The following is a 70,962-nucleotide window of genomic DNA, read 5'->3' as shown; positions in this document are numbered from 1 at the left end:
ATCAGTATTTAAGAACAAGGCCTAGGGATTAGACTTTCACTAGTGGACACTCTCAACATTGATCACATAACAGAATAAATAAATGCATACTCTACACTCTTGTTGGATGATGAACACATTGCGTAGGATTACACGAACCCTCAATGCCGGAGTTAACAAGCTCCACAATTCAATGTTCATATTTAAATAACCTTAGAGTGCATGAAAGATCAATAAGACTAAACCAAGTACTAACATAGCATGCACACTGTCACCTTCATGCTAATAAAGGAGGCATAGATCACATCAATACCATCATAGCAATAGTTAACTTCATAATCTACAAGAGATCATAATCATAGCATACGCCAAGTACTAACACGGATGCACACACTGTCACCATTACACCGTGTAGGAGGAATAAAACTACTTTAATAACATTGCTAGAGTAGCACATAGATAAATTGTGATACAAAACACCTTGCAATCATAAAGAGATATAAATAAGCACTTCACTATGCCATTCATAAAAGTGAATAAGTATTCTGTGAAATATAGCCTAAGGGACCCACACGGTGCACACACTGTCACCTTTACACACGTGGGACAAGGAGTCTCCGGAGATCACATAAGTAAAATTCACTTGACTAGCATAATGACATCTAGATTACAAGCATCATCATATGAATCTCAATCATGTAAGGCAGCTCATGAGATTATTGTATTGAAGTACATAGGAGAGAGATGAACCACATAGCTACCGGTACAGCCCCGAGCCTCGATGGAGAACTACTCCCTCCTCATGGGAGCAGCAGCGGTGATGAAGATGGCGGTGGAGATGGCAGCGGTGTCGATGGAGAAGCCTTCCGGGGGCACTTCCCCGTTCCGGCGGCGTGCCGGAACAGAGACTCCTGTCCCCCAGATCTTGGCTTCGCGATGGCGGCGGCTCTGGAAGGTTTCTGTGGGTTTCGTCGAACGTGATAGGATTTTCGCGACGGAGGCTTTAAATAGGTGGAAGGGCAGCCTCGGAGGGGGCCTGGGGCAACCACACCAAAGGGCGGCGCGGCCCCCCCTCTAGCCGCGCCAGGGTGTAGTGTGGGGCCCCCAGGGCTTCCCTCTGGCGGCTCTCGGGTGTTCTGGATGCTTCCGGGCAAAATAGGAACCTGGGCGTTGATTTCATCCAATTCCGAGAATATTTCGTTACTAGGATTTCTGAAACCAAAAACAGCAAAAAACAGGAACTGGCACTTCGGCATCTTGTTAGTAGGTTAGTTCCAGAAAATGCACGAATATGACATAAAGTGTGCATAAAACATGTAGATAACATCAATAATGTGGCATGGAACATAAGAAATTATCGATACGTCGGAGACGTATCAGCATCCCCAAGCTTAGTTCTGCTCGTCGGCGGGTAAAAGCGATAACAAAGATAATTTCTGGAGTGACATGCCATCATAACCTTGATCATACTATTGTAAGCATATGTAATGAATGCAGCGATCAAAACAATGTAAATGACATGAGTAAACAAATGAATCATAAAGCAAAGACTTTTCATGAATAGTACTTAAAGACAAGCATCAATAAGTCTTGCATAAGAGTTAACTCATAAAGCAATAATTCAAAGTAAAAGCATTGAAGCAACACAAAGGAAGATGAAGTTTCAGCGGTTGCTTTCAACTTGTAACATGTATATCTCATGGATATTGTCAACATAGAGTAATATAATAAGTGCAATATGCAAGTATGTAGGAATCAATGCACAGTTCACACAAGTGTTTGCTTCTTGAGGTGGAGAGAAATAAGTGAACTGACTCAACAATGAAAGTAAAAGAATGGTCCTCCATAGAGGAAAAACATCGATTGCTATATTTGTGCTAGAGCTTTGATTTTGAAGACATGAAACAATTTTGTCAACGGTAGTAATAAAGCATATGTATCATGTAAATTATATCTTACAAGTTGCAAGCCTCATGCATAGAATACTAATAGTGCCCGCACCTTGTCCTAATTAGCTTGGACTACCGGATCATCGCAATGCACATGTTTTAACCAAGTGTCACAAAGGGGTACCTCTATGCCGCCTGTGCAAAGGTCTAAGGAGAAAGCTCGCATTGGATTTCTCGCTATTGATTATTCTCAACTTAGACATCCATACCGGGACAACATAGACAACAGATAATGGACTCCTCTTTTATGCATAAGCATGTAACAACAATTAATTTTCTCATTTGAGATTGAGGATATTGTCCAAAACTGAAACTTCCACCATGGATCATGGCTTTAGTTAGCGGCCCAATGTTCTTCTCTAACAATATGCATGCTTAACCATAAGGTGGTAGATCGCTCTTACTTCAGACAAGACGAACATGCATAGCAACTCACATGAAATTCAACAAAGAGTAGTTGATGGCGTCCCTAGTGAACATGGTTATCGCACAACGAGCAACTTAATAAGAGATAAAGTGCATAAGTACATATTCAATACCACAATAGTTTTTAAGCTATTTGTCCCATGAGCTATATATTCTAAAGGTGAAGAGTGGAAATTTAAAGGTAGCACTCAAACAATTTGCTTTGGAATGGCGGAGAAATACCATGTAGTAGGTAGGTATGGTGGACACAAATGGCATAGTGGTTGGCTCAAGTATTTTGGATGCATGAGAGGTATTCCCTCTCGATACAAGGTTTAGGCTGGCAAGGCTATTTGAAATAAACACAAGGATGAACCGGTGCAGCAAAACTCACATAAAAGACATATTGTAAACATTATAAGACTCTACACCGTCTTCCTTGTTGTTCAAACTCAATACTAGAAATTATCTAGACCTTAGAGAGACCAATTATGCAAACCAAATTTTAGCAAGCTCTATGTATTTCTTCACTAATAGGTGCAAAGTATATGATGCAAGAGTTTAAACATGAGCACAACAATTGCCAAGTATCACATCATCCAAGACATTATAGCAATTACTACATGTATCATTTTCCAATTCCAACCATATAACAATTTAACGAAGAAGAAACTTCGCCATGAATATTAAAATCTAAGAACACATGTGTTCATATGCAACAGCGGAGCGTGTCTCTCTCCCACACAAGCATGATGTAATCCAATTTATTCAAACACAAACAAAAATAAAAGCATACAGACGCTCCAAGTAAAGCACATAAGATGTGATGGAATAAAAATATAGTTTCAAGAGAAGGAACCTGATAATTTGTCGATGAAGAAGGGGATGCCTTGGGCATCCCCAAGCTTAGATGCTTGAGTATTCTTGAAATATGCAGGGATGAACCACCGGGGCATCCCCAAGCTTAGACTTTTCACTCTTCTTGATCATAGTGTATCATCCTCCTCTCTTGACCCTTGAAAACTTCCTTCACACCAAACTTCTCATAAACTTCATTAGAGGGGTTAGTACATAATCAAAAACTCACATGTTCAGAGGTGACACAATCATTCTTAACACTTCTGGACATTGCTCAAAACTACTAGAAGGTAATGGAACAAAGAAATCCACCCAACACAGCGAAAGAAGCAATGCGAAATAAAAGGCAGAATCTGTCAAAACAGAACAGTCCGTAAAGACGAATTTTTAATAAATACCTCCATTGCTCAGATCAGAAAACTCAAAACTAATAAAAGTTGCGTACATATCTGAGGAACACGCACGTAAATTGGCATATTTTTCTGATTTTTCTACAGAGAAAACAGCCCAGATTCGTGACAGATAGAAATCTGTTTCTGCGCAGAAATCCAAATCTAGTATCAACCTTCGATTAGAGGCTTCACTTGGCACAACAAAACACAAAACTAAGATAAGGAGATGTTGCTACAGTAGTAAATAACTTCCAAGACACAAATATAAAACAAAGTACTGTAGCAAAATAACACATGGGTTATCTCCCAAGAAGTTCTTTTCTTTATAGCCATTAAGATGGGCTCAGCAGTTTTAATGATGCACTCGCAAGAAATAGTATTTGAAGCAAAAGAGAGCATCAAGTGGCAAATTCAAAACACATTTAAGTCTAACATGCTTCCTATGCAAAGGAATCTTGTAAGTAAACAAGTTCATGAAGCATAATGCAACAAGCATATAAGGATAAAACAAGTGCAGCTTCAAGATTTTAAGCATATAGAGAGGTGTTTTAGTAACATGAAAATTTCTACAACCATATTTTCCTCTCTCATAATAACTTTCAGTAGTATCATGAGCAAACTCAACAATATAACTATCAAATGAAACATTCTTATCATGAGTCTCATGCATAAAATTATTACTCTTCACATAAGCATAATCAATTTTATTAGTAATAGCGGGAGCAAATTCAACAAAGTAGCTATCATCAAATATAGGAGGCATATTGTAATCATAATCAAATTTACTCTCCATAGTAGGTGGCAACAAAAGACTACTATCATTATAATCATCATAAATAGGAGGCAAAGTATCATCAAAGAAAATTTTCTCCTCAATGCTTGGGGGACTAAAAAGATCATGAAAACCAGCTTCCCCAAGCTTAGAACTTTCTATATCATTATCAACAATGGTGTTCAAAGCGTTCATACTAATATTACTACCAGCATGCAAATAAGATTCCATAGGTTTTTTAATTTTCGCATCAAACAATCCATGTTTTAAATCAGGAAATAGCATAAGAAGCTCATTCTTGTCCATTATGCCAAACTAGTGTAAACAAGAAACAAAAAGATGCAATTGCAGGATCTAAAGGAAATAGCTTCGAGTACTTACGACGGTGAAAATAGCTTGGTAGCCGAGATCCGGAGTGTGAGTACCTTTTACCTTTCCTCCCCGGCAACGGCGCCAGAAAATAGCTTGATGTCTACGCCCCCTCCTTTTCCTGTAGACATTGTTGGGCCTCCAAGAGCAGAGGTTTGTAGAACAGCAGCAAGTTTTCCCTTAAGTGGATCACCCAAGGTTTATCGAACTCAGGGAGGAAGAGGTCAAAGATATCCCTCTCATGCAACCCTGCAACCACAAAGCAAGAAGTCTCTTGTGTCCCCAACACACCAAATAGGTGCACTAGTTCGGCGAAGAGATAGTGAAATACAGGTGGTATGAATAAGTAGTAGCAACGGCACCAGAAAAGTGCTTTGCCCAGGACAGTAAACAAGCCGTAGTAGTAACGCGGTAGTAACACAAGAAACAGTAAACAAGCAGCGATATCAGTATTTAGGAACAAGGCCTAGGGATTAGACTTTCACTAGTGGACACTCTCAACATTGATCACATAACAGAATAAATAAATGCATACTCTACACTCTTGTTGGATGATGAACACATTGCGTAGGATTACACGAACCCTCAATGCCGGAGTTAACAAGCTCCACAATTCAATGTTCATATTTAAATAACCTTAGAGTGCATGAAAGATCAATAAGACTAAACCAAGTACTAACATAGCATGCACACTGTCACCTTCATGCTAAGAAAGGAGGCATAGATCACATCAATACCATCATAGCAATAGTTAACTTCATAATCTACAAGAGATCATAATCATAGCATACGCCAAGTACTAACACGGATGCACACACTGTCACCATTACACCGTGTAGGAGGAATAAAACTACTTTAATAACATTGCTAGAGTAGCACATAGATAAATTGTGATACAAAACACCTTGCAATCATAAAGAGATATAAATAAGCACTTCACTATGCCATTCATAACAGTGAATAAGTGATACGTGAAATATAGCCTAAGAGACCCACACGGTGCACACTGCTTGTCACCTTTACACACGTGGGACAAGGAGTCTCCGGAGATCACATAAGTAAAATTCACTTGACTAGCATAATGACATCTAGATTACAAGCATCATCATATGAATCTCAATCATGTAAGGCAGCTCATGAGATTATTGTATTGAAGTACATAGGAGAGAGATGAACCACATAGCTACCGGTACAGCCCCGAGCCTCGATGGAGAACTACTCCCTCCTCATGGGAGCAGCAGCGGTGATGAAGATGGCGGTGGAGATGGCAGCGGTGTCGATGGAGAAGCCTTCCGGGGGCACTTCCCCGTTCCGGCGGCGTGCCGGAACAGAGACTCCTGTCCCCCAGATCTTGGCTTCGCGATGGTGGCGGCTCTGGAAGGTTTCTGTGGGTTTCGTCGAACGTGATAGGGTTTTCGCGACGGAGGCTTTAAATAGGCGGAAGGGCAGCCTCGGAGGGGGCCTGGGGCCACCACACCATAGGGCGGCGCGGCCCCCTCTGGCCGCGCCGGTGTAGTGTGGGGCCCCCAGGGCTTCCCCTCCGGCGGCTCTCGGGTGTTACGGATGCTTAGGGCAAAATAGGAACCTGGGCGTTGATTTCGTCCAATTCCGAGAATATTTCGTTACTAGGATTTCTGAAACCAAAAACAGCAGAAAACAGGAACTGGCACTTCGGCATCTTGTTAGTAGGTTAGTTCCAGAAAATGCACGAATATGACATAAAGTGTGCATAAAACATGTAGATAACATCAATAATGTGGCATGGAACATAAGAAATTATCGATACGTCGGAGACGTATCAAGGGAGCGGATGTGAGCATGATCCTTGAGTGTTACGGCCATGTGAATCATGTTGATGGCGGTGGCGTTGAGTTGGTCATCCACCACTTCCCTTCTAGTCAAATTCTTTGGGTCTCGTGGTGAATAGCCTTCCCCGATGATGCGCCAAAGCTCGGTAGAAGCGCTGCGCACATGAGAACACATTAAGAATTGCCAATTTTCGAAGCTATTGGATTCAAGTAGCGATGGTGAACCATGAGACAAAATATGAGGCATAGGTATTGGGACATTTATGGTGTAATCACTTGGTGGAGGCAACGCATGATTACCTCCTAATTGTCCTGCAACCGGAGGTTCATCCTTCCCTTTTGAAGAAGTGCCGACATCCCCAAGTTTCGCTTCTCGGGGTGGTTTTGTCGAGTGCGCGACAAAATCAACAAGAGGAAAGGTGTTGACTTGTTGTGGGGTAACATCGGCACTTGCCTTAGGACCTATGATGGGGTTGATTTTGGATCAATCATCTCCATCATCATAGCCTTCATTTGACTTACAATGGATTACTCCAATTTTTTGAGGTCATCCAAAGTAGCCGGTGTGCTATCGGCGATTGATGGTGGAGGTGATTGCTCACCGGGAAGGAACCCATTCTCGGCCGCCTCTTGTTCATCCATTTCTTAGGCGGTAAATACCGAGCAAGAAAACCTTGCTCTGATACCAATTGAATGGACCGTAGCGAACAAGAGGAGGGGGTGAATGGGCGCTACACAATTTTTAACCTTTTTCAATTTTAGTGCAAACATGGAAGCAAAGGTGATAGCTTTGATGTTCGAGGTGATCCTAGTATGATCCTAGGCTAGTGCAACAAGCAAAGGAACCAAGCAAGATAATAAAGATAAGGAGCGGGACAACCGGAGGGCGTGGAGACGAGGTGAGGTTTGTTTCCCACAGTTCCTCCCACAAAAGGGAGTACGTCTGTGTTGAGGAGGTGCTAGCCTCACACAAGAGGCTAGACGGCCACACCACGAAAGAAGGCCTCACCTTCTTCCTCGAGAGAGCTCCACAAAGGGGCTCCCCATTCTCCACTAAGGCACCGGTCGAGGCGGTGGTTCCTTCACAAGGTTTGGGCGAGCTCCACAACACTAGGAGGCTCCCAACACCCTATGGGGCTAGCACAACTCCAAGCTAGCCTCCATTGGAGCACTTCCTCCAAGATCCCACCATAGGAACCTAGCAACAAGATCCACTAAGGACTAGATGGTATTGATGAATTATCTCTTGGTAGATCGATAGATCGGGGCCTCCTCCACCACTCCTCCAAATTTGTGCAAGATTGATTGGGTAGGTGGGGAGATCCTCAAGGTTTGAGCTCAGCAACAATGTAGGAGAGAGAGAAGAGCTAAAAATGAGCTGGGGAAGAAGGGGCCTTTTTGTAGGGCCCCTCAAATCCAACCGTTATGTGCAGTTTCTGCGTGACCCGCTCTGGACTCGAAATCCCCCACAAATTTAACCACGTGGACATCACACTGGTAGTACCGCTTGCGGTACCGCTGAGGTACCGCAATGACTTCTGTGAGTCCCTGGACCTTGCGCGGTACCTAAGCGGTACCACATCGGTGGTGCCGTAACTTGCGTTAAGGTACCTAAGCGGTACCGAGGTGGTACTACCGCTCTCAAGCGGTACTACCGCTCAAGGTACCGTATAGGTGCCGTAAGGCTCTCTGTGGGACTTTTCAGTGCAATTTTCAGAGCGGTACTGCGGAGCGGTACCAGTAGGGTAGCGGTACTACCGCTCCTGGTACTGGTAGTACCGGTCAGGCAGAAACTGGCTTTTTCCTCTTTCACTCTCCAACCATGTCACCTCGCGACACACACACAAAACCAGAAAACCTATAAGCTACGCTTCAGCCTTCCGTTCATGACGTGTTCAACGAGGGTACCGTGCACTTGTAAATCTATCAAATACAATCTTTGCGCACGATTAAATTCATTCAAGTGTTGTCATATCAAACACACAAAACACGGGATACAAATCTTGCTCTTTCAAATAGCCTCCCGTCCATCTCCGTCTCCGCTCAACGGCGAGCCGCTAACATGCAACATCCTCAAGCCCATGTCCGCCTCCGCTCTGCTCTGATGTGTGTCTGTGCGAGGCGTGGCTGCACTTGGCAGCAGTCGCAGGCTCTTGCTGCCACGGAACTCGCCGAGGCGGACGAAGTAGTCAGTGTTGTCGACGAACCCATCTCCGTGCTTGTACTTGCTAAAAGGACACATATATCGCCTATAGGGGTGAATAGGAGGTTTAAAACTTTTACGAGATGTGCTTAACAAATGCGGAATAAAACTAGCGTTTATTTTGTCAAGCCCAAAGCCTATATACTATGGTTCACCTATGTGCACCAACAACTTATGCTAAGCAAAACAAGCAACTATGTGATAGCAAGATATATAACTTCAAGCACGATGGCTATCACAAAGTAAAGTGCATAAGTAAAGAGCTCGGGTATAGAGATAACTGAGACACGTGGGAGACGATGGTTTATCCCGAAGTTCACACTCTTGCGAGTGCTAATCTTCGTTGGAAAGGTGTGGTGGCTTAGTGCTCCTGAACGCCACAAGAGGCCTCACCTTCAGGTGTGGTTGCTCGATGCACACCAACGCCACAAAGGCCTCACTCCAAGATGCGGTAGTCACACCACACACTGAGCACCACGAAGGCCTCACCTTATTCTCCGGTGACCCTTGCCATAAAGGCCTAGGCCACGGTTCCACTAAGGGATTTCCTTCGAGGCGGAAACCAAGCCTTACACAAAGGTTGGGGCACACATCCACAACTTAATTGGAAGCTCCCAACGAATCACCACAAAGGCCTAAGAGCCGTCTAGGGTTCCAAGAACCCAATAGTAACAAGCTCCTCACTTTCACTTCCACGAATCACCATGGAAAGCTCAAACCAATGCACCAAATGCAATGGCAAGAACACCATAAGGATGCTCAAATCCTTATCTCTCAAATTCCAACAAAGGTATAAAAGCTATTGGGGAATAGGAGAGGAAGAACAAAATAAGAGGAACACCAAATTTTTCTCCAAGATCTAGATCCAGTGATTCTCTCACAAAGAGGGGGATTTGATTGGTGAAAGTGTAGATCCAGATCTCCTCTCTCTTTTCCTCAAAATTGAGCAAGAATCATGGAGGTATGTGAGGAGAGGGAGCTCTCAAGATGCAACAATTTTGGAGATCAAGAGGAGCAAGAAGAAGTGAGGAAAGAGAGGAGGAAGAAGGCCTTAAAAAGGGTCTCCGATTTTTGCCCGTTGGGGCCAAAATCGCGACTGGCTGGCAGTGCCGGCCTGGAGACACCGGCAGTGCCGACCTGATCCCGGCGACAGTGCTGACCTGGAGCCACCAGCAGTGCCGGCCTGCTCCGGGCGGTAGTGTCGGCATTCTCATGGCGGCAGTGCCGGCCTCCCCGTTTATACCCAAACACCTGATACGAAAACCTTAAGAAATATTGCATCTGGACTCCTATTTCGATGATCTTGAGCTTGTTGAAATCATAAAAACGAGCTCTACAACAATATGCATAGAACATCATAGTCCATCATGGGAGTGAAGAAACAAATGAATAAATGTTTTACCTATCTATAAAATACAAACCGATAAAACCTCCAATGTGGAAAATGCAACAACTTGAGTTAGGAGACTTGGATTTAGGTGAAAACAATTTTATCGTAAAGAGGATGACAAGAGATACCCCACAAAGAGTGAAAATCTTAAGAACGAGTTGGGTATATTTTTCCGATAATTTAGAGGTGAAACCTCTCAATACAAAGAACCGGGAAAAACTCTAATATCAAAAATGCAACAAGTATTTCATGCGAAATCCGTTTTCGATGAACTAGAGCTTGTCATGAGAATAAGCACAAGCTCTAAAACACCACATGGATAAGATACAAATAAAAACCAAGACAGATGGTGCAAGGATGCAAAGGTTTGAGCTCTCTCTCCGAACGATACGATCGAGTTACTCACTCGAGAGCCCTCTTGATAGTACGGCAACTAACCTATTAACTGGTCTCCCAACTACACCACGATACCGGTAAAAAAGAAACCCTATCAAGAGAAAATCTTAACCTTGCGCATTCCACTTGAGCTCGATAATGAAGATCTTGACAGCAACAAGATGGAACACCTTTCTTGATTGTGCTTGCTTGATGAAGTCTTGCGGATTGCTCCCCATACAGCACTATGGGAGAGCTTCTTCTTCGGCGCATCTTCACATATCCTTGATCACCATATGGATGGAAAGCTGCAAGCATATGACATCTTCAAGATATCTCATCTTGAACTTGCACTACATTTCTCTCTTTTTCGTCTTGTTGGTGTCTTGAAGATACACATGAGAGCTTACTCAATCTTCTTCAAGACATACTTGTCACTTGATATTCTTCAGTTGATCCTTGTTGCAACTTTGAAGCCAACATATGGTTCAAGCATTACCTATGGACAACTCCTACAAATATAACTCAACGCAAACATTAGTCTATAGGGATTGTCATTAATTACCAAAACCACGCATGGGGGATCCATGCACTTTCACTTGCACACACTGATCTTGTTGACATGTACACTGAATCACCATGGAGTGAATCGATTGGGAGACTACTCAATCTGGATCAACCTAGACTATTTTGGAAGTAATTTAGACTACTTTGGGAATGTTTTTAGATTATTATTTGCAATTGTGAATATGTGAGACACCTATGAACTATCTATGTTAAGTTTTCAATGTTGAAATTTGTGTTAAAGTTTAAATTTCAGTTGAAATGTGCCGAAGGTTGAATTTTTATTTGAAGTTTTATAACACATGTGATGTAAAATACGTCATCTGCTGGAGCACATTCAGAAGGACAGACGATGAAAAATCTTCGAGAAGCTGATGTTATCTTGAAACATCAAGCTGTTGCGAGATGAGAGTAATGATAGTACACTTGCTCAATCTCATTTTGTTGAGAAGGTGTTGAGCATATTTGGCTACGCGGATTGCAAATCTTCTCCCACGCCTTATGATCCTAGTGTATTGCTTCGAAAGACTAAGAAGGCAACTAGAGATAAATTGACATATTCTCAAAACACTGGCTCGATCATATACTTAGTTTGCGCTACGAGGCCTGACATCTCGTTTGCTATGAGAGTGTTGCGCTATCTAAAGGGAACCATGAGATATGGAATTCACTATACCGTGTATCCAGGAGGACTTGAAGGGTATAATGATTCCAATTGGATTTCAGATGTTGATGAGATGAAGGCCACACATCGATATGTTTTGAACAATGGAAGAAGAACGCACAATGTTAGATACAACTACTGTCGAAGCGGAATAACTTCGTGAGCTCTTGATGGACTTGCCTATGATTGAAAAACCAATAGCTGCTATCCTCATGAATTGTGATAATCAAATTTTGATTGTCAACGTGAGAAGTTTTAAGGATAATATGAAAAGTTCAAAACATGTCAAGAGGAGATTGAAGCCTTAAAAAACAAAAACTATGGAGTGATAGCACTGGATTATGTCCAAATGGCTAAGAATCTGGCAGATCCTTTCACAAAATGACTACCAAGAAACATGATAGACCTTGCATCTGGCATTAAGAGAAACATCAAACAGTACAAAGTACCTCAATAAAAACGAAAATTACAACGCAATACTTGAGATGCCCTTCGTCTTCAACCTCCAGATCGTGTTGATGGCACGCCGCTACTGCCGCTTCTCCCTAGGTCGACAACAACGTTGTTGGTTGCGGACATGAAGTCGTCGAATGGGTCAAGAAGGTCACATCCGTCCCGAGGACAAAGAAGAAGGAATAACCGCTGATGAAACTCCATGACGATCCGGAGATCCCCATCCAGAAGAAGTCCTCGAGAACCACATCACTCCCACAAGCTTCTCTAGGTCACGTTCTAGACGAGACTCCACCTAAGCGCCGCTCCACCAAACTAAAACCCTAAAACCATGGGAATGTAGCCCTCGTGCCGACACGAGCCGAGATCCAACCCGCCTTTATGACTGTAGGCCACAAAAGCGAGGCAGATCAACGACGGTGCCGACGGGAGGCGAAGAAACCCCAATCACCTCTTGAGCGTTTCTTAGGGGGGTACGGCCGGCTGGATGAGATTTTTATTAGTCTTATGATCGGTTCATCTCGATCGAGCCACTGCCCGTAGCTCGCAATACCTGAACTGGTGTCCATATTTTTTTAGCACGTGTCCTTTTGATTTCCTGAAACTTAGGCCATTTATGAAACGTTTCATCTTTCTCTTAGATATATGCCCATCTGTCCTTTTGATTTCCCTAAACTTTAGGATGCTCCCTTCGGTTCATATTAATTGACTATAATATAGATGTATCTAGACACATTTTAGTTCTAGATACATCCATATTGAAATCAATTAACATGAATCGGAGGGAGTACCATAATCCCATTAAACCCAGCTACCTGTCCTCTTGATTTCCCCAACTTAGGCCATTTATAAAACTTTTTTTTCTAATATTATAATCTCAGTAAACCCAGCCCAGCTGTCCTCTTGATATCCCCAAACTTAGGCCATTTATGGAACGTTTTAATTTTCTGGATACGCAATAAAAATCTTCCAAATCTTTTTGTAGAAAATAATAAATGCAAAACATCCGATAAAAGGGCCTCCACAGTTTGCCGAGGGAAGGCAAGCCGGGCAAGAACGAAAGGTCTTCCTTCTCAGTTCATTCCACTCTAGCCACCCCCATTCCTCATCGAACCCCAAAATCCCAATCCGATTTCTCCCCGGATCCATCCGAATCATCTGGCTCCCTGTCGAAATCCATCCTCCCACTCCCACTCCCACTCCCACTGATCGCCGCAAGCTCCCGGAGCAAGAACTACTCGGTCCATGGACAAAAACCCTCTTCCGATTTTCCTACTCCTTGTCTCCTGATCCTGAGTCCTACCCTAGCAACGCGGCTCAGATCTCTACTATAGTCTACCACCGTGTCGGCGCCTCAGTCGGTACAGCGATTGGTTATATCCCACTGATCTGGATCCGCCCCTCATGGCGGGCGAGGAGGCCGCGGAGGGAAGCCGGAGAAGGAGGCGGATGGATCTAAACCTCTACCTGGGCCTCCCTCCGTTGCCACGGCCTCCAGGTCGGCTGGGTGTAGCTATTGATTGCCCACCGATCATTCCCGTGGCGGACGTGCCAAGAACGGACGAGCCGGCAGGATTGCCGGCACCAGAGGAGGTGCCGCTACTGCCCGTAGTATACTCGCCGTCCAATGCGCTCTCCACGCCGGAGCTATCACTGATAGATCCGATGCTCTTTGACTGGCTTGATGGCCTGAGTTCCGACAGCGAAGAGCAGGCTTTTGATGCTGGTGAACCGGCTGTGGCATTTGATGCACCACCCTCACTCCATGGTGCCAGTGCCTCACCACCACCACTGCCGCCAGCGTCACTGCCGCTTGCTGGGTTGGAAGGCCTTCCCCTTGAATGTCTGGAAATGCTTTCTCACCCTGGTCGGTTGGCCCCTACCGGGGGAACAGAGATGGTCAGCACCAGGGTGTTGAGGCATTCCGTTGGGGGTGCAATTGAAGACATGGCGCCTGAGCTCCGCCTGCAGCGGTTGATCCAAGTCAGCGAGCAGCACCGCATTGTGCGGAACCGCAACCAGCGGGCCACCAGTCCAGACGCGGAAAGGCTGGTGCAGGCCATCCACCAGTCTCATAGTTCTCTAGATGCACTAAGGCGGCTGAAGCTCGATAAGATGGGAGCTGACAAGAAGGATGGGAACTGCGGATGCAACTCCAGTTTTGAGTGCAACATCTGTCTTGAAGCAGCTAAAGAGCCCGTGGTTACACCGTGTGGCCACCTGTTCTGCTGGCCATGCTTGTACCAGTGGCTCCATGCACATTCAGCCCACTCTGAGTGCCCTGTCTGCAAGGGAGAGGTGCTCGAAGTAAACGTCACGCCGATTTATGGAAGAGGAGGCGATGAACGAGACGCGTCCAGCAATGATGTCCCTCCAAGACCGCGCGCAAACAGGAGCGAGGGCTTGAGGCAGCAGATGCAAATGCCAGACACCAGAGGCATTGCAAGCCTGGTAAGGCGGTTGATAGAAAACCAGGATATAGTGAGAGGCCAGGCACCTCCACCTGTAAGCGGGGTTGAGGTGACTGGGCTTCCTGCAGCCCTGTCAAGGGCTAGGGTTGGGAGACAGCAAAGACGTAATCTTGCTTCACCCTCGGGCAACGCTACCCCTGATAGTGGTAATCAGGTCCAGTTGCCGTCTTCTAATTCCAATAGTGCTGCACCGACAGATCCTCAGCAGTCATCATCTTTCGAGCAGGCGTCGACTTCTAGCACCATGGCTGTTATAGTGGGGCAGGCAGCTCAAAGTAGGAGGTCCAGGCCTTCGGAGTCCACAACCACAAGAAGAACAAGGAGGAGGCAGCAGCAGTAGGTAAAAATTGGCGCTGCCATTTGCTCCAATAAAACCTATAGATCATACCCCATTGTTACCATGGTTAGCTCTAAAAACATGTCAAAATTGTAATGTATATGCTAGCTGTTGTTTGCCCATGTATGTACCTTCTTATTTGCTCAAATAAAACCTATAGATCATGACCCATTGTTACCATGGTTAGCTCCAAAAACATATCAACATTATAAGGAATGTATATGCTAGCTGTTGCTTGCTCATGTATCATGTATGTACCTTCTTATTTGATCAAATAAAACTTATATATCTTGCCCCATTGTTACCATGGCCAGAGCTCCATAAATATGTCAACATTAAGGTAGGAATGTATATGCTAGCTGTTTTCTTATGTATGTACCTTCTTCATGGGAAAGAAATCAAACTTTCAGTTTCAGTTTCTTTATTACCATGTATCCTGGGATAAATTTCCCTAATATTGCATCTGCTTATTTGCGGATGTATTACTAAGTGTTATCTATGTACCTGTATGCCATTGTGTTTCATGATACTGAAGCTCAAAATTTGGAGATAGTCAGGCGTGCATTCATTTGCTCAGCTACAGTTTTTGTACTGTCACTGATGAAGGTAGCAACAAATCACCGTTCTTTTCTATTTCATGGGTTTCCTCTTAATGAATTAATCTGGTGTCAACGAAAAATATGGCGTCCAGGTCTTGGATGAATCTCTCTAAATAAATTCCTTGCGATCTGAAATGCTAGTCCAATATGAATGTCAGCAAATATTGCATTATATAAGTACAAACCACTGCCAATAGGGATGAAATTTTGATATATGCTTCTGCAAAACATGAAGAGTCCTTCTGGATTTTCCACTGCAGCCATATGTATTTTTGTATCATGTTCTGTACAGGCAATGTGTCCCAAACAAGCAAGCAGTTGTCTAATTTGAGCCGAATGCCTCATGGGACATTGGATCATAGGCCTACTTGCTTCCTTCCCTTTCCCAGCTCTCCAGCCCTGATACCGCAGTCTCCCCTCCATGCTGTCTCTGCCTCTGCGACTGTAGCCACCGCCACCGCCACTCGCTCGCAGCTTGCAGGTCCAGCTTCTGCGACCGTGGCCGCCTCCACTTGAGGAGCTTGAAGCTGCAGCACAAGGGCCCCTCAGGTGATGCCTGGGGAAGGAGGGGATGCAGCATTAGGGTAGGAGGCTAATTGAGCACTCTTTCTTTATCAGCTTGCTTGTGTGTCCTCCTGTAGTGATCTAGTTGCAGATCACTAATTTCAGTTTCCAGTTTGACTTGTAATTTCAGTAAGTGAGTGTCTTTCAGTAAGTAGCAATCTGCAAAAAATTGCACAAAATGATCATTGTTCACACTTCACAGTGAAGCTACTTGTCTTGTTGTCTGATCGACATATGATCCTCTGCTTGTATTTTATAGTAATTTCAGGAGGTCTCCTCATCAATCACCCCTAGCACTATTTTTTTGTTCGGCCACTTGCCATTTGGCAGTACATCACAGATTTTCACTGATGTGAATACCACAAAACTTAGCCGTTCGACTGCGATTACACAATCAGATTATTAGAAACATCATGTCGACGCCCTTCACTGCCTTTCCTTCTCCACAAGTCTCCTCCCGACGTTTAATTATGTTTAGAATACACAGTTTGGTACTTGATATCTCACATTCTCATGCGGCACCTCTGGATTTTTTTATCTGATAGTACACACATCTCTGAATTTTGTCTTGTGTTTGCGGAGGATCATGTGTCGATCGGACACTGGGAAGGTGTTATGATGTGGACCAGAAGAGTGCAGGGATGCAGCGTTCTTCTGCTTGTGTTTCTCTTCTCGAACGCGTCAGGTATATGCGTAATTGTGCAGCGCTTGCTTTCGGTTCAGCACATCAAGTTTCTTTCTCTCTTCCTGTTTTTCATTATTGAGGTTCCTAGTGTGACCTTGAAATGCATCGCCATAAAGTGGAGTAACTTTCGTGGATAGTAATTTTTAAGCTGTGAAATACATAGCCTGCAGTTGCTCTATACTCCTTTTCATGGCTTAACTGTGGTGAAATTGGTACCACCGTGATTTTGGAAGAACAGAAAAACCATATGAGTTATGGTATACTCCCTCCGGTCCTAAATATAAGCCATATAATTTCTGGCACGGAAATTAAGAAACGCATATTTAGGAAAAATTACACCATGTTTGGCTAGGATTAACCGTAAGTAATTGCCGTGAGCTAACAGAGGACTTTGCATAAGATAAGTAAACCTAATCAAATCTCCAAAAATATTGTCCATACAAGTAGGGCAACGCAATAAACCTTATATTCTGAAATTTTTGTCAAAAAACTATATGGCTTATATATAGGAACGGAGGGAGTATTAAATTCTATTGAGCTGCCTTTAACTGTTCCATGTATGAACCATCAGTACCTTCCTTTTGAGATTGTTACTCAAGTGAGCAGGGAACCAAATCTCAGCTTGTTAGAGCATGGCCTTCCCATAGCTGCTCCTAGTTACTAATCTGATTTTTCTGTGTAACAAATCTGATTGTTTTTGTAGGCTATAGCCTGTCTAATACACTTGCAATTTAACATATTATGCATGTCTGGTCCCCTGACTTAACACATGGCTGATTTGCTTTTAATTTCTCCAAAAGTTCCAATAACACTAGTAATTTAACATATTAGCATGTGTTATTCCCTGACTCAATACATAACTGATTTATTAAGCTTTTAGTTTCTCAAAAAATTATGATCTGGTTTCAACCTTTCTAGGCTTTTCTAACTGTAATTTTCCATCTCTATTTTCTGCGCAGTATGTGCTTAAACTTGAGGAGACCTGATTGCGGAAGGCATATCAATGTCCTGGCCTAGGCCTAATCTCAGAAGACGACTCTCAAGTTCTGAGCTTGTTACATAGAATGGATATTATTATAGGCTGAACATGAGTTTGCAGTTACAAAACAGATCTTTCTAGCAAAGAGGAAAAATATGATGTGTTGTATGACTCCTGAGCACTTGCAGTTCTAGAACATTCTATGGATTAGGTTCGTTTTTGTTTTTGACTTTTTAGATGCAGTAAAATGGTGATAAAATGACAGGCGTGTACATGCCATGAACACCTTAATTGTATGAAACCATGGGCCAGCTTGCTTTTGTTTTACTTATGCAACTGAGCTCTAAAAATGTTATAGTCTTGCTTGAGCTGTAGTGTTAACTTTAGTTGTGAACAATCAAAAGTGTCATCTTAGTTCCTGGCATTTTTCTTGATTGAAAGCACAGATTTACACATGGTGGCAAAAGCTCTTGGTTGATTACATTTAAGATGAGAAAAGTTGGGAGTCCTGTCTGATGAAGTTTTTCAACAAGTTAGTTGTAGTCCCAATTATAATTCTGACAGTGCTGCATTACAAGTTAGTTAATTTATTTTAAGACAAGACAAGTTGTGGGACTTGAACTGGAGAAGATGCCTATTTGGGAATCATTTGCCTTTTCATATCCAGTAGTCGAGGGCACCTCCTTACCAAGTTGTAGTCGCTTGGTGAGGACGGTCGTGTGTGTGTGTCCCTCCTTCTGGAGATTGAACTCCCGTTGTCTTCTTCCTGTTCAATGAAATGAAACGCAACATCTCTTGCGTTTTCTCGAAAAAAATATCCAGACGTGCGATCCTCTAGCTTATAACCAAGCAGGAATGCTTATGTTGCGTGAACCGAATCAGTACAAGTTGGTTCACTAAATAGCTTGCTGCAACACCCAACCATGAATTACACAATATAAGGGCTTTTAATTCCTCAACCAGCATCATCAGAGTGGGGGAAATGGCATGCTCCGCTCACTAAAGCTCCATTATGGTCACCAATGACCACGCATCCCCTTCCGTTACCATCTGCGGTGCGAAGATGCCCATCGACATTTACCTCGGTCTAATTTTCATCAGGAGGAAGCCGTCGGTCCTTTTGTTGTACCCCAGCAGGCGTTGTAGGATTCTGCAGATTGCGCCATTCTTCAACGGCAGCCACAGTTTTCAAAGCTATGGATTTGGGGTCTTCCATGTTCTTTGACTCCGTTCCTTGCCAGCCACAGGTTATAGGCATAATGTTTCATTTTCGGTGCATGTTTAATTTTGGTTTTGGATGATGATGCCTTGATGCTTGCTGCACTGGATAATTATTTTTTTCTAGTGCTGCAGCCAATAATTGACCTGTGTACATGAGAATCAGCGTATGAATAATGGGTGTACAAAGTTAGAGTTTTACTCTTATTTCTCCTCATTTACTTAATGTTTATTGCTCTACATGTAAATTAGACACAAATATAAAGCTTTTGCCAAAAATAATGATATTTCTCGTCTAATTGAGCAAAAGAACTAAACTGTTGAAATTTGCCATATGTTTTAAGGCGTCAGTTGCATGTAATAAGCTGTACTGTACATGCTTTAAGTTGTCATGCGCATGGGTGGGGAACTGATTTCAACCCATAAGCTAATAGCCACGGTTCCCGAAATTGGTTTAGTTCGACTTATAGGTGGAGACAGCTTTTGTTTAATTTGAGCTGGTGCTGATACACATTTTGGTGGGTTTGGTCCGCATTTTACCTTGGACAAACTGTTTGGGATACCAAATGAAAGGTGCACTTTATCAGTTGAAGTGTGTACATGCTGGGATGGTCATGTATCACGTGCTCCATAAAAAGAGACTGGATGATTGATGCTCTAAAGAAATGGCTCAACTAAACATTGAAGTTTTCCTTTTCATCCTGATCCTTCAAAGCCACAATATCATGTCTTGTACTGTTCAATCAGTCTCAGAAGGCTATGTGTCTCGGCGTCGGGCATTGCGCCCCTCAAAATCATTGTCCTTACAAAATCTGGGTCGTAAACTTTTGCCTTAACATAAGCTTTTAGAAGGGTATTATACACAAAGGAATTCCGACAGTACTTCGATTCATTCAGTTCTGCAAAAACTCTCTTGGCATTTTCCAAGTCACCAATCTCTGCAAAGTTTTCAAGCAATAAATGTGTGGTCTCCAACCATGGTGTTGAACTTCTCACCTTCCTGGTGACGACTTCTTTCTTTCCCATATCCATTGTGTTCAAAGCTTGTTTCATAAGACCTGCTTTCAAGCATCCCAATGCCAAGTGGCGATACGTAATAGCATTCGGTTGACATCCACTTGCTCTCATTTCTTTGAACACGGCCGATGCTTTATCCACAAGGCCATGCCTGCAGTAAACTGATAGCATGGAATTGAACTGTTCTGTAAGCCTTAGCTTTCTTGTTGATTTAATCTCTCCCCATATTGCTTCTGCCTGCTCAACAGAGCCAACCTTTCCGAATGCTTCAATTGCTAGTGTGAAGCTTTTGGATCGGATATGAGGGAGGCCTTGCATGAGATTCCACGTCATCTTTAACTCCTTTTCCTTTCCAAGGTATCCATACAAAATAAGAAGGATTTCCTGTGTAGACCAGTTAGTACCTGTCATAGAATTCTTGATGGCTTCTATATATGTCTGGGAAACCGTATATAGCCTTGCTACAGCATGTGAAATTGCCAGAATGCCATAGGTTATCTCATTTGGCTCAATCTTTGCTCTTTTCATATCACTGAACACCCTTGCCACTCCATCAATGTTGTGCTCATTGGCCTGTATTTTCAGTAAGATGTTGTAGGTTGACGTGTGGGGGGTCACTCTACTGGCTTTCATCTGAGCAAGGATCTTGGAGATAGTCTTCCTACGCCCCTCAGAGGAATGGAGGATGATCAAGCGGTTGTAAACATACGGCGAAATCGGCAGCGACAGTTCCCTCATCTTCCTCATGTAACCGTACGAAAGCTTAATCAAGCCCAACTCCAAACAAGCCATTACAAGGTTATTGTAGAGCAGCTCGTTCCGGTATTCTTGAGGTATGCGAAGGAATAGACTTTCAGCTTCAGCAATGCCATGAACTTTAGCCGTGAACTCTAGGAGATACGAGTAATCAAGTTCACTCAGCTTGTAGGGCCGCTCTCTGATCACCCACTCCATGACCTGTAGTTACAAGATGCAACGTCACTTCCAGAACAAACGAAATGCAGCAAAAAAATCTTTGTATCTTGATTTAGTTGACACCATTCATACATAGGGAGGAGCTAATTTCACCGTAATGAGCCAAGCAATCATTCCATGTAAGAGTAGAAATAATTAGCAGGCATTCGCATAATCATTGAATTCAGAGTCCACACAGACAAGCAGCACAAACAAAATCCATATCCTCTCTGCATCTTTACACAGACTGGCAGACAGGCACAAGGAAAGATAGAGGGCTTGAAGGTTACGGAAGAAACGCTAGAAGGCTGAAAGTGGTTTTCATCCATGCACAACTACAGAGATCACTAGTCTGTGAGGAAATGCTCGTTGTGCAAACACAGGGACAGGAAGCAACACAAATGGAGGATCGACGAAGCTGAGACAAGAAATGGTAGTACCTGCAGGCCTGTGCGGTGGAGGCGCCGGCGCCGGAGGCGGTTGATGGCGTGGAAGACATGGCCCCGGTGCACAGCGCGGCCGGCGGCCATCCACCCCCGGATGGCCGTGGATACCGACGCCGCCCGCTCCAGCCGCTGCGCCAGGGAGCCCTCATCCTGCTCCGAGCCATCAGCGGACTCCGCCGGTAAAGGAGGAGGCGCCAGGGGCTCGCTTCCTGAGCTGGTGAAAAAGGTTGCAGCGGCGGAGTGGATCGGCAGCCGACGGCACCGCAGCACCGCGCGGAGCTGCATCAACATGGCTGGGGCAACTCGCCGAACACCTGGCGCGCACGACGCCTCTTGCCCCGGTCCGCCTCGCCGACCAACACTCCGGCAGTCACGATGCGGCGGGACCAGCGGCCTCACTGCTCAGAACCTCAGATGTCGTATGGAGGCTCCGCGGCGGGCTCCTCCTCCGCCGAGGCCTGCCGCGTTTGGGCGCGTTTGGCTGCCTTGACCGATTTACTGTATGACTGCGTCGGCTAAATGGAGTCCTGCGCCGTCGCGAACTGACCATGTGCCACTTTTGTTGATTGCGTGCCGGAGAAGAAACCCAAGTCTCATCGTTTGGTTGTCCGTTAACAGTACTTCTTCCCTGCTCGTGCAGCCCACAACTTGTTTGGTTGCAGATAGCTCAGTGCTGTGATAACCCCTTCACTTAGAGTGGTGAGGTTACCCAGTACTAAATAACAACACACATGAGATTCAGTTCATCAGAAAAGATGCTGGTAATAAACATCAACTACTACTTAGTGAGCGATGCATCACGAACGAAGCAACTACTTCGTGTCACAGGTTCATCACGAGAGGTTAGTATATACCACCTCGAACAAGTTCATCATTACAAACCGGGGATCAGGTTGTAGCAAGTCCTAGCTAATGGAGGGATACAAGATCACCTCCCAAAATCAGCGGATCATGAGAAGGAAGCAGAAGCACTAAGCAGGACTGGTTGCGGAGCCAGGTCCTAAGCCAGCTCCTCCTCTCCGGTGGCTGCAGCTTACGGTAGACGGCATACTCTGCTTCAATGTCTGGAATATAGTCGATAGCCCTTACCAGCAAGTTAGGCTGGAACAGCTGCGCCTTGCACACGAACCAGGGAGTGAAGATCGTCTTCATCTAAGCGTAGTTGGTGATCGGGGTGCCGATGTACTGACGGTGCTTCGGATACCGCTGCAATCCACAAGGAACAACTGTTAGTGTGGATGACATTGACATATATATACTTTCAGATCTATGCAGGAACTTAATGAGGCTTCATACCTGGATGTACTCGTTTGCCGCCCCTTCATCACCGTCGTAGAAGCAGCAACCATCTTCGCTCCAGTCCAGAATGCGATCGAATTTCATCTTCATGATGACGCTCCACTTCGTCCTCCAGTTTCTGATGTGGTTGTACAACTGAAGAGTGGTGACATGTACACCGGCGAATGCAAGAACATCCGCGGCTACCTTCTTCATCTGCTGCTCCTTGAATCCCATGTTGAAGCAGACGCCGATACGGACGAGCTGAACCAACCGATTCGGCACAAACTCTGATAGCTCAGGTTTTCAAACCATGGCTGGTTTGCTTGCAATCAGACATGGCTGAGCATTCACAGTTGGCGCAGACAAATCACGGGAGCCCAAAGGTATGATTGCCTACACGACAAACACTAGCAGATCAATGAACTACCACATGGAAATCCTTAAGCACTAGCATATCAATGAACTACCACATGGAAATCCTTAAGCACTAGCAGATCAATGAACTACCACATGAAAATCCTTAATCACTAGCAGATCAATGAACTACCACATGGAAATCCTTAAGCACTAGCAGATCAATGAACTACCACATGGAAATCCTTAAGCACTAGCAGATCAATGAACTACCACATGGACATCCTTAAGCAGCAGCAGATCTATGAAGTACCATGGATATTCTTAAGCACTAGCAGATCAATGAACTACCAGTATCACATCAATGAACAACGAGATAGGTAAGATTGGCCTTACAGTCAAAGGAGCCACACGCAACACCGAGGTAGGGGAAGCAGGGGACCCTGGCGAATATGCAGGCAGCACCACCGTCCCAGTGGAAGAGTCATCGGCGAGAACGGTCCCCGTCGTAGAATTAGATGGAACCTGAAAAACCTCCACAACCACCACCGGCGACGAAGAAATGTCCTACAATGGATTCGTTCGGACCCCGGTTGTGTACCCAAAAGATCTAGATCTAAGGTTAGGGTTTGCAGAAGCTTACCACAACCAAAGTCATCAACACAGACGAAGAAGACGACCATCCTCCGCGGCCAGTAGCCGCCGCCGCAAGCCTCGTCGACCGTGCGGGTGAGGTAGAGCCGGCCATGCCGCTAGATCGGGGACGGTGGATGAGCTCGTAATGGGGCGAAATGGGGAATTTGGATTTGCCAGTGAGAGAGTCGCCCCTATATACGGTGGCGAAAATTCAAGCGCGGTGACCGAATTCAGCCCGTCGAGATTTCACCGTCCCGCGCGAGCTCCCGCCATCTCCCGCGGTGGCTCTGCGAGGACGCCGCGTTCTCCACTTGTACGAAAACGGGGGTGACTCGCTAGAAACGGCCGAACCGGACGTTCCTCCAGGGCCTGGCCCGAGGGTGCTTTGAGAAGCGATTCCTGCAAGAACGCGGCGTCGACCAGGTAACCAAACGGGCCGAAAAAAGCTGGACCGATGCGAGCCAAGGAGCATGCAAGCTACCAAATGCGCCCTTTACGTATTCGTTTTCATGTTCTCAAAATGAATATACTCCCTCCATCTCACAAAAAGTATCTAAACTTCATCAAAATTTAGATGTATCTAGGTTGAGACACTTTTGGTGGGACGGAGGAAATAGATGTGATGTTGTCGATTACGAATGCGGATTGTAATCAAATACAGATGCGGACATTTTTTTTTCAATTTAGTATGAATACGAATAACAAAATAATAGGTCCATGTCGAGTAGTGTGAGAGATAAATAAACTGATATGATACACTAAATATTTCTTTTTTCAAGAACACTACTATATCATACAAATATTCCCATCAGAAAATACACTTAGAGCGATGCATCCGATTAAGTATTTATAGTACCCGTTTTTTTTTTTTAAAAGTGTTGACTGTTGAATATTCTTTCTTAAGAGCTTCAATAGTATCCTGTTATCACAGTGATGATTTTATCTCTTCTTTCTTGTTCTATTCTCTCCACCTTCGAAGTTGTGGAATTTCAACAAATTAGCACGCTGGATCAAGCCTCGGTTCCTTTAACTAAAATACCACGGGGATCCTCCCCGGGGGTCTATTTTTAACAAATTAGCACGCCAGATCTAAGAAAATCAATCACTAAACGTCTGAACCAGTCGCGAATTTGTCTAAATCAGCGACACTTATTATGGATTAGAGGGAGTATAATAATCAATTGAATCTGTCATCATAATTCACATGACAATCAAATACCACAGTCAGAGATAGCACCATATCTCGCACTCCCAAGTACCGGTCCCAACCAAATGGACAAAAATAAAGAGCGTCTTTTATGGTGTTGTTCTTTGATCATTGCTGACCAAAGGGCTTGGACAATTTCCCGGGGTTGCACATATCTGAAGTTCTTCTCAATCATATGCTAAGAACAATACATAAACAAATTACAAACGTGGAGCTTTCAACACTGAATCTGAAATAAGATGTTCAAATATCATACCTGGATATAAAGCGAAGTGTTGAATTTTCTCTTCTTGACTGACCTTGCTTTGACTACTAACCTGATGCAATTTGATTGAGACAGAAATATTAGAACGAGAGCAGTGAGAGAGTAGGGATCATATGCTCTAATAATGTACTTGCCAGGTGTTGTTGCTGGTATTGGTAGTGGTAAGCATCTCTTTTGGCACAAATAAGTGGAAAGGCCAATGTAATGGTTGAAAAAACTTACAGGCCTTGTGTGAATACCTTCTCCACACATCACCCTGAAGAGAGGATAAATTACATTACAAGAGGACTAACTACTGGTGAAAGCCTCTCAGAAGATTTCATTTCTTCAATTCAATTAGTGATCTATAAAATAATCTCGAATACACTAGCGATATTTTATTTGTTTCAATTAAGAACTTGTGCCTGTAATCTTAGCTGTACAACAAATAGATGTTCAATAACAGAAAAAAAGAGGGATATAATAGCAAAAATCCGACAGAAGAGATCGGGAAGCAGGTAACACAAACAACCTGAATAGAGATAGATTATAGTTCAATAGGCAATGCGCCTGTAACTTCAGAAAGCTGTTTTTTCCTACTTGCCAGAAAGTAACTTTTCAAGATATCTGCAGTTTACAGTGAGGGCAAGTTAGTGTCAATTATTGAAAGCAGAAGATGCATAGCTAGTATACAACTGGGACAAATATTGACAGAGATAGATGTATTGAGTAAAGGCCTAAAGGGTGATGGATACCGACCAATAATGAACTTCCTTAAAATGATTGGAATTTCTCAAGTACCAATGTTTATGCATCAATATGCCCAAGCAAATGCCAGCAAAATCAACAATCCATTATATTTGAACCTACATAGAGAAGTCAAGAAAGATGGTGAACAACTGAGCAGTGGAGCCATCAACCACCCAAACATTTGAAGAGTTGTACGTTGAGTTATCGACTGACCCAATTTATCAAAGTGAGTACGATCAATAAAAAGGAACTATGCAGCCTGCACCCAACTACTCCCAGGCATCTTACTCAAGCCTCTCTCTGTCATTGTCTTCCTTAACCTCTTAACCTTGTCCCATTTGTTTGCTTGTGCATATATGTTCCCCAACAGTATGTAATATCCACTGTCTCCAGGCGCCAGTTCAAAGCACTTGGAAGCAACCAGTTCCCCAAGCTCAGCATTGTTGTGCAACTCGCAAGCAAGAAGCAAGGCCCCCCAAATGCTAGCATGTGGTTGCATTGGCATTTGCATGATAAATTGAAACGCTTCATCCAACTTCCCGCTACGCCCAAGGAGATCTACCATGATGGTGTAGTGTTCCATCGAAGGCCTAATCTTATATTTGCTTGACATGGAAGCAAAGCAAGCATGGGCTTCTTCCATTAGCCCAGCATGTTTGTATGCAGACAGCAATCCAACAAAGGTCACTGCATTAGGACGAATATTTGCACTGGACATCTCCTTGAATAAAGATATAGCTTCGTTTAACTTGCCATTCATCCCACAGCCAACAATCATCGCACTGTAAGACACTACATCTCTTGTCCTCAAGCCTCTGAACAAATCAAAAGCGCTGTCGATCCGCCCAGTCTTGGTGTACAAATCCAGCAGCGCAGTGCGCAAGTGATCGTCCAGTTCAATTCCCACGGAACCCATGAAGCTCTGGACCCACAGACCGAACCTCAAGTCCCCCAGCTGCGAGCAAGCCGAGATGACAGACGAGAAGGTTTTCTCGTTGGGCAAAACACATACATGAGGCTTGAGCATCCTGTTGAAAACTTCGATCGCCTCCCTCGCACAGCCGTTCTGCGCGTAGCATGAAATCATCGCGTTCCACGCGTAGAGATCGTTCTTGTTCTCCATCCGCTCAAACAGGCCAGCAGCAGCGTGGACGTCGCCGGCCTTCGCGTAACCAGAGATCATGGTGACCCAGGAGACGATACTCCTGATGGGCATCTGCTCGAACATCTCCCTCGCTCTAGCCAGGTGGCCATGGGCGATGAGCCCACAGAGGACGGCGTTCCAGGACGCAGCGTTCCTCTCAGGCATCTGTTGGAAGAGCTGGATGGCGCTGTCGAGACGACCGGCCTTGGCGAGGCCGGCGACCATAGAGTTCCAGGACACAACGTCCCTCACGGGCATCTGGTCGAATAAGGCGCGCGCGGCGGGGAGGTCCCCGGAGCGGAGGAGCGAGGCGATGAGCGAGTTCCGGGAGACGAGGAGGGAATGCGGTGCCTGAGCTCCCGTAGGAGGCGTTTCGTCGAGCAGGCTGCGAGCGGCGATGGGGTCGCGGGAGTAGAGGTGGGCGAGCGCGGCGTGTGGGTACGGGTGCATGAGGAGGCCGAGGCGTAGGAGGTGGGCGTGAAGGGAGGCGGCGGCAGTGGCCGCAATGTGAGCGGGGAGGCGGGAGACGGACTTGAGGACGGCGGCGAGGGCGAAGGGGCAGGGGCGGTGGGCGGCGACGGAGCGGAGGGATGAGAGGTAGAGCGCGATGGCGCGGCGCGGGTGGCCGTGGTCCGCGGCGGCGCGGATAGCCAGCGTCCACGGAGAGTTGACGTGAGCGGCAGTACGGGTCGGCATGGACCGCTGCCTATGCTCGCCGGGCAGGGGAAGGAGAGACAACACACTCAGCTTTAGAGCATCGTCGGCACAGTAAGATCATCTCCAGTCGTCACCAGTAGCACTTTTTAAATGGACTAGGAAAAAGGCCCGTGCGTTGCATCGAGATGAACAAATACTCAGACGCTTCATCAAATCATCTGTGTTGACACTTCTCTTTTTTAACATCGCCGATCTTGGTTACGGATAAATGTCTATGTGGGAACTCTTAGGTGCAAAACATACAATCCTGACACTTGGACTGACACTTGGACCCGATTGAACAATACTATCCGACTCACCTGAAGAAAACTCATTTGACTTGTTCCTTTCGTCCTCCCACCAATTGTCGAGAGAATTTTGTCACTGCACCACGACTTCGACCCATGCGCGGCCTCCCGCTTTTCGTCGACATGGCTCAGGCCCTCCTTGGCTCTATCCCATTTTAATGCTAGCTAGAGCCACCCTCCTATGTCCTATTTTCCTCAAACTTCTCCCCTCCTCAACTGTCGGTCAATTCTTCTTTTGGCCCGCAATTCTTCTACTCTAGCATCACCTCACTTTGTACTGTAGCACCTACCAGTGTGTTAATTAGTACTCCGAAACCATGCATTTGAGCGCTTAGGAAAATTGTCCATGCGTTGCAACGGGAAAATTTTCAATTTTTGAAAACGTCAATGCGGTCCAATTTTTTGTGAATGTCTATCAACCCGTATAACCATAGCCTCAATTCATCCTTCCTTCAAATATTTGAATTTTATAATTTGTAGGAAAGGCATGGACGCACAGAATTTGAAAATATGCATCGTGTCCTCGTTGTACGATCAACCATAAAAAAATCATAAGATTGTTTTTAGAGAATGCAAAAAATCATGGAAGATCCGAACTCCGCGTAGTTTGGATTCATCATTTATGCACTGACTGACTCCTCCCTTCTAGGAGTGCCCCTTCAATTTTGTTGTGTTGTTTTTACAAGAAAGCAACAAATGAATACATCAAGGTTGCGAAAAAGCATGAGCTAACCCCGGTCTAGCTTGATGTCGAGCAGCAATGTTGAAGATGCAAAATATCCATGAATTAGTTCACTACCATATGATGGTACAAAATAGTCGTCTGTAACCTTGTATTCAACGGGTTCAGAAGCTTTAAGCAAAGAACGCCAGCAATTTCAGATTGGTGAACAGTCCACCAGTTGCCGTATTGCATTGGATTAGTAGCCTCGCCGATTGCGGCGGCTACTGATTACTTCAAACTCTGCTTGCTGATTTGCGTCAAAGTAATTACCGTCCGTACGCCACCTATACTGCAGAACCATCCCGACATCAAGCGATGTATATTAATCTAAGGTACAACCAAAAATTGATGCCAAACTACACGATGATCAGAACTTTGAACCTCTGCACTTCTGCAGACTGTCTTTAACATAGCAACATCCATGGAAAAAGGTAGATTGGATCATTGCCACAGTCGTGAAGGATTGGTAGCGCTCTACGTGTCGCTGCCGTGCACGGCTGCTAGCCAAAGCTCTGTTCGTCGCCCAGCGCGGAAGATCGAATACCGGAGAACAAGCACGATGACCTTGGAATCGAGGATGTTTGGGGGGGGGGGGGGGGGGGCGGAAGATTGAACACGGGAGAGCAAGCACGTCGCTGATGCCATGGAATTGATGAGGCTTCGGGGGGTCTGCGCATCGCTGCCATGCACTCCTAGCCAAAGCTCGGGTCGCCGCCCGTCAGTGTAGGATCCAGGTGTCGGACATTGTGGGATCCCTCGGTGAGGCCGACTGGCCCTGGCAATCAGCATCACATGCATACATGATCACAAGAGGAATTCCGATCGAGTAAGGAACAATCAGAACGGAGGAAATAGATCGATCGACATCATGGCCCTTGGGGAGCAACGCTGGGAGATTCACGCGGTCAACTGTTGACAGCACTGCCGTCTTTCCACCTCCTGCAGTCCCGTCTCGGCATGGTTCCCCGTCGACAACACTGCCTTCCCATAGCCGATGCCCGACCGCGTGGTACTCAACTTCCTGCGAGCCTCGGCACAATGGAGTCCCCGCTATAGACGGCGCTCCCGTCAGCGGCCATGGCCCTAGGAGGCCAGGACTCGCTTCTTCGGCGATGACACCCAAAAAAAAAATCTGCGTCTAACCTCTGGTCTGTTGATTCGATTATATAAGGGGGTCATGTGTTTTGGAAAATCATCATCCAGCACCCGTCAGCGGCCATGGCCCTAGGAGGCCAGGACTCGCTTCTTCGGCGATGACACCCAAAGAAAAAGTCTGCGTCTAACCTCTGGTCTGTTGATTCGATTATATAAGGGGGTCATGTGTTTTGGAAAATCATCATCCAGCAGACACGGATATGGATTCCTGTTCGTATACGAGCCGAAATTTTCCTTTACAAAACTGGACACCGTTTCCTTTGATAGTATCAGGGCAGGACTTGTATGAAGAAGGGACGCAATATGTATTACCAAGACATTGGACGAAAGCGCACTTTAAGTCGGACGAAAACGCATTTTGACGGACCGAACCAAGGAAACGTTAGCTCCTTTATTATTAGGGGTATAGATTTAGGATGCAGCGGATTTTTTCTTTTTTTGCAGGTAATACGTGTCTCATTTATAGAATAAATATCAAGTTACTATTCTAGATGCCAATGTGCGACGTGGATCGTGATCAACAATTTCTTTTTCTAAGACTAGTTGATGAAATACGGAGGCAAATATCCCATCCTTTTTCCAAAAATGTTATGATCTTGCAAATTGTATCCTCGCGTCAATTATAAACCAGCGGCAAGCGGAGGGAAAGGAAACCAGGCCCAACGCCCTGGCCGGAGATTGGGAGGATTGGATCGCCTCCGCCGCGCCTCTCACGAGCGGACGAGGGGAAAAATGGTTCGCCTATGGCTCTTACCCTGATATTTGACCACCTTCACCCGCACGACTCAAAACATTTTTTATGGGCGCGGTCTAATACAATGTATGGCGTCTCGAGCCCATTCCCAGATGTTGCGGGGACGTTAGACGCAACATGGAGACGCGTCGCGAGTGGCGGGTCCGCCTTGTCAGGGGCACGAACCGAAGAGCTGCAACTTTGTTTTAATGGTGACAAAGGATTTCAAGGTGGAGGAGGCGAGAGGTCTGTCGGCGCGGCGCCTCCTCCACATGCCGCCATCGCCTGCCTTCCCATGCATCTCGCGCTACCACTGGCTATAAAAAACCGCCTGCATTCGCTATCGCCATCATAGCCACTGGCAATCGTTCCCTCCGCTTCCACCAAAACATGTCTCGTCGCCTAGCTACCACCTACGCAATGATGAGCATATATTGATGGATGAACAGTAAATTCGTAATCAGAACTAGCACAAAACCCGTGCATTGCGGAGGGAAAATGGAGGCTCCAGTGCGCCAGCGGTAAGATCAGCTGCCATTTCCTCCCGGCCCGAACCTTGTCGACCATTACCCACGGCGCACCAAATTTGTGGTCCGCCGGTGGTATTTTAGGATCACCGACGTCTCTATATAGTGGTGCGCCGGTGGTAAAAAGTACCGGCGTACCTAAAAAGTGGTGCGCCGGCGGTAGCCCTTGCGGCTATAGGCCTTTTCCTAGTAGTGAGCCCCTCCAGTCATAGCAATGGCACATCCCTAACTTAGTGCACCACTTGTAATGGGTAGCAGTGGTACGCCATTACTATATAAAAGTGATGCACCACTAGAAATATGCATCACTACTAGCTATATTGGGGCTACCTGTTTTCCTAGTAGTGAGACGTGGAAATCTAGTTTTGATCATCTGAGAAGATCATCAAGCTCCCATTTGTCCAGCCAGAACAAAAATGTGTCCCCTTTGCCCGGTCCAACGACAGCAATTTCTTTGAAATTATCGACTAACTTCAAGACATCACGTCACCAAAAAGACCCGCATAGAACTTCAGCATGTGGAATTTTAGAAGAGTAATATAGAAGAGTAATACAAATGCCAAATAAGCTGCACCCAAAGAATCTCCACTTTTCTATAAAATTTGTCCAAGTGCTTCGTGAGGAGCACTGCATTTTGCTTTTGAAAATTCACAACACCCAATACACCACTTTTCTTTGGCATAAACAACAATTCCCATTCACAACACGCAAGAGACTTCTTAGGAGTATCAGAGTTGTCACCCATTCACTCCATAAACATTGCCTCAAAATTCTATCTAGCTGATTTGTAAGACCGGGGGGAAGTTGAAACGAGCATAGAAAATGAAGCGGCATGGAAGCAAGAGCCGAGTTGATTAACTGAAGGGACGTGCTTCGGTACGCACCCCTCCCCAAACTCAGATGGGTTTCTGCCCGGCCCGTGGAATCTCATATCTGAGCCCCTGTTGTTGGAGTTAACCTTGTTGTTTAGTAGTTTATCATGTTAAGTTTTGTTCATGCATGTGTTTGGTCGAGCTAGCTTGGTAGGCTGCGGCATGTACACACAACAGATGTGGTCTTGTAGGTACATGCAAGCTGAAAGTGCTTTGTTTAATTAGATGCGAGGATAAGTAGATAAGATGAGTATGCCACAACGTGAGACTAGCTCTAGCAGCGTTCAGATTAGTTAGATGTGGTGCATGCAGGGCTGAGTCCTCCGGATCAGCAGCGAATTAAGTTAGTGGTTAGAGCGTGCTGTTAGTGGCCGATGTGGGCTCAGGTTGTTATCATGTAATGCCTATTTAAGTCGAAGAAATGAACAAGAAAGGTGTGGCCTGCGGGCAGAGAAAAAGCAATGTAGTTCCTGTGTCACACCAAGGAGAAAACTCTCGGCAAAGCCATTGCTCTCCTCCTTGGTGAGTGTGCGTGTGTGGGTTCTGGTGTGTGTTCATCAGAGAGTAGAGAGAGGTAGGAGAAGAAGAGGGGCTGCAAGGTGCAGCTCCTTCACCTGTATAGTCTCGTATACTGGTAATCTGGCATACCGTATCTCGTACAATCCCAATCCCGATCCCCACGTCCCCCGCTCGATCACTCTCCTCACGCCTTGAAAGAAAGATTGCCAGCGCATGTGGATGATCTCCTTCCTACTTCCTGTGTGCGATCTCCATGGAGATCTGGGTGGCCTTCGACTCCGGCATCACCTACGACTGGGAAAGCATCGAGCGGTGACCGGTGAGGTTCACCGACGGCCACGACAAGTGCCCGATGAGGCGATGACCAAGCAGCAGCTGGTTGTCGCCAATTGGGAGCCCATGCCGAACGACACACTCCGGTGGCTCATGAGTGCGCCATGCTGTGGTTCCCCACCCCGCGTGCGCCTATTGACGCCGCGCGCGTGGTTGGCGGTGTCCGTGAGGGAGCTTATACACATCGTCGCCGACAGCAGCAAAAAAGCGCCTCTCCGCGTAGAGCTCGCCGACGTCGATGGACCCGGCGCGACCGTCCAGTTCGATGCGGCTCCTGTAGCAGCAGAGCTTACCGACCTCAAGCGCACGCCCGTGTATGGGCCGTCAACACGCAATTCCTGTACGCCCAGCTCAGCCTCATTCTTGATGAAGGAGAACGTGTGCCGCCCGTGGCCTCGGCCATGATGTGCATCGCCGACGCGTCGTGGTCAGTGCCGAACCGGTCGGCACGAGCGTAGAGCAGTCAATGCGTTTGGTGTTCATGTAGAGGCGGTGTACATATCCTACCCATCGGATAGAAGTATCGCGCTCGAGGACGGCGTTCCTATGAAGCCATGGAGGTGGTCATCGAGCAACTTGGCGGCCTTTTGGAGCGCCTCGTCGATGTTTGTGCCGCCGCTGGCCGCGAGGGACTCCACGGCGGGCTTCGCCAGGGCCTTCCCTCACTGTCAGACTCTGACATGCATGCGTGCGACGGTGCGAGCCGCATCAGGCGGCTGGTTTGGAGGAAAAAGAGACATCGCAGAGGCCGTCCGCGGCCCCAGGCTGTCCCACGATGAAGCCCATGGCCTTGCTTCAGCAGCGCCCGCTTGCTCCCCACCATGCTACCGCTTAAGTCAAACACGATCACCAGGTTGAGCGCGCGGTGGCGTGTTGTCAGTCACCGTGCCACTCCTTCCTGGAGCCCTCGCAGAGCATGGCTAAGCTTTCGTGGGTGGAGTCCCACGGGAGAGGCGACCTCACCGTTACTGATCCGCTAAATGTTGATGGTGTCGAACACGTGCGCATACAGATCAATAATCCTACACCTACGTATGTTTCCTACGGAATTGCATTACGGTGGAAGTACAGATACTCACACGTAAACTGTAAAAGTACATACACTTTCAAACGGGCCTTACGGGCTGTACATAGAGCTTTGATTATCTGAACCGTTTTTGTGTCTAAGTTTAGAGAAAGGGTGCGCACTGAAGCAAAAACCTTAACTGAACTCTAGCACCTTCACCTTGAGACAAAAACATGAGCTAGACGTCAACCTCCTCTCAAGACGACACACCAGGGGCATGAGTTCAATGATAGTTGGCCGAGTTGTACCTAGGGGCAATCCTAAATAGGTGAACGGCATTGAGACAACCTGACATCCAAGATCATCAGCCAACAAAGCGATCATATCCTCAGAAACATTGATCGGCACCATCTGCGATTTGTCCAAATTTATTTTCAAACCAGTAGAAGCTGCAAATCTGTCCAAAACCGATTTAAGAGCCTGAAGCTGATCTTTATCTGCGGGCATGATAAAAAGAGTGTCATCCACATACTGAATAATTGGGAAATCTGTGCCATTAGTGAAGATGGGTAAGGTTATGTCACCTTGCCTCAGAAGATCATTAACAACTGATTGAAGCAAATTGGATCCTGAGAAATATAACAACGACGCTAAGGGATCCCCTTGGCGAACGCCAAGTTTGCAGTTAAATTTCTTTCCAGGGATAACTTTGAGCAAAACAGAAGAAACACCAGAAGATAGGATCGCACTAACCCAATCTATTTCTGATTAAATCCCTTGTGCTTCAAATTTTGAATTATCACTTCATGCTCAATAGGGTCGAAAGCTTTTGCAAAGTCTAATTTCAATATGGCAATCGGTTTTCTTAGAAGCCTGATTTTTCACGAAAACGCAAAAGATTTGCGTTTCGATGCATTGATAGATAAAGAAAGTTAGATATGTACATGCCCCTCCGAAGAGGGACAAACACCCCGCACTACAACTCGACCCAAGAGAGGAGACCCTATTCTAGGGGAGTAACTGGTGAACACCCCGGGCTCCTGCGTCCGCCCATTGCCACGCCTCTGTCCTGATGTCGCTGAATAGGGAGGGCACCGAGGGCTGTGCATTATCGAAGATCACATCGTTCCGATGCTTCTTAGAAGCCTGATAGAGATAGATATATTCAAACGACCAAGCTAGGCAATCTTGGATCGTGCGATTACACAAGAAGCAATACTGATTTTTATGGATACACTTGGCAATATGATTTTGCAATCAATTTACGGCCAACTTAGTCAAAAACTTCAAACAAACATTAGTGAGCGAGATCGGACGATAATCATTGACTTCCTTCTTAGGGACTAAAGTGATGTATGACTCACTGATATTATGCAAGTTTAAGGAGCCTGAATGGAAATTAGTAGCTAAATGATAAAACTCATTTTGGACAATCGGCCAACATTTATTTTCAAAAATAGGCCATTGAAACCATCTCGATCGGGCACTCGGTCAATAGGAATTTCTTGTATAACGTCATCCATTTATTTATTTTTTCTCGAAAGGAATAGTCAGGGCATCAAGACCATCAACTTTAGGAAATAATTGTTGCAAGTCAAATTGCATGGATATGCCCTCAGATCGACCCAATCTATCCTTATAACTAGACCACAAATCCCTGCCATTTCTTGATGATCTGAAATCTCACGACCATTATCAGTATGAAGCATTGCAATAGAATTTCAACCTGAAATGTTTTGTGGCCATAGCGTGAAAGAAATAACAGTTCAATATTTGTTACATTGCAAACACATATTTTATTACATAGAAAGAAACACATCTTATGCTTCACATGTGTGACCACAAAGAACTTAAGGAGCCGTTGCAACACACGGCTATTCAACTAGTTACTTGTAAATGACAGGAAACAAAGACCAGTTCTTAACCTGATGTCTCTGTCCACAATCTATTTTCTAACTTAACTTTGCTCAGTTCATTCACTCATGAAATGTCACAGTCGAGTTTGTGTACTTTTTTCTTTATAAACAAATTAGTTTTGTAATCTACATGTTAGTTCTCTTATCCTGTGGTCTGAAGTTTTGTAGCATATCTATTTTTCTAGACGTGTTGGTGTTGGTGACATGTTTGTCAGATTTCTTTGGTAGTTTAATATCTAATATTCTTTGCTTAATGCAGCTCTGGTACTCGTATTCTGTGATTTACTATCATCGTCAGGGGCGAATCTAGAAAAAGTTGGCAATGGGTTCATGCATATCAAATTATTGGGTCAAGCTAAATAGTGATGGTGCTAAGTAGTAATTTAGCACTAGATTAGTCCAAATTCATTGGGTTCAGCTGAACCCAATGCTTACACGCTAGATTCGTCCCTGATCATCGTAGTTATCTACTAGGCATTCAGTTTTGGTCACTTTTATATCCCTGTTTGATGAACTGCCAAGACTGTTTGACTGTCAAGAACAAAGCCACTGACATAGTATCTCACGCTTCACTTGACTACCTTTCAGCTAGTTACCTCTGATGACTAACCTGATGCATTACAATCACTTGCATGAAGTGTTTCATTTATAACATCTTCTCTTATGCATTACAATCGTCTTTCTTTATTATCTGCTCTTAACTTGTGTTGTTACTTGTAAGATACAATGTGCGGTACCTGACGGACATGTAAATTTAAACTCATTGTGTAGCTGCATATTGCTTCCCATACCTTATTTATGTTGTACCTCACATGAATTTTCTAGTACCTATGTATGTCTACTTTATATGCATCTGTTGATTGCTGGCACATAAACATTTCTTTGCATGCTAATATCTAAAAATGCACCGTTAATGAGCTTAACTGAAGCATGCTAAAATTTCCTGTACTCGACTTGTTATTGAACTGTAGCATATTTTTCAGAGCCTTTGTGTATTATTATCAGCCTATCTATATGGTCAATGATATTTTGTAGGTTAACTACTGTCTATATGGTCAGTAATATTGCAACTGTTGGATAGATTTGCTTCTGCCTGCCGCCGCCAGTGCGCCAATGAACTCCTTTCTGGACGCACTCCAGGGCCGCCGCCGCCAGTGCCTTCGCCCCAGCCTACGCCAACGAGCCATCACGTGCCCGCTTCTGCTACGTCCTCCGGATTGATGTCTTTTGTTCCGTTTTCTTGCAAATATATCAGTCCAGTTGAGTGCATGACTCAATAAGCTTTAAGTTCCCGTTGCAAAAAGTACTAGTAAGTTATTGACATGTTATATTCTGAGCTCATGTAATGCCTCTTGAGATTGTAAGTGCATCAAAAGTGTGCCTGATATGTTGCCAAATCTGCAATGCAAAGATTTGATTTTTATTGCTGGCAAACCTGATCACTACGTAGATGAAAGTATGATATTCTATCCCTCTATGCCGAATAGCAAGAGTTGGGGAATGAAATTAATTAGGAAGGGGATTGAGGTGAGGGAAGTGGATTAAGTGACAGGGGTGTTTTCACCAAAAACCTATTGATTAACACAACAAAATTCTTCAAACACTCTTTTCCGAACTAGTCCCTGGGGGTTTGCTTCCCTGATTTTTTCACACCTGACAACCAAACAAGGCCTTAGGCGGAAGCATGCACTCCTAGTCTACATTTAAAATTTCCGAGTATATTCTCCTTTAGAAGATGTACACGATTTAGAAGACCAAAATTCTTGCAGTCACGCCTACCAGAAATGGAATCATGCGTACGAGCTTAAATATATTAAGCATACCATCAGCAGCTGTAAACTACTCCCTCCGATTTCTTTTAATTAACTCAAATTTAGTATAAATTATACTAAATTTAGCTCAATTAAAAATGATCGGAGGAAGTATTACACCAATTTTCTTTTGAAACGAAACAGCAACTGCGTCCAATTTGAGATTTTCATTTCAACAGTTTAGAGAGAATGCACGGGGCAGGCATGTGGTCCGGTGGGCCGTACACCACACGCTAATCTCCAAGATACGGCCGCATAATTAGTGCCATCTTTTCGAACTCTTCCTTTTGTTAATTAGCCTGTTTCGAAAGCTGATCTTAGAAAAAGCTGGGAGGCAGGTCGTGTTAACTCAAATAATTGCAGGGGGTTGCCTGTTTATCCTTTGCAGGAAAGCAAAGTTCAGCTTGTCCCTCTTAACTTTAATATCTAATCAAGTGAAACATTCGTTTTTTATCACCATCAAGCACCTGGTGCCCCAACACTTGTATCACTGGCTGACTGGCATGCTGTCCTTCAGTGACACATAGGGTGGAAATAAAGAAGACATATGCATCGCGAAAGTTTAACCCATTTAGAAAAATATTTTTGAGAGATAATTATTTGCAATGCTATCAGAAGAGAGGATTCTACCAATCCGGGTGGTAGATGTACCAAGACAAGAATCACAAAAAACGGAGATACATAACCCTAACACTCTCCCATCCAATCGTAACGCGCTCCCGTCCACATGCGGCGCCGCCGCGCCCGCACCGGGCCACCGCTCTCCCGCCCTGCCCGAGCCAACTCCCCCCACCCCATCCGCGGCCGTGCTCAACGACGCCTGTGCAAAGACTAGGTGGATTGTGGCAGCGGTTTCTCCTCAACACGATGAGAAGGTCCAAGGTGGCGACGGCTTTGACTGGGTCATGCCGGCGACAGGGGCGGACGGACGGCGTCAGATCTTAAACACCGAGTCGCGCCCTTCTGGTGATGGCCAGTAGGAGGCGGCAAAGCTGGTGCGGGGCTTGTGGGGCCTAGCCCGGCGGTGGTTGTCTCCTGCTTGTCTTGATCTGGCGGTGGTGCTTCGTGGAGGAGGTTCTGGTCTGGCTCCGCACCACCAGGATGCCCGGGGTGGTGACCTTGGGCTTGGCGGTGGTGGCCTCTTCCTTCGTCGGAAGTGGTCGGCTGAGGTTCGCGGCTGGGTTTGGCGGATTGGTTTTGTCATCTAGTCCCGACGACGAGTGGGAAAAACATAGTTGCCGGTGAAAACTGAGCCGTCTTCGGTCTTGGTGGGCGATGGAGGTGCTCTACGTTGTTACCTTGATGTAGGCATAGTCGTGCAACTATTGTTGGCCCATTCGTACTGCTCCGAGGGAAACCCTAGGATCTGGTTTCCGGATCGGGCTATGGCGGCACTACGGTGTCGCGTTCTCTCTTGGGAGCGTCGTTTGTGGAGCGGATGACACAAGATGGAGGTGGAGCGGCTTTGTCTTGCACGGAGCTTCAGAGGCGATGTCAAGTCATGCCTGACTGACATGTGCTACACCGAGTCTTGCTTGTTTGGTAGTGCTACGCATAGTCGATCCACGAGAGACTTCAAGTTGTTTGCTGGTGGTACCTGGCAGTATGGGGATGTGGTGTACCGGTGATGTGCTTCAGAGTTAGCACACAGGGAGGTGGTCCTACTTGGCACCGCGGTGGTGTCGGTGGCTGGTGTGGCAAGAGTCTGCGCATCGATCTACACAATGAAGATGTGTTGGTGGAAGATAGAGGAGGCAGCACCATCCAGAGCGAGTGTGTTGGGGTCATTTCGTGGATATGCTGGGCAAAATTGGGCTCCTAGCTAGCATGGGGTGGTTGGGGTTTTTACAGATGTCATCGAGGAGCTGATGATGGCGTTCTATCTTCATGCTCGATGGTGTTGTTTGGTGGTCATGGTTTTGTATGGTCTTTGTAATGGCTTTTGCCATACTTTGATGTCTTAATAATGAATAAAGGATGTTGCATCGCTCGATGCAGAGGCTGAGGTTTTGTTCCCCATATCGGAAAAAAGATGTAGAAGACAACGAGTTACCATGCCAATGTCCAAGTCCGAACTGATGAGGAAAATAGGAGCAGGGGAAGTGCAATCGCGACACCCAATAGAAAGATAAGGTTTTAATAATAATTTTTCTCTTATAGAGGTTATCTATCGGTGCATAATTTTGCTCCGTTTATGGTCGATTCTACAACGTATGAAGAATCATGATCTGTTTATAGAGAAGATGTCTACATGGTTAGAGAACAAAGGGAGAGATATTTTTATCCAATCATGGATGGGAGCGTAATTTTCGGATTGGATCTCCATCACCTTAGGTGCCTATGCAGTTTTTTGAGGATTACTTGTATTGCGTCTTTTACATTTTTATGTTTTGATAATGTTAGATTTAAACGACTGTGTGCAGGTTAGTTATGCAGACACCGAACCATAAATATTTTAAGTAATAAAATACCCTTTGTAAAAAATATACCTAATAGAAAACTGAATACATGTAACCTGTTGTAACAAATTGTGGTCGGAATAGGGAAAGGAATGCCATCCTTTCCAATTCGGTGGACAATGCAGAATAGGGAAAAGAGGCCGGAATCTTGGAATATCTTGGTCTTTGCATTAGTCATAATACTGCTCTGCCCTGCTCCTAGAAGTTAGATTGGACAGTGGCGCTTCACCATCAATCAGTTAGAGAGAGGGAGAGAGAGATGCTCAGTGGACAAGACACTTGGTAAGAAAACAATGGCGTTGGGGGTTATTATTCCAGACGGCAGCTTTATGCCTCCCCTGAATGTCTCTCCTAGGATAGAAACATCAGCGTGCGTCCATACGCAAGGCCCTAAGTACAGAGCGGATACCTTAATGAAGTCCGTGATGACGCTCTCAATCTAGAGTTCTAGACCCCTAGCTAGAGGGCTGTTTGTAATTCCCATTTGGGGCTCAGAATTTTTTTATATGTATTGTTTGATTCGTAGGAACCATTTTTATATAGAATTGCATTGCACTATATTTTAAAGTAAATTTTCATTTATTCAAACCTCGTGTTACAATTCTTTTATATTTTCTGTGAATCAAACGCCACTTAAAAATATATTATGTAGGTCCCTAATTCTGTAAGATTTAACTGGACATGACATTGTAATCCTCTAGTTTTCTTATTCCTATGTTCTAAGAATCTTACGAATTAAACATACCCTTAGTAAGTTAGGAAGGAAATCTCTAGTGTCAATAATAAAAAAATGTAGTGATTGCTTGGAGCCTATCAATTTCCTATCAAGCTCTTTATTTATTTCAACAAGTGTTTCGATGATATGGAAATGTGAATTGGTCAAATCGAAACCAATGGTATTTCAGTTCCATTTCAAGGATCTGTTTGATTCATATGATACAAAGTACACGAGAAAGTGAAGAATATAGTAATTGGATTCCATGACTTGTTAAATCTTTATAAAATGAAAATGCATGAATGTGCACTAGAAGCTTTTCAATTGAGCGACTGATTTTTTTTCTTAAAGATGAAATGCTAATTGTTTGCAATAATTGTTATAAGAAATTCATGTGGCTTGACACAGTGGAAATTTTCTTTCATGAAGTGGTCCTAAATGATAGATATAAGATAATTTGCAAGTAATATCTATTATCACTGTACAGTATTTTCAGATGTTTTAATGCTAAACCGCATTGTCTATTCTTTTACATGGAAACTGTTGAACGGCGGGTGCTACATGAGCAGGTGAGCACTGTCTGCCTTTATTGAATGAAACAGAAGTGACTTGAGTCATAACACTGATAGACAGATGGCCCCAAATGCTCCAATAAACAGTGTTTCAGGTAGGTATCTAGTCCCTCCTAATCATAAATTAGGAGTGCTGCAGGACACACTCCAATAATTAGGAGTGCTGCAGGCGAGTGACACACTCCAAGTACCAACACACCTGCAGTGGACGGAGGCTGGCGATTTGCACAAAAATAACCCAAAAGTGAAAGAAAAGCACAGACTAACCCTCCGGCGAAACTATTTCACCAATCTAACCCTTTTGTGTGGCGCCCCTCCCACGGGTGCCACACATGCCCATGTGGCTCCCCTCCTGCCGGCGCCACTGACCCAGCCGACGTGGCCCCCTCGCCGCTGAGCTGGTGCGCCCATCCGACGTGGCAGCATGTGTGGCGCCCCTCCCAACGGCGCCACACATGCACTTGGAATTGCCCAAACATACTGTGAGACAAATCCTCTGGGACTTAGCCGTTTTGCGAGGCTCGACGTGTGGCGCCGACACCACGGGCGCCACACTTGCCTGTGTGGCGCCGATGCCACGGGCGCCACACATAGAGGCTCGCGAAAACGGCTAAGGACCTATCGTCCGGAGCCCCTGGATGTTTTCGACCCAATGTTTGATATAAGTTGGCATGTGTGGCGCCGATGCCACGGGCGCCACACGAGCACTTGTGGCGCCAGTTGGAAGGGCGCCACACATTGACTTGTGTTAAAAACATGAAAAATCCTACCAAAATCCAACAGTTACGAGTACAACATTGGACACAACAAGTAGCAAATTCATGACATACACATATAACACTTCATAGGTCACATTGGAGCACGTAGATTCAAACAACAAGTAGCATTACAGACCATGGTTCGACATGACATAGGGTTCACAAATCGATACTTATGAATATAGAGTTCACAACAACACGTGGGCACATCCTAGTAGCGTCCTCGACGTGCCGTCCTCGCGGGCTGCTTCCGGACGGCCATCCTCTTCGTCCGCTGCCGTGGCTGCTCCTGCTGCTGCTCCTGCTGCTCCTGCTCCTGCTCCTCCTCCTCCTCCTCATCCTCCTCCTCCTCCTCCTCTGAAGAGAACGGCTCGTCGTTCCTCATCCTCGACATATCTGATCTCCGCCGTGGCCCCTCATCCTCCTCGGTGACAACCTTCTTTCCTCGGCTGACATAATCTTCCGGAGTGTACCGGTTTGGACCCTTGCCCCTTGGCTTCAACTGGTAAGCTGACCGTGCGGCTTGCTTGGAGGTACGCTTTGGAAGTATGCCTTGACTCAGAATTAGCTCGTCCTCAGGAATCTTCACAAACACGAACACATGAGATTACAAAGTTGAAATTAGTAAGAACATGTTTGACAGCAACAAAATAGTCCATACCTCCCGCTCTTCTGAAGAGGAAGATGTAGCGATTTCGGCTTCCCGGCAACCTAGCAAGCTGGCTAACCGCCGCATCTTTCGTGCAGTGTTCTGCGTCATCCCGTTCATGGTTACAAATCCACCACATCATAGTATCGTACATTCAAAGTTGGTGATCATACCTTAATGAAATACCGCAACGGTCGGACAGGCTTGTCATCTCTCCCGCTCTGCTCCCACATAACCTCGCACTCCTCAGCTGTTTTTTCGATCTCCTTCCGCTGTGACAAATATAGCATACACAATTGAAGCGACCACATGGCAATGTAGATGATGTACTAGTTAGTGAGAGAATAGAATACCACGAAGTTCAGCTCGGAAGCAATAGAAGTCGATCTCCCTCTGCGAGCAAACCTGTCGTGCTGGCTTTGCCCAACCTCATCGAACTGGATGGGGTCGTCCAAGATCTCCTCAGGATACGCGTGCTTAACTAACTCGATACGCGTGTTCTCATGGAACCACTCGAGGTAGTTGTTGAAAGCGTCGAAGTTGTGAGGCACAATCTGCTCAGGGCCAGCATTCCGTGCCGCTTCCAAACACTGTTGGAACGATGCGATGTGGCCGCTATGATGGACTGGCCAATTTGTGATCTTCCGCTGCCGCTGCCAACTTATATCAAACATTGGGTCGAAAACATCCAGGGGCTCCGGACGATAGGTCCTTAGCCGTTTTCGCGAGCCTCTATGTGTGGCGCCCGTGGCATCGGCGCCACACAGGCAAGTGTGGCGCCCGTGGTGTCGGCGCCACACGTCGAGCCTCGCAAAACGGCTAAGTCCCAGAGGATTTGTCTCACAGTATGTTTGGGCAATTCCAAGTGCATGTGTGGCGCCGTTGGGAGGGGCGCCACACATGCTGCCACGTCGGATGGGCGCACCAGCTCAGCGGCGAGGGGGCCACGTCGGTGGCGCCGGCAGGAGGGGCGCCACATGGGCATGTGTGGCGCCTGTAGGAGGGGCGCCACACAAAAGGGTTAGATTGGTGAAATAGTTTCGCCGGAGGGTCATTCTGTGTTTTTCTTTCACTTTTGGGTTATTTTTGTGTAAATCGCCACGGAGGCTAGAGATCGTAACAACCAAATGCCTTTTTATCTCCTCGTAAAGAAAACCCGGTCTTCTTGACCTGTTCCTGGTAACCGTATATCAAGATTTAAGGCTACATGTACATCCAAAAGCCACTAATCCTCCAGCAGGAAATAAATTGTCACACGAACCTGTTCCTGTGAGTGTGCGATGCAAAGGGAACAGTGCCCCATCATCTTTGCACAAGACAGCAGTATGAATGAAAAGAGTGAGACAGTGGAATCCCTAGCTAAAAAGCCTATCTTTTTGTAATGCAGCAAAGGCTTTTTGCCTCTTGGGTCCATCTTGTCCCTCTCCCCGTGCCCTCTTCTCTCATGTCATGTGACCCGTTAAATTATTCGTTTTCTGTTTATGTTTCCGAGGCGAATTTTAAATAAATTGTACTGGATACTCCTAAAAACAATTTTAGTACTGGATGTGCGTAGCTGTCTATGTGGATAGTTGTCATTTACTTGGTGTTGTATATAGCAGTATATACTACAAACACTTTCGATGAGAAGTTAACTTTGGACGAATAAATCTGAAATTAAAAACATCAACAAACACACATTTGCAGACCATCACCCACTTACAGTAGACAAACTCAGAAGGACCTTATCTGTTGCACAAAGTAGCCTGAAATGCTTATGCTAATCTCATAGTGGTACTTGAACTTTGCAGTGCAATCTGAGGCCTTAGGCCTCTTATAGCTCTAAACCTGCTAATGCATGAGAGTAGCTGTTAGAACCAATTGACATTCAGAAGCGGTTAAGTACTATTATTCGTCCAAACATGGTCCTGCTAACATGCATAATTAATTAAGCCTCCCAGACATGCCACAGCTCTAACAAAATGTACCTTTTATACCCTTTCCCTCCTATATATTCTAATGCCACTCCAGTGGTCGTCTTGCTTCTGCATCTGCATCTGCCAGTGGCAGTCTCTCTCACTGAATCATTCATCTTTTGATTATTTTTCATCTCCCTCTTTGATCTCCTCTCAAGGCAAAAAGGGCACACTTGACTCTTGCCTCCTCCCTCGCCATCCAATCCCCTCTTCTCTTGCTAGTTCTCCTCTTTCCAGTCAAACTCTCTTTCACCACCTTGAAAGCAATGTCATCTCTAGTTTGCTGCTTCAGGCCATTGGCCATGGCGATGCTGCTACTCATTCCTGCTGCACTGTGTCAACCGCGTAAGGGCAATGACAGGATCACAACGCTCCCTGGGCAGCCTGAGGTGAGCTTTGCGCAGTACTCGGGCTACATTGGCGTGGATGGAATGGGAAGCAGGGCACTCTTCTACTACTTTGTGGAGGCAGAGATTGACCCTGCCACCAAGCCTCTTGTGCTGTGGCTCAATGGAGGTGAGTGAGCTGCATATCTGTTCCCCATTTCTGAATACCGAGTTCTACTCATTCTCTTGCTCTGGGGTTGCTAATTTCTGTGAATTCCTGAGGTATCTTTTACTAGCTTCTTTCTTCAGCTCTACTGAACCAGAATATTCCCAGTGTGGCTTCAACGAAAAATTACTCTGTGTGATATAAAGTTTCTGCTCAATACATTTTTGTTTCTTCTTTATAAAATCCTTGAATTAAAATGTGCTCGGTTTCTTGAGGTATCATTTGTTGAACTAGGTTTTATTCTGCAGGACCTGGGTGTTCTTCGCTTGGTGTAGGGGCCTTCTCAGAGAATGGTCCTTTCAGGCCTAGTGGGCAGATGCTAGTGAAGAATGAGTACAGCTGGAACAAAGGTGTGTGTGTGAGAGTGAGACTAATGAGTACTGCCCTCTCTACCTTTTTCTGCAACTTTGCATGCTAATTTCTAATTCTTGAGCCTTTTGTTGGCCCAAGAAAGTTACACATGCCTCACTGTTTTAGTATTGTTGTGTTGCCCTGCAGAAGCGAATTTGATTTACCTGGAGACACCAGCTGGTGTTGGCTACTCCTACTCTGCTGATGCTGCCTACTACCAGGGTGTGGACGACAAGATGACAGGTACTGATGTATTTGTTTTCTTTGTGTTCTTTATTTATTTTTCAACGTTTTTTGAGCATGTTTCTGAGTTTCGATTTTGTTTGCGTAGAAGTTCTTTTTTTTTGAAAAATAGGTTCCACGCACATTTTCCGTTTTATTTGCATGTCTTAATAAGCTTCTAAGAAAAACAGTCTGGGGGTTATGATTAGTTCTGACATTTCTTTACTGAATGAATGTAGCAATGGACAATATGGTATTCATGCAAAGGTGGCTTGAAAAGTTCCCACAGTACAAGGGCAGAGAGCTATACATTTCCGGAGAAAGCTATGCAGGTACATATATAATTTTTAGATTTTAGATCTTATGAATCACTAATGAACCCCTCTAAAGGGGTACCCCCATTTCGAAAAAAAAAAACCCTCTAAACACCCTCCGAATCTTCAAATGTCCTTTTTGCGTGTTCAGGGCACTACATTCCACAACTTGCCGAGGTCATGGTAGAGTTCAATAAGAAGGACAGGATTTTCAACCTCAAAGGACTTGCTGTAAGGAAAACCTCAGTCAGTTTTATTTTGTTGATGCATTCTGGTTGTTTCTGACGGCAATCCATTTTTTTTTTTTGGTTGGCAGTTGGGCAATCCTGTTCTTGAGTTCACCACTGACTTCAACTCGAGGGCAGAGTACTTCTGGTCTCATGGCCTCATTTCAGACTCAACATACAGGATTTTTACCTCCGTTTGCAACTACTCCCGCTATGTCAGTGAGTACTATGGTGGATCGCTTAGCCCACTTTGTGCACGGGTGATGAACCAAGTAACCCGTGAGACTAGCCAGTTCGTGGACAAGTACGATGTGACCCTTGACGTCTGCTTGTCATCAGTCCTCTCCCAGTCAATGATCCTCTCCCCTCATGTATGTTCATTGCCACAAACTGAGCAGGATCATAGCTTAGCCATCTCTTTGTACCTTATATAATACCAATGTGGTTGTGTTGCTCAGAGGCAGGTCGGGCAGCCCATTGATGTTTGTGTCGAGGACGAGACGGTGAAATACTTGAACCGGAGGGATGTTAAGAAAGCACTCCATGCGAAGCTCATCGGTGTAAAAAATTGGGCAGTTTGCAGCAGGTATTTTATCTACAGATTAATAAGAGTATATGCATACAGACACTATTTTGTATATTTGCATCTGTTATATCTGACACTGTTTATCGTGTTTTTGGCTTTCTTACAGTGTTCTTGAGTACGAGTTCCTCAACTTGCAGATTCCGACAATCAACATAGTTGGCTCACTTGTCAAGTCCGGCATCAGAGTACTAGTGTACAGGTATAAAATATTCAAAGAGTAGCTCCTTTCTCGTATGCATGAATGCATCAGGAATATGTTGGCAGGAAACAAAAAGATTAGAAAACTGAAACGAAGTACCAGGTCTAAACCTTTGTAGTTTACTGCTTTTAGCATGGTAATAAAAATACCTGAAATTTCTTCGTGGGATATATGCAATTATAGGAAATAATAGATCTCAAGAATCAGGTATTTAACCCTGTTGGATTACTTGTAGAAAATGAAAGGAAGTAATGGAAAAGAAAATCTATGGAGTTGATACTTTACATAGGTTTTAGAACATGTACTTTGCCACCTTTATCATGATACAAATTGGTACCTGAACCTTTTCCTTTTGGAGGGTCCTCTCAACTTTGGTGAAGCAAAAAAGCTCAGGCCCACTAATGTAACATACTGTATTTGTTTCCTCACAAGTGCAGCGGTGATCAGGACTCGGTGATCCCTCTAACGGGAAGCAGGACGCTGGTGCAGAATCTAGCGCGCGATCTAGGCCTCAAGGCAACCATCCCGTATCGAGTTTGGTTCGAAGGGAAGCAGGTGACAACACAGACATAGATGCAATTGCAAACTAAAGAACAAGATATGTAGCATTTTTCCAGTAACTGAATGATCTCCCTCTTGAAGGTTGGTGGGTGGACTCAGGTATACGGCGACATGCTTTCCTTCGCCACCATTAGAGGAGCTTCACACGAGGCGCCATTCTCGCAGCCAGAACGCTCTCTCGTGCTTTTCAGGGCATTCCTACAAGGCAGGCCTCTACCGGAAACCTTCTCATGATAATGAACGTTGCCTCTGCAGCAATGAGAGGATTTGTTGTTCCTGCAGTCCTGCTTGTGCAAGAGGTTTAGTTGTGTTTAGTTATGTGAGAAATGTAAACTAAAAATCGAGTTTGTCCTGCGGGTCAAGCTGCATGGGCGACTCCGAGCGCGATACCGTGGGTGACTCTGCGAGGTTCACCGGCGGCAAATTCTGGTCCCTCAAGTCTATGTCATGAGAAGAGGATGAGGAGTCCCTGCCCATCTTCAGTGGAGGAGGAATGGATGGCATCGCTGGCTCAAGAGACATTATCGTCCGCAACAAGGACGGCAAAGATAATGGAGAAGAGGAGAGGCCAGAGGGAAGCGGCCATGATCTTAGCGGATTCGCCGCCTAGGTTACGGGAGGCTGTAACCCCTTTTTTTCTCGAGAGCTCAAGGTGTATCAATCACGTAGAAGAGTGCTAAAAAAATAGCAAGATTGTGCTCTCCACAAGGGGTAGCTCCCCACCAATGACCTACTCTCCTAACTATCGCATTAACTATCTACACCAGCAAAAATAGGGTTCAAAAAGGACTGGGCAACAAAAAGGGAGCAAACCGTAGTTACCTCGTTCCATGGGTCGTCCATGCAGGTGTCGTAGGGGTTCGGGGGCGACTTGTACGGCACCTCCTCATAGGGGTCCCATCCCAGCGGGATCTGACTGCCACCGGCGGCAGCCTCCGATGCACCGGCGGCGGCGACGGCCGTTGAGGGGACGGCGTCGAAGAGGGAGGCGTCGCGCTTGGAGCCGACGACGTCGTGGACGATGGGATTCCCATTATCCTTGTCCATCTCGCCGGTAGAGGAGAGAGAGGGGGAGAGGGTTTTTTTCTTTGGAGAAGATGACGGGACGTGAGAGACGGCGTTGCGTGAGCGAGTGAGAGTGACAGAGATAGTGGGAGGAGGCATCTATAAAGGCAAGGGGTGGTTAATGCGACCCGCGTCCTACGCGTCCACCGTTGCACGTCTGCACGTCTTGAACTTCTGCAACGCGACACGCGTCCACGATTGCACGTCTTCGACTTCTGCACCGCGGCCCACGTCTACGCGTCAATAATTGCACGTCTTCCACTTTTGCACCGCAACACGCGTCCTCGAGTCTAACCCTGGAAATTTAGATATACTCAGGTATACCCTCGAGTCTTATATTAGCATTTTTGTGTGCTCAGTTTTCCCCTTGAGTGCTAATACTGGCTAGTGAAATATACTCAGTTTTACCCTCAAGTGGCTGGTCAACAGAGAGTCAACAAATGGGATTAACTAGTTAAATGAGTCATTTAATGTGCAAAATATTCTGAAAAAGAGTGGCACTTACTCATGGAGTCTTCTTACGCGACCTGCCACGTTGGGAACCATAACAATCATAGGTAAATCAAGTTTTACCATAAATTGCCACTTCTCAAATCACCTAGTAGCTATGAAGGTGCATGATTTTCCACAATAAGCCCTTCCCAAAACAGCTTTCCCCAAAACATACTTTATCTAAATGAGGCCACAATTCTCACACTCATGTATATTTGTATTGCAAATAGTTTGAGGTAGGCTAAGATGGGTTTTATTGTACAAAACACGTATTTTCCATTTTTTAAATCTCATATTTGAATCCCTTAGTCTGTTTACTACTCAGGTGCCCTTGGTTTCTTGATACTACTCAGTTTTGCCGTCTCCCTTCACAAATTCTCACATACGTGCAACATTGCTCTGATTGGTCTAGCCCATGTCACGCAGATCGTGCCCGCCGACCGTTGATCGTATGATCTAACGGGCAGGATAACCCCTATCTCTCTCTCTGATCGGGGCCACCACCCTCTCTCTCTGTCGGCGGTTAGCTTCCACCCTCTAAGTATGCTAAAGGACGGTTTTCTGTATTATTTTTCACGCGCTAAAAATTATAAACTCTTTTAGGTATTAATTTTCACGTAAAAAATGATAAACCATCACCGATTTATTGTAGCAATTACTTTTCACGCAAAAAATGATAAACCATCACCGATTTGTTGTAGCCATTAATTTTCACGCAAGAAATGATAAACCATCACCGATTTGTTGTAGCCATTACTTTTCACGCAAAAAATGATAAATCATCACCGATTTCTTGTAGCCATTACTATTCATGGTAAAAATGATAAATGAAACAATCTATCTATCTCTGTATTTGAAGTTTGGGAGGGTTCACCACCTACTTAAGTTAACTTTCGAGGTTTTGACCTGAAAATCGAATGGGTATTATAAAGGGAAATAAAAGTTCAAAAAAATGTAAAAACAAAACAATCTACCTATCTTTGTATAGAAAATCGTCTGTATGATTTTTGAGGTCATTTAGAGAAGGTAGAAAAAATCCCTTTAGAGAAGGTCGAAAAAACCTAACTTGTTACAAAAGCTGGTTTCAGTGAAACCTAACCAAGTTTGGCATACATGTTGTCGTACCTATAACAACAAGGAATATCTAAAAGGGAAAGTTTCACAAAATTTAAAATTTAGGGTGAAAATGATGCCATATATTATGCGGTTTTTCGAGGTTTTGACCTGAAAATCAAATGGGTATTATAAAGGGAAATAAAAGTTTAAAAAAATGTAAAATCGAAACAATCTACCTATCTTTGTATAGAAGATCATCTATATGAAATTTGAGGTCATTTAGAGAAGCTAGGAAAAAATCACCTTGTTAGAAAAGCTAGTTTCAGTGAGACGAAACGGCACGCGCTTAAGCAAAGTGATTTTTTGGAACATCTCCAAATGACCCCAAATTTGCCATACATGATGTCATATGTGTAACAACAAGGAATATCTAAAAAGTGTCAAAAAAGTTTGCCGAACCGTATAGCTCTATCAAAAAGAACCTCACCATGGCGCTAGTATAATTTTTAATTACAAACTTTCGTTACCTAACCTTCAACATGAAACTTGTTTCAAATTCATTTTAGCGTACAAGAAACAAATTCCACCTTGATTCGAGCACCACAGCCTCCAAACGATGGCGATGCCAATATCGCATGGTGAGAACGGCTATGCTCGCCGCCACTGCTAGGTCACCGTCGGGATGCACCCTCAATCCCGTCCCCTCATTCGATCACTGACACACCAGAGATACCGCCGAGGCCAATGCCGAACGTACATGCTGATGCCAATGCCAAACATGCATGCACACCACAGACCACCGCGAGGTCTTTCCCTTCGCCACCACACTCTCCTAGCACCCATCTATACACGCTAGAAAGGAGAGACACTAGTTTTCTCTACATTGCTCGCGTTCGTGTTCGACACGGCCAGTCAAAGTTTTGAGGTTGTCGTCAATGTCCTCGACCATTTCTTCTCTTCTTTGCATGGTTAAACGCGTCTAGTTCATATCTATCTAATGCGTCTGGTCTCGCCTCATGCGGTTCTTTGTGGACGTCGATCTCATCTCGGCACCCCACATGCCACCTCCTCCGTGTCATCGCTGTAGAGCTCCGTTTAAAAATCTAATCCTACCCGTGTATTGCCCCTTGTATCAGCATCGTGGCCCGACTTGTCATTCGATATACCGAAGCCCCACTCGTTCGCGTTTTGGTCAGGGATACAACGATGCTTACGGTCAAACAAAGATGGATGGTCTGACGTGTCTTTGCGGGCTCTACGTGGCTCCACTAATCAGCAGATAACGGTCAACCGTCGGGCAACCGGCCGTTACAGCACGTGTGATGGTTTCAGACAAGGGCTTGGGGAAAACTAAGGAAAAACTAAGCGGCTGGGGAAAACTGGGCACAACTATGGACCCGAGGGAACGGAAATAGAAATCCCTAAATTGAATTGCTATGAAGTTCCATTGACATAGGCATCCCAAATGGGCCTGCCGAAGATAGTACCCGAGGTTTACTGAAGGCCCACTACCCGAAGAATAAGAAGATTCGGAAGCCCAAGATATTATTAAGGAAAGCTGGAGTTGTAATAGGAAGTGTTATTTGTAATCTTGCGGGATGAGTTAGAAACCTTCCCGGACTCTGTAACTTGTACAACACGAATCCCTCGGCTCCGCCTCCTATATAAGGGGGAGTCGAGGGACGAAGAAAGCATCGAATCATTGTTTCTCAAACCCTAATTTCATAATCGTCGAGTACTTTTCGGCTGAAACCTTCGAGATCTACTTGCCCTCTACTTCCAACTAAACCCTAGTCTACAACCCGTAGGCATTGACAAGTTAATACCTTGTCAATTGGCGCCGTCTGTGGGAACTAGAGGCGTCAAGGATCTGATCTCGATGGCACGTTCAAGATCGTCGACTTCGTCAACCGCAAGCAACGCAATGGATCGAGGTAAACAGATCGCTACTGGTCCTGTCGATTTTGTTCCTCGCCCGCCCTCCCGTTTGGATGCATATGCGTATCTGGAGGAGCCTATGGAGATGACGTTCGGAAGGTTTCACTTTCGCGTCGAGAAAGAAGGATCGTATCGTGTCGAAATTCCGATTTCGTCGGGATCGTCGGCGGTCGATTCCGATTTTTCAAGCTATACATCGTCAACCGAATCAGGAGAAGAAGAAACTTCGTCGTCACGCTTCATCAGCACCAGGGCAAGAGAAAAACTCGCCAAGATCTTCAGCGACATGTCGTTTGAGTCATCTGCGGACTCATATATAAGCGATGGCTCAAGCAGTGTCGACAGCTACAACTTCATCGACAAATCTACTACAGTGGGCAAGGTCTTCACCAATCTTAACGATGGTGTCACCAAACCCAACATAGATCTGAATACAAAGTATCATCAGATTTATGTCATCGGAGAGCCAAGCCATGACCAAGAAGAAACATCTGAGGCTTTCGACGATTTGGGAAATCCATACGTTGATCCCTCTGATTTGCGACGAGGTCTAGGCAATAAATATATCGGGCCACAACCACGAGACAGAGTTCGACTCCCGCAAGCAGCATGGGATAGAGCCGCGAGAGCTATGGATGGCTCAGAACCAATGGCCACCACAGCCACGCCAGAGGAATTACAAGCATATCAATATAGGCTCGCACGAGCTGCAAGGGAATTGGAAAAACAGATAGCTGAGTTAAACATAAGAAAGGAGGCAGCTTCTGCATCCAGCAGGAGAAGGGCAGAGCTGAGTCGACAATCTAGAACTTCGGGTGATAGTCACAGGGAGGCTCGGAATAGAGCAATATCGAGGTTACAACACGTACCCGAAGGAGAAAGAGAGCACTTGGTCCAAAACCTCGACATGTCTTTTATGTCGATAGACACAAGAGGAAACATCATCCCTAAGACACCAGAGGCTGGGTATATGGCGACACAAGCTTTTATCCTCGCATCTAAACCACCTCCAGGAGATCCAAGGGAAACACTGTACAACATGGCGATAGCAGGAGTTGGAGCCATGGGGACGGCGTTTGTATCAACACTGAAGGAGATATGCCCTAGAGGCAATAATAAAGTGGTTATTATTTATATCTTTATGTTTATGATAAATGTTTATATATCATGCTATAATTGTATTAACCGAAACATTAGTACATGTGTGATATGTAGACAAACAAGAAGTCCCTAGTATGCCTCTTAAACTAGCTTGTTGATTAATGGATGATTAGTTTCATAATCATGAACATTGGATGTTATTAATAACAAGGTTATATCATTGTAAGAATGATGTAATGGACACACCCAATTAAGCGTAGCATAAGATCTCGTCATTAAGTTATTTGCTATAAGCTTTCGATACATAGTTACCTAGTCCTTATGACCATGAGATCATGTAAATCACTTATACCGGAAAGGTACTTTGATTACACCAAACGCCACTGCGTAAATGGGTGGTTATAAAGGTGGGATTAAGTATCCGGAAAGTATGAGTTGAGGCATATGGATCAACAGTGGGATTTGTCAATCCCGATGACGGATAGATATACTCTGGGCCCTCTCGGTGGAATGTCGTCTAATGTCTTGCAAGCATATGAATAAGTTCATAAGAGACCACATACCACGGTACGAGTAAAGAGTACTTGTCAGGAGACGAGGTTGAACAAGGTATAGAGTGATACCCAAGATCAAACCTCGGACAAGTAAAATATCGCGTGACAAAGGGAATTGGTATTGTATGTGAATGGTTCATTCGATCACTAAAGTCATCGTTGAATATGTGGGAGCCATTATGGATCTCCAGATCCCGCTATTGGTTATTGGTCAGAGTAAGTACTCAACCATGTCCGCATAGTTCACGAACCGTAGGGTGACACACTTAAAGTTGGATGTTGAAATGGTAGAACTTGAATATGGAATGGAGTTCGAATATTTGTTCGGAGTCCCGGATGAGATCCCGGACATCACGAGGAGTTCCGGAATGGTCCGGAGAATAAGATTCATATATAGGATGTCATTTTATGTGAATTAAAATGTCGCGGAAGGTTCTATGGAAGGTTCTAGAAGGTTCTAGAAAAGTCCGGAAGAAACCACCAAGGAAGGTGGAGTCCACATGGGACTCCACCTCCATGGCCGGCCAACCCTAGTGGGGGTGGAGTCCCAAGTGGACTCCCCCTTAGGGGGCCGGCCACCCCCCCATATGGGAGGTGGAACTCCCACCTCTAGTGGGAGTCCTAGCTTGGGTAGGTTTCCCCACCATATGGAAGGTTTTTGGTTCGGGTCTTATTCGAAGACTTGGAGACCAACACTTGGGGTTCCACCTATATAATGAGGGGCCAAGGGGAGGGGGCCGGCCACCCAAGAACCACAAGGTGGCCGCACCCCTATAGTGGCCGGCGCCCCCTCTCCCCAAACCCTAGCGGCCTCTCTCCTCCACCAAATCCCGCACGCTTAGCGAAGCTCCGCCGGACTTCTCCACCACCACCGACACCACGCCGTCGTGCTGTCGGATTCAAGAGGAGCTACTACTTCCGCTGCCCGCTGGAACGGGGAGGTGGACGTCATCTTCATCAACAACCGAACGTGTGACCGAGTACGGAGGTGCTGCCCGTTCGTGGCGCCGGAAGCGATCGTGATCAAGATCTTCTACGCGCTTTTGCAACGGCAAGTGAACGTCTACCGCAGCAACAAGAGCCTACTCTTGTAGGCTTTGGAATCTCTTCAAGGGTGAGACTCGATAAACCCCTCGTTGCTACCGTCTTCTAGATTGCATCTTGGCTTGGATTGCGTGTTCGCGGTAGGAAATTTTTTGTTTTCTATGCAACGTTATCCTACGGTGGTATCAGAGCCGTGTCTATGCATAGATGGTTGCACGAGTAGAACACAATGGTTTTGTGGGCGTTGATGCTCTTGTTATCTTTAGTTTGAGTACTTTGCATCTTTGTGGCATAGTGGGATGAAGCGGCTCGGACTAACTTTACATGACCGCGTTCATGAGACTTGTTCCTCGTTCGACATGCAACTTGTATTGCATAAGAGGCTTTGCGGGTGTCTGTCTCTCCTACTATAGTGAAGATTCAATTTACTCTTCTATTGAAAACATTAGTATCAACGTTGTGGTTCATGTTCGTAGGTAGATTAGATCTCTCTCGAAAACCCTAAACCACGTAAAATATGCAAACCAAATTAGAGACGTCTAACTTGTTTTTGCAGGGTTTGGTGATGTGATATGGCCATAATGTGATGATGAATATGTATGAGATGATCATTATTGTATTGTGGCAACCGGCAGGAGCCTTATGGTTGTCTTTAAATTTCATGTTGAGTAGTATTTCAAAGTAGTTGTAATAGTTGCTACATGGAGGACAATCATGGAGACGGCGCCATTGACCTTGACGCTACGCCGACGATGATGGAGATCATGCCCGAAGATGATGGAGATCATGTCCGTGCTTTGGAGATGAAGATCAAAGGCGCAAAGACAAAAGGGCCATATCATATCACATATGAACTGCATGTGATATTAATCCTTTTATGCATCTTATTTTGCTTAGATCGCGACGGTAGCATTATAAGATGATCCCTCACTAAAATCTCAAGATAATAAAGTGTTCATCCTTAGTAGCACCGTTACCAAGTCTTGTCGGTTCGAAGCATCTCGTGATGATCGGGTGTGATAGAATCAACAAGTACATACAACGGGTGCAAGACAGTTTTGCACATGCGGATACTAAGGTGGCCTTGATGAGCCTAGCATGTACAGACATGGTCTCGGAACACGTGATACCGAAAGGTAGAGCATGAATCATATGGTTGATATGATGAACACTTTGAGTGTTCGCCATTGAAATCACACCTTGTCTCGTGATGATCGGACATAGGTGTGGTGGATTTGGTTCGTGTGATCACTAAGACAATGCGAGGGATATTGTTTTTGAGTGGGAGTTCACCTAGATTTTTAATTATGTTGAATTGAAATTTGAACTCAATTTGTCATAAACTTAGTCTAAACTTTTGTAAATATATGTTGTAGAGATGGCGTCCCCAATCAATTTTAACCAGTTCCTAGAGAAAGAAAAACTTAAGAGCAACGGTAGCAACTTCACTGACTGGTTCCGTCATGTGAGGATCTTCCTCTCTGGCGGAAATCTGCAATATGTGCTTGATGCACCGCTAGGTGACCCTCCTGCAGAAACTGAAACCGATGAAGTAAAAGCTGTTTACGAGACTCGGAAAACTCGGTACTCTCAAGTTCAGTGTGTCATCCAGTGCAGTCTGGAATCCGATCTTCAAAAACGTTTTGAGCACCACGATCCTCATGAGTTGATGAATGAGCTGAAAGCTATATTTGAGACTCATGCGGCCGTGGAATGCTATGAAGCATCGAAACAATTCTTCAGCTGCATGATGGAAGAAGGCAGCTCCGTTAGTCAGCACATGCTCGCCATGACCGGGCATGCGAAGAAACTCAGTGACTTGGGAATAGTGATTCCTAACAGACTGGGGATTAATCGTGTCCTTCAATCACTGCCACCAAGTTACAAGAACTTCGTGATGAACTACAATATGCAGAACATGAACAAGGAGTTACCTGAACTCTTTGGCATGCTAAAAGCTGCTGAGATTGAGATCAAGAAAGAGCACCAAGTGTTGATGGTCAACAAGACCACCAGTTTCAAGAAACAGGGCAAGTCTAAGGGAAAATTCAAGAAGGGTGGCAAGAAAGCTGCCACGCCTCTGTGAAACCTAAGAACGGCCCTAAGCACGATGCTGAGTGCTATTACTGCAAGGAGAAGGGACAACTGGAAGCGTAATTGCTCCAAGTATCTGGCTGATGCGAAGAGCGGCCTTGTCAAGAAGAAGAAAGAAGGTATATTTGATATACATGTTATAGATGTTTATCTCACTTGGTTCTCGTACTAGTATGCAGGGTATTTGATCTTTGGTTCGGTTGCTCATATTTGTAACTCGAAACAGGAACTAAAGAATAAACGACAACTGCTGAAAGATGAAGTGACGATGCGCGTTGGAAACGGATCCAAGGTCAATGTGATCGCAGTCGGCACACTTCCTCTACATCTACCTTCGGGATTAGTTTTAAGCCTAAATAATTGTTATTATGTACCTGCGTTGAGCATGAACATTATATCTGGATCTTGTTTAATGCAAGACGGTTATTCATTCAAGTCTGAGAATAATGGTTGTTCTATTTTTATGAATAATATCTTTTATGGTCGAGCACCACAAAAGAATGGCTTATTTCTGTTAGATCTCGATAGTAGTGATACGCATATACATAACGCTGATGCTAAGCGAATTAAATTGAATGATAATTCTACTTATATGTGGCACTGTCGTCTTGGTCATATTGGAGTGAAACGCATGAAGAAACTCCATACTGGTGGATTACTTGAATCACTTGACTTTGAGTCACTTGATAGATGCGAAGCATGTCTAATGGGTAAAATGACTAAGACTCCATTTTCTGGTATGATGGAGCGAGCTACTGACTTATTGGAAATCATACATACCGATGTGTGCGGACCAATGAGCGTAGCATCACGCGGTGGTTATCGTTATGTTCTAACCTTCACAGATGATCTGAGTAGATATGGGTATATCTATTTCATGAAACATAAATCCAAAACTTTCGAGAAGTTTAAGGAATTTCAAAGTGAAGTAGAAAATCAACGTAACAAGAAGATTAAATTTCTACGATCTGATCGTGGAGGTGAATATCTGAGTTATGAGTTTGGCATGCATTTAAAGAAATGCGGAATACTTTCACAATTGACACCGCCGGGAACACCTCAACGAAACGGTGTGTCCGAACGTCGTAATCGAACTCTCTTAGATATGGTTCGTTCTATGATGTCTCTTACTGATTTGCCGTTATCATTTTGGAGTTATGCATTAGAGACAGCCGCATTCACTTTAAATAGAGCACCATCAAAATCCGTAGAAACGACACCGTATGAATTATGGTTTAATAAGAAACCTAAGCTGTCGTTCCTGAAAGTTTGGGGTTGCGAAGCCTATGTAAAGAAGTTACAACCGGACAAGCTAGAACCCAAAGCGGAGAAATGCGTCTTCATAGGATACCCTAAGGAAACTATAGGGTATACTTTCTATCACAGATCCGAAGGCAAAATCTTTGTTGCTAAGAACGAAACCTTTCTTGAGAAAGAATTTCTCACTAAAGAAGTGACTGGAAGAAAAGTAGAACTCGATGAGATTGATGAATCTATACTCGTTTATCAGAGTAGCGCAGTGCCGGAAATTGTACCTGTACCGCCTACACCGGCAACAGAGGAAGCTAATGATAATGATCATGAAACTTCGAACGAGGAAACTACTGAACCTCGCAGATCGACAAGGGAACGTGCCACTCCTGATTGGTATGATCCTTGTCTAAATGTCATGATTGTGGATAACAATGATGAGGACCCTGCGACGTATGAAGAAGCGATGATGAGCCCAGATTCCAACAAATGGCAAGAAGCCATGAAATCCGAAATGGGATCCATGTATGATAACAAAGTATGGACTTTGGTAGACTTACCTGATAGCCGAAAGGCTGTCGAAAATAAATGGATCTTCAAGAGAAAAACAGATGCTGATGGTAATATTACTGTCTATTAAGCTCGACTTGTCGCAAAGGGTTTCCGACAAATTCAAGGAGTTGACTACGATGAGACTTTCTCACCTGTAGCGAAGCTAAAATCTGTGAGGATTTTGTTAGCAATAGCTGCATTTTTCGATTATGAGATTTGGCAGATGGATGTCAAAACGGCGTTCCTTAATGGAGACATTGAGGAAGAGTTGTATATGGTACAACCCAAAGGTTTTGTCGATCCTAAAAATGCTGACAAAGTATGCAAACTTCAGCGTTCAATCTATGGACTGAAGCAAGCATCGAGAAGTTGGAACCGACGCTTTGATAAGGTGATCAAAGATTTCGGGTTTATACAGTGTCATGGAGAGGCCTGTATTTACAAGAAAGTGAGTGGGAGCTCTGTAGCATTCCTGATATTATATGTAGATGACATATTATTGATCGGGAATGATATTGAACTATTAAGCAGTGTTAAAGGTTATTTGAATAATAGTTTTTCAATGAAAGACCTTGGTGAAGCATCGTATATATTAGGCATCAAGATTTATAGAGATAGATCAAGACGCCTAATAGGGCTATCACAGAGTACATATCTGGAAAAGATTCTAAAGAAGTTTAGAATGGACGAAAGTAAGAAAGGGTTCTTACCTATGTTACCAGGCAAAGTCTTGAGTAAGACTCAAGGACCGGCTATGGCAGAAGAAAGAGAAAGGATGAGTAAAATCCCCTATGCCTCGGCAGTAGGATCTATCATGTATGCCATGCTATGTACTAGACCGGATATAGCACATCTTTGTTAGTTTGACTAGCAGATATCAAAGTGATCCAGGAATGGAACAACTGGACAGCGGTCAAGAATATCTGAAGTACTTGAAAAGAACTAAGGATATGTTTCTTTGTTATGGAGGTGACCAAGAGCTCGTTGTAAGTGGTTACACCGATGCAAGTTGGAACACTGATCCTGATGACTCTAAGTCACAATCTGGGTACGTGTTTATATTGAATGATGCTGCAGTAAGCTAGGCAAGCTCGAAGCAGTGCACGGTGGTGAAGTCTTCAACAGAATCAGAGTACATAGCGGCTTCAGAGGCTTCATCAGAAGCGGTATGGATGAAGAGGTTCATTGTAGAGCTCGGTGTGGTTCCTAGTGCATTGGACCCATTAATCATTTATTGTGATAACATGGGTGCCATCGCTAATGCACAAGAGCCAAGGTCACACAAAAGGCTGAAGCATATCAAGCTGCGTTACCACTCGATTCGCGAGTACATCGAAGATGGAGAAGTAAAGATTTGCAAAGTACACACTGATCTGAATGTAGCAGATCCGTTGACTAAAGCTCTCCCTAGGGCAAAGCATGACCAACACCAGAATGCCATGGGTGTTAGGTATATTACAATGTAATCTAGATTATTGACTCTAGTGCAAGTGGGAGACTGAAGGAGATATGCCCTAGAGGCAATAATAAAGTGGTTATTATTTATATCTTTATGTTTATGATAAATGTTTATATATCATGCTATAATTGTATTAACCGAAACATTAGTACATGTGTGATATGTAGACAAACAAGAAGTCCCTAGTATGCCTCTTAAACTAGCTTGTTGATTAATGGATGATTAGTTTCATAATCATGAACATTGGATGTTATTAATAACAAGGTTATATCATTGTAAGAATGATGTAATGGACACACCCAATTAAGCGTAGCATAAGATCTCGTCATTAAGTTATTTGCTATAAGCTTTCGATACATAGTTACCTAGTCCTTATGACCATGAGATCATGTAAATCACTTATACCGGAAAGGTACTTTGATTACACCAAACGCCACTGCGTAAATGGGTGGTTATAAAGGTGGGATTAAGTATCCGGAAAGTATGAGTTGAGGCATATGGATCAACAGTGGGATTTGTCCATCCCGATGACGGATAGATATACTCTGGGCCCTCTCGGTGGAATGTCGTCTAATGTCTTGCAAGCATATGAATAAGTTCATAAGAGACCACATACCACGGTACGAGTAAAGAGTACTTGTCAGGAGACGAGGTTGAACAAGGTATAGAGTGATACCGAAGATCAAACCTCGGACAAGTAAAATATCGCGTGACAAAGGGAATTGGTATTGTATGTGAATGGTTCATTCGATCACTAAAGTCATCGTTGAATATGTGGGAGCCATTATGGATCTCCAGATCCCGCTATTGGTTATTGGTCAGAGTAAGTACTCAACCATGTCCGCATAGTTCACGAACCGTAGGGTGACACACTTAAAGTTGGATGTTGAAATGGTAGAACTTGAATATGGAATGGAGTTCGAATATTTGTTCGGAGTCCCGGATGAGATCCCGGACATCACGAGGAGTTCCGGAATGGTCCGGAGAATAAGATTCATATATAGGATGTCATTTTATGTGAATTAAAATGTCGCGGAAGGTTCTATGGAAGGTTCTAGAAGGTTCTAGAAAAGTCCGGAAGAAACCACCAAGGAAGGTGGAGTCCACATGGGACTCCACCTCCATGGCCGGCCAACCCTAGTGGGGGTGGAGTCCCAAGTGGACTCCCCCTTAGGGGGCCGGCCACCCCCCCATATGGGAGGTGGAACTCCCACCTCTAGTGGGAGTCCTAGCTTGGGTAGGTTTCCCCACCATATGGAAGGTTTTTGGTTCGGGTCTTATTCGAAGACTTGGAGACCAACACTTGGGGTTCCACCTATATAATGAGGGGCCAAGGGGAGGTGGCCGCACCCCTATAGTGGCCGGCGCCCCCTCTCCCCAAACCCTAGCGGCCTCTCTCCTCCACCAAATCCCGCACGCTTAGCGAAGCTCCGCCGGACTTCTCCACCACCACCGACACCACGCCGTCGTGCTGTCGGATTCAAGAGGAGCTACTACTTCCGCTGCCCGCTGGAACGGGGAGGTGGACGCCGTCTTCATCAACAACCGAACGTGTGACCGAGTACGGAGGTGCTGCCCGTTCGTGGCGCCGGAAGCGATCGTGATCAAGATCTTCTACGTGCTTTTGCAAGCGGCAAGTGAACGTCTACCGCAGCAACAAGAGCCTACTCTTGTAGGCTTTGGAATCTCTTCAAGGGTGAGACTCGATAAACCCCTCGTTGCTACCGTCTTCTAGAATGCATCTTGGCTTGGATTGCGTGTTCGCGGTAGGAAAATTTTTGTTTTCTATGCAACGTTATCCTACAAACACCTCCCGAAGGAGCGGCAAGGCAAAATAGTCCACGACCTGCGGCAGCAGCAGCAGCAGCTCCCGAAGGATCAAGTGGAGCAAGGGACACGGCAGCACAAGCAAGGGTCGACAGAGCGCGACAAAGCAGGAGGGAACATCGGCAGTCCCCAGAATTAAACGACGAGGATATGTGTGGCTTGCCGTGCTTCACGAGGAGAGTGCGAAAAACTCGAGTCCCTTCGGGATTCAAGTTACCTGATAACTTCAAGAAATTCGACGGCCTTCAAGATCCAGAGGATTGGCTAGTTGATTATCTCGAGACGGTGAAGCTTACAGGAGGAACCAGAGCAACAACTATGCAAAGCATCCAGGTGCATTTGAGTGGAGCCGCACGATCTTGGATAAAGAAACTTCCTCCAGGATCCATCGACAGCTGGGAAAGCTTCGAGGACGTGTTCGTCAAGAACTTCCGGTCCACGTGCAAGAAACCTACGTCGTTAGAGGAGTTGAGAGCGTGCCGACAAAAGCCAGACGAGCCAATGAGAAAATATATCCAAAGGTGGAACATCATCAAAAACTCGGCAGAAAATATATCTGACGAGAGAGCGATAGATGCGTTTGTCGCAGGGATCAGGCGTGGAGATTTTGTCGAGGATTTGGGGAGAACCAATCCAAAGACAGTATCTGCTTTAATGGAAATAGCAAACAGGTGGGCAGATGGAGAAGATGCTGTTCACAACAAACGGCATAGATCGCCAGAGGAAGATCGCGGTCGAAACTATCAACCAAGGCGACGATTTCCTCGGCAGTACCCGAGTTACGACGCTCCAGGTCAAATTTCGGCAGGCTTCCGAGCGAACATCGGAGGAAACAATAGAGATGATTACCAGAGAAGCAATGAGCAACGAGGCGACAATAGAGATGACTCTCGAAACAACAGGCAAAATAGTGGGCCAAGGTTCCAGAGGCCTTTCGTGTCTCCCGAAGAGATGATGAACGGGCCATGTCAGATGCACTTCTTCCTCGACAGCAACGGAAAAAGACAGTCAGGACATCTGCAGAAAGATTGTCGCAATTTCCAGGCAATGTTAAGGTGGGCAGAGCATGCTAATGCTCGGGCAGCACAGAGAAATCCTCGAGAACCCAGGAGTGAGATTAACTTGCCACCCCCTCCCGCGATTACAGACGACAATCGACATCAGCTCATAATAGCGGCAGCACCTCCACCGCCGCCCTACGTTGATCCTAACTCTAACGGAGCGGTCTCGATGATTCAGAAAGGAAGGCCATCCAATAGAGCTCAGAAAGTAATTTCGCGGCAAGTGTTCATGGCAGAAAAAATGCCTCCACCTACAGTTGAGTACCTTAATTGGTCAGGGCAAGATATTGGCTTCACCATAGCAGATCATCCACAGCAAGTTCCTCGACCAGGGCAGTCAGCACTTATCCTACCAGCAGTCATCGCAGGGTTCGACGTCTCTCGCGTGTTCATAGATGGCGGCAGCAGCTTAAACCTTATGTATGCAGATACACTAAGGAAGATGAATATATCCCTAGCAAACCTAAAACCAACGGACACGAGGTTCCATGGTATCACACCGGAGAAGCCAAGTTATCCGCTGGGGAAGATCAATCTCGACGTTCAGTTTGGGACTCGAGAAAATTACAGAATCGAGAAGTTGGAGTTTGAAGTCGTAGATTTTCCGTCACAGTACCACGCTCTGTTGGGGCGACCAGCATATGCTAGATTTATGGCGGTACCACATTACACGTACCTGTTGTGGAGGATGCCTGGACCTAAGGGACCAATCACAGTCAAAGGAAGCTTTGCTTTAGCCGATAAATGTGACAAGGATTTTCATCGGATATCAAAAACTTTCGGGATGCAAGCTGAGTATTTGGCGTCAAGGAGTATGACTGACTACGACGTGCTGCCAGACTTTGGAAGGCCAAATAAAGAATCAACTTTCAATACTGAGAAAAATTCTAAGGAGGTGCAGATTCACCCGACAGACCCGAAAAAGACGACGTCCATCGCAAACGACATGGACCTCGCATAGGAAAGCGCGCTCGTCGAGTTCCTCCGTGAGAACTGGAAAATCTTCGCATGGTGTCCAGCTGACATGCCAGGAGTACCCATGGAACTTGCCGAGCACCACCTAAACTTGGATCCACTAGCGAGACCAATCAAACAACCTTTGCGGCGTTTTTCGGAACCAAACCGCAAGGCTATGCTGTCAGAAATTGATCGACTAAGAGAAGCTAGTTTTATCAAGGAGCTGCACACAGAGGCCACATGGGTAGCAAACCCTGTGCTGGTGCCGAAGAAAAACACTAAGGTCCTTCGCATGTGCGTCGACTTTACGTGTCTCAATAAACATTGTCCAAAGGATCACTTTCCCCTCCCGAGGATCGATCAAATTATCGACTCCACGGCTAGATGTGAACGTCTTTCCTTCCTGGACGCATATTCTGGTTATAACCAGATCAGATTAAAAGAAGAAGATGAAGTAAAAACAGCGTTCATCACACCTTACGGCGTGTTTTGCTACAGAACAATGCCCTTTGGTCTAAAAAAACGCGGGAGCAACATATCAGAGGATGATGCAGAAGTGTTTGGCGACACAGATTGAAAAAAATGTGCAAGTATACATAGACGATGTCGTCATAACATCAAAAAAGGGGGCGACACTGATCGAGGATCTCAAGGAAACCTTTGACAACCTCGACAAATTCTGCCTCAAGCTGAATCCGACGAAGTGCTCCTTCGGCGTCCCAGCAGGAGAACTTCTTGGGTTTCTAGTTTCAGCAAGAGGGATTGAAGCAAACCCCGACAAAATACAAGCTATCGTAACAATGAGGAAGCCAACAAAGTTAAAAGAAATACAGCAACTAACTGGGCGAGTCGCAGCTTTGAGCAGATTCGTCGCCAGGCTGGGAGAAAAAGCGTTACCGTTCTACGCTTTGATAAAGCAAGGGGAGAAATTCCAGTGGAACGAAGAAGCCGGTAGAGCTTTCGAGGATCTGAAACGCACAATCTCGACACCACCAATCTTGGTGGCGCCGAAGGAAAAGGAACCTCTCCTGCTGTACATTGCAGCCACACCCCAAGTGGTTAGCACGGTGCTAGTTGTCGAAAGAGAAGAAGAAGGAAAACTCCATGGAGTGCAAAGGCCGGTATATTTGATTAGTGAAGTTTTATCGCCTTCCACACAGCGGTACCCGCAGTACCAGAAACTAGCATATGGAGTAATTGCAACGGCAAGAAAGTTGCGCCACTATTTTTCGGCACACCCGATAATAGTAGTCAATGAAGCACCTCTTTCAAATATACTGAACAATCCAGAAGCTACAGGGCGTGTCTCCCTTTGGGGAATTGAACTTTCCCCTCGGGACATCACGTATGAAAAAAGAAAGGCAATCAAGTCACAAGTTTTGCCAGATTTCATTGCAGAGTGGATGGAGCTGCAAAACACGGGACCCCCAGATTTGTCGAGAACTTGGACCATGAACTTTGATGGATCCAAGAGAGTAGAAGGAGCTGGCGTAGGAGTAATACTTATATCACCTGAAGGCGACAAGTTAAAGTACGTCCTACGGATGACGTTCCCTAACGCATCCAACAATGAAGCAGAATATGAAGCCCTCATACATGGGATGAAGATGGCGAAAGCTTGTGGTGCAACTCGACTAAAAATCTTTGGCGACTCACAATTGGTGGCTTAGCAAGTTATGAACCAATGTGATGCAGTCAATGATAGCATGATAGCATATAAGGAAGTGTACAATGAGCTCGAGAAGCTGTTTGATGGATGCGAGGTAAATCAAATTAGTAGGTTGAGCAATGATGAAGCCGACGTTCTCGCAAACATCGGATGTGTTATCACCAGAATTTGACCGAGTCAGAGGTGGGCCGCGATCAAGATGGATTTGAAGAATATACATGGAAGAAAGACGTGAATCGGCCTGTTATGCAAAGTTCGGGCTAGTTTGCCCGTGTATCTGTAACATAGTAGATTAAGTGTCGGTTAGTTAGAGTTTGCCTCGTGCACGGTTGGGATTATTCCCACGTTAGAAAGTCTACGGACTATAAATATGTACCTAGGGTTTATGAAATAAACAACAATCATCGTTCACCACAAATCAATCTAGGCGCATCGCCAACTCCTTCGTCTCGAGGGTTTCTTCCGGGTAAGCATCATGCTGCCTAGATCGCATCTTGCGATCTAGGCAGTACAAGTTTATTCGTTGCCATGCGTTGCTCGTACTGAAGCCTTTTTGATGGCGAGCAACGTAGTTATCTTAGATGTGTTAGGGTTAGCATTGTTCTTCGTATCATATGCTGTCGTAGTGCAACCCTTAGACATCTAGCCGCCCTTACACCTATCTTAGGTGTAGGGGCGGCACCCCGCTTGATCATTATTTAGTAGATCCGATCCGTTACGGTTGCTCCTTGTTCTTCAAGGATTAGTTTAATATCTGCAATAGTTAGGCCTTACAAAGGGTTGGAGGATCCAGCGACGCGTAGGGTGTAGTTTGCTAGCCCTAGACAGGATGTTCCGGGGATCAACCTTGTGTTGGTTTTTAGGCCTTGTCTAGGATCGGCTTACGATCACCGTACGTGACCGCGAGGCCCAATCGTGAGTAGGATGATCCGATTATGCGGTGAAAACCCTAAATCATCGTAGATCGTTTTAGCTTTATTCTGATCAAGCAGGACCACCATATATTCGTACACCTCGTGCGAATCATGGGTGGATCGGCTCCTTGAGCCGATTCACAGGATAACCTGAGAGCCGATCGAGGCTCGTATTTAATGTTTACGTGTATGCCATGCAGGAAACTAAGCGAGACATCTCCATCACCTTCCTGACCAGGTATAGGTCAGGTGGCACGCCCTTGCACCAGCATCGGACGTGCGTGCCGGAGGCTTTGCGGGCCGTCGCTCGGAGGGACCAGGGCCAGCCGCAGCCCTAAGTTGTTCCCGGCTCTACTGTGTTGCCCGTCGCTGCTCGCCGGTGGGTTTCTGACCGCAACACATTCTGGCACGCCCGGTGGGACCATCTTCTACATCAACCACATCGCCATCTACATCTGAGATGGCGGACGGCACTCCAGTCACGTACGAGGATCTGACCGACGAGCTCAAGAAGAAGTGTGACGAGGTCAAAGCTATCCTCGAGGCCGACCTCATCGGCTCTTTTCACAGAACCCGTTCACATGGCATCAGGTGGAAAGGGTTCTCGCCTGATGGTGCGCTCGATGGAATAGACCTGTCCGCCCCGTCAGAGGAACGCACCAGGTCCCTGCGTCAGGAGATTAACTACATGGTGGCTCACTCGCTGCACCGCCACTCGAGAACACGGTGAACACTTTGGAGCGTGTCGCTCTTCGGGTGATCCAGGAGATCATGAGGCACCAGTACTCTCCGTCAGGACCAGCTCTCGGGACATACCAAGGAGAGATGCCACTCCAGTCCCGTCCACCGCTGCCATTTGCGTTGGCAGCACCAGAAGTGCCGAATTCACCGGCATTCGTCGTCTACAAGATCGGTGGTGACCCTAGTGACTGCCAGTTCTTGCATGAGGTGCCTAAGGAGATCCCTCACGGGTACATGTGCACATATGTGCCAGACTGCGGTAACTGGGCGCTCACAAACTAGGCCGCGACAGCAGGGACTTCTGGAAAAGCGGGAGGAACGTCAGCGACAGATCTTGAGAAGCAGACGTGGCTAGCTAAGTATGCCACTCCGACGAACCTCCAGAGCTCAGCTCCTGCAGTTGGCTCAGAACTGGAAAAGCAAGCATGGCTGGCTAAGTACGCCACCCCAGCGAATCTTCAGAGTTCGACTCCTGCAGCCAGCACCGCGGATCAAATCAGTACTATACTGAGAGATCAGTTCGGCATGGTGCCGAAAAGGAGGACAATCGGCTATTCCAAGCCGTACCCCGATGAGTACGAATTGGTCCCGCTACCACCCAAATATCGGCTCCCTGATTTCTCCAAATTCAGTGGATCAGATGGTTCCAGCTCCATCGAGCATGTGAGCCGATATTTGGCACAGCTAGGAACGGCCTCAGCATCGGATCCACTATGCGTGAGGTTCTTCGCACAGTCCCTCACGGGATCGGTTTTCGGGTGGTACACTTCGTTGCCACCAGACTCGATGCGGACTTGGAAGCAGTTGGAAGAACAGTTCCACATGCAGTACCACTCAGAGGCTTCCGAGTCTGGCCTTGCCGATCTGGCGCAGATACGTCAGAAGCGTGGGGAAACTGTGGCAGAATACGTCCAGCGCTTCAGAAATCTGAGGAACCGATGTTATTTGGCTCGTGTAAGCGAAAAAGAAGCGATCGAGTTGGCGGTGGTGGGCCTTGCATCACAAATCAAGGATATGGCCTCCCAAGCAGACTACCCTTCAACGGCGCACATGGTTCGAAGCGTCGGCATATGAACAGCGCCATCCGGACTTGTACCAGGACAAATTCAAGCGGGCGGTAGTCCTGGTTGAGGCAGATGAAGATGAAGGCTCTGCGGGAGATCAAGAGGTAGCAGTGGCTGAATGGACTCGGGGGGCAACCCCCGTGTCCTGCAAATGGGTTAAGCCACCAGGTCCGCCCAGAGGGTTCGATTTTGACGTGACTAAAACTGAGCAAATCTTCGACCTCTTACTCAAGGAGAAGCAGTTGAAGATACCCGAAGGCCTCAAAATCCCCACGGTACAGGAGCTGAACGGAAAGCCATACTGCAAATGGCATAACTCGGTCTCCCATGCCACCAACGACTGCAGGGTGTGGCGTCAGCAGATCCAAATGGCGATAGAACAAGGACGTCTGATTTTCAACCAGTACGCCATGAAGGTCGACACCCACCCCTTTCCCGCCGTTAACATGGTGGAGTGCACTTACCCTGAAGGTTGCCAGCCAGGATCCTCGTTCAGCATCAACATGGTAGGACCTGGGCACCACTCTGGCAAGGATGGAGACGAGGGCAGCTGCTCTCGTAGCAAGGACACGGAGGAGGCCGCTCCACGCGATCGGCTCCGTCACGATGGCAAGCGCTACGTCACAGAGGGAGAAGTGAAGAACATAAGATATCAGCGACCTCTCTCTGATCACCTCCTCAATAAGTATGTGAGTCAATATAGCCAACGCCGACGATCCAGCGACGATGATGATAGAGACCGTCTGGCTAGGGACGCCAGGAGACATCGTCGGCATGATCGCGATGAGGAGGAGTACGAGCGCCGTGCCAAGGAAGAATCGAGGGAGCAAGAAAAGACGAAGATAGGCACTGGGACTGTCCCTTATTCAGACACTGCTGGGATTCAGGAATGAGCCGATTGCCTACAATCGGCAACTGCCCAGAATGTAGACAGAAGAGGAAGGATGCAGCTAACGTGTCCGTGTTCAAACGTCTAGGGCCTCTCCCACCTCGAAGCAAACACGCTGAGTCCCCTCGGATGGAAGATCTCGAGGATTTGGAAGACGAGGGAGAAGAAGAAGAAGACAGGTACCACCGACCAAGGTGGTGCCCTGATGGACTCAGCCGTTCCCAAAAGCGTAGGGTTCAGCGATTGCGCGGCTTGGAGGAAGCCGAAAGGTTATACCTGCACACGCTAAGGAAGGCGCGGCCTGATCTGGCCGCGAAAATTCAGCGAACCCTGGATGAAGAGGGTCGACCACGAAAAATGGAGTGGCGCCCCAAGCAAAGGAAAGCCGATGATGAAACATCGGCTGGCACAAACATGGTGTTCATCCTTCCTCCGGAGTTCAGCGTCCCGGGGGTAGACGAGGCACCTGTGGCACAACTTGACTGCGGCCCACGGCCGGTTATCTTTGAGAAGCCATGAGAAAGAAGTTACAGACATCTGAAGGCCCTGTACTTGCGAGGTTATATCGATGGGAGGCCTGTCAATAAGATGCTGGTGGACACCGGAGCGGCAGTCAACATTATGCCATACTCGATGCTACGTCGGTTGGGACGCTCTAGCTCAGATCTGATCAAGACCAACGTGACATTGAGCGATTTCAACGGCCAAGCGTCTGACGCACAAGGTGTTCTGAACGTGGATCTGACCGTAGGAAGGAAAACTATCCCTACGACGTTCTTCATCGTCGATAGCAAGAGCACCTATGCTGTTCTGCTAGGAAGAGATTGGATCCACGCCAACTGTTGCATTCCCTCCACGATGCACCAATGCGTAATACAGTGGGATGGAGATGAGGTAGAGGTCGTCCAGGCCGATGACTCGGCTGAGGTTTCAATGGCTGACATGAATGCTTGGGAAACAGCGGGCCAAGAGCCACTCTCAGGTATCAATTTGGACGACTGCGAGCGCATCGACGTGACAAAGGGCAGGGTTAGGCTGGTCTTATCCACTGGCCTGACCGTGTAGCAAGAACAAACCGATGAGCAAACGTGGCGAGGCCGATCCTTGGGATCGTCCCCAAAGATCTATGAAGGAACATTACAAAACCTTCATTGAGCGCTTCGATTAATATGGAGGCCGATTCCAGCAATCGGCCAAAATTATCCTCACCACATGTTCTGCTTGGAATCTACTGGGCAGCGGTTTTACGTCGGCTGATGAGTTAGGAAAAATCAACATTGGGCCTACCGGAGTCGACGTGCAAATACGATGCCTTGGCTAAATTACAGAGCCGATATCTGCAGTTCCCTGACAGATTCGGCTCGGGGGGCACCTAATCAGGTGAACATGTGAGGCGAACATGTGCAGATGAACATGTGTGCAGTGAAATGTTGGGGGCCGATAGAAA

General features: G+C 45.7%; 5 protein-coding genes across 8 annotated transcripts; 2 read left to right on the top strand and 3 right to left on the bottom strand.

The window, feature by feature from the left end:
- Positions 1 to 13,199: 13,199 nt before the first annotated feature.
- On the top strand, positions 13,200 to 15,416 carry LOC127314730 (uncharacterized). The gene has a single exon (XM_051345252.2). The coding sequence runs from the start codon at positions 13,586 to 13,588 to the stop codon at positions 14,990 to 14,992; it is 1,407 nt and encodes a 468-aa protein (XP_051201212.1). The 5' UTR covers positions 13,200 to 13,585; the 3' UTR covers positions 14,993 to 15,416.
- Positions 15,417 to 18,626: 3,210 nt separating this feature from the next.
- Positions 18,627 to 21,964, bottom strand: LOC127314729 (pentatricopeptide repeat-containing protein At1g07590, mitochondrial). 2 transcript variants are annotated; one of them, XR_011748842.1, is made up of 3 exons: positions 21,446 to 21,964; positions 19,575 to 21,008; positions 18,627 to 19,181 (listed from the first exon to the last, which is right to left on the bottom strand). XR_011748842.1 is itself a non-coding variant. In XM_071823566.1 (2 exons), the coding sequence occupies exons 1-2, from the start codon at positions 21,740 to 21,742 to the stop codon at positions 19,758 to 19,760; spliced, it is 1,548 nt and encodes a 515-aa protein (XP_071679667.1). In that variant the 5' UTR covers positions 21,743 to 21,964; the 3' UTR covers positions 19,463 to 19,757. The 2 variants fall into 2 exon arrangements, 1 of the variants encoding a protein (XP_071679667.1); XM_071823566.1 differs by lacking the exon at positions 18,627 to 19,181 and having other exon boundaries at positions 19,463 to 21,008.
- Positions 21,965 to 24,851: 2,887 nt separating this feature from the next.
- Positions 24,852 to 27,824, bottom strand: LOC127314731 (uncharacterized). Of its 3 annotated transcripts, none has more exons than XM_071823487.1 (5): positions 26,137 to 27,824; positions 25,706 to 26,039; positions 25,329 to 25,450; positions 25,186 to 25,246; positions 24,852 to 25,107 (listed from the first exon to the last, which is right to left on the bottom strand). In XM_071823487.1, exon 1 carries the CDS (start codon positions 27,761 to 27,763, stop codon positions 26,174 to 26,176), a length of 1,590 nt encoding a protein of 529 aa, XP_071679588.1. In that variant the 5' UTR covers positions 27,764 to 27,824; the 3' UTR covers positions 24,852 to 25,107; positions 25,186 to 25,246; positions 25,329 to 25,450; positions 25,706 to 26,039; positions 26,137 to 26,173. The 3 variants fall into 3 exon arrangements, with proteins under 3 accessions (XP_071679588.1, XP_051201213.1, XP_071679587.1); XM_051345253.2 differs by having other exon boundaries at positions 25,186 to 25,450; positions 25,706 to 25,800; positions 25,933 to 26,039; XM_071823486.1 differs by having other exon boundaries at positions 25,186 to 25,450.
- A 7,124-nt stretch (positions 27,825 to 34,948) lies between these two features.
- Positions 34,949 to 43,494, bottom strand: LOC139833784 (uncharacterized). Its single transcript, XM_071824128.1, has 5 exons — positions 43,174 to 43,494; positions 42,994 to 43,092; positions 42,833 to 42,922; positions 42,404 to 42,754; positions 34,949 to 35,086 (listed from the first exon to the last, which is right to left on the bottom strand). Exons 1-5 carry the CDS (start codon positions 43,492 to 43,494, stop codon positions 34,949 to 34,951), a joined length of 999 nt encoding a protein of 332 aa, XP_071680229.1.
- A 1,333-nt stretch (positions 43,495 to 44,827) lies between these two features.
- Positions 44,828 to 48,219, top strand: LOC127314732 (serine carboxypeptidase-like 45). The gene is made up of 10 exons (XM_051345255.2): positions 44,828 to 45,291; positions 45,576 to 45,677; positions 45,826 to 45,921; positions 46,140 to 46,232; positions 46,366 to 46,445; positions 46,531 to 46,812; positions 46,900 to 47,027; positions 47,134 to 47,226; positions 47,664 to 47,781; positions 47,869 to 48,219. The coding sequence occupies exons 1-10, from the start codon at positions 45,042 to 45,044 to the stop codon at positions 48,019 to 48,021; spliced, it is 1,395 nt and encodes a 464-aa protein (XP_051201215.1). The 5' UTR covers positions 44,828 to 45,041; the 3' UTR covers positions 48,022 to 48,219.
- Positions 48,220 to 70,962: the final 22,743 nt, after the last annotated feature.

Source organism: Lolium perenne, chromosome 7 (genome assembly GCF_019359855.2).
Source record: "Lolium perenne isolate Kyuss_39 chromosome 7, Kyuss_2.0, whole genome shotgun sequence".
Taxonomy (NCBI): domain Eukaryota; kingdom Viridiplantae; phylum Streptophyta; class Magnoliopsida; order Poales; family Poaceae; genus Lolium; species Lolium perenne.
The sequence above is the reverse complement of the archived record's forward strand: the minus strand, read 5'-3'. Positions and strand labels throughout refer to the sequence as shown.

What these genes read in the sequence shown, in the direction of transcription:
- LOC127314730 (XM_051345252.2), top strand. Translation starts at nt 13,586, where the DNA reads ATGGCGGGCGAGGAGGCCGCGGAGGGAAGCCGGAGAAGGAGGCGGATG.
- LOC127314729 (XM_071823566.1), bottom strand. Translation starts at nt 21,742, where the DNA reads ATGTTGATGCAGCTCCGCGCGGTGCTGCGGTGCCGTCGGCTGCCGATC. An exon ending in TCCACCGCACAGGCCTGCAG is followed by an intron (nt 21,009 to 21,445) that starts GTACTACCATTT and finishes TTGTAACTACAG; the next exon opens with GTCATGGAGTGGGTGATCAG.
- LOC127314731 (XM_071823486.1), bottom strand. Translation starts at nt 27,763, where the DNA reads ATGCCGACCCGTACTGCCGCTCACGTCAACTCTCCGTGGACGCTGGCT.
- LOC139833784 (XM_071824128.1), bottom strand. Translation starts at nt 43,494, where the DNA reads ATGTTTGATATAAGTTGGCAGCGGCAGCGGAAGATCACAAATTGGCCA. An exon ending in CGTTGCGGTATTTCATTAAG is followed by an intron (nt 42,923 to 42,993) that starts GTATGATCACCA and finishes GGGATGACGCAG; the next exon opens with AACACTGCACGAAAGATGCG. An exon ending in CCTCTTCAGAAGAGCGGGAG is followed by an intron (nt 42,755 to 42,832) that starts GTATGGACTATT and finishes GTGTTTGTGAAG; the next exon opens with ATTCCTGAGGACGAGCTAAT.
- LOC127314732 (XM_051345255.2), top strand. Translation starts at nt 45,042, where the DNA reads ATGTCATCTCTAGTTTGCTGCTTCAGGCCATTGGCCATGGCGATGCTG. An exon ending in TCAACCTCAAAGGACTTGCT is followed by an intron (nt 46,446 to 46,530) that starts GTAAGGAAAACC and finishes TTTGGTTGGCAG; the next exon opens with TTGGGCAATCCTGTTCTTGA. An exon ending in ATCAGAGTACTAGTGTACAG is followed by an intron (nt 47,227 to 47,663) that starts GTATAAAATATT and finishes TCACAAGTGCAG; the next exon opens with CGGTGATCAGGACTCGGTGA.